The sequence below is a fragment of the Callithrix jacchus genome, chromosome 10 (assembly GCF_049354715.1).
Source record: "Callithrix jacchus isolate 240 chromosome 10, calJac240_pri, whole genome shotgun sequence".
Taxonomy (NCBI): Eukaryota; Metazoa; Chordata; class Mammalia; order Primates; family Cebidae; genus Callithrix; species Callithrix jacchus.
The window spans coordinates 121,893,895-121,952,984 of record NC_133511.1 but is presented as its reverse complement, the minus strand read 5'-3'; the positions used below and the strand labels follow the sequence as shown (position 1 = coordinate 121,952,984).

The window sequence follows — 59,090 nt, the reverse complement described above, 5'->3', positions numbered from 1 at the left end:
CAGGATCCTCGGCCCTAGGCCCTTCCCGAGATCAGCCCAGAAACTGCATCTCCGGGGTGGATCCCTAATAGTGCTGAGTAGGAGGCAAACCCTCTGGCTTCTAAGGCTGACTCAGGAAGTGTGGACCGGGCCTGCCGGAGGCTCCTCATCACCAGTTGGCACGCAGCCTCAGTAGCTTTTGTGCTTTACTATGATGAAAAGAATGCTAATTTGAATCTCAAATCAAATAAAAGCAGTAAATTGGGGCCTAAGATTGCAGGAGGAGCTGGGGTTACTTATCTGCTCTCCAATGGTTAGGGAGAGGGCAGGGCAAGGGAACTAACATTATCTATTCCCTGGGAAGGGATCTTACAAGAAGTGGGTGAACAAACCTCCCATCATGTCCTCTCCAGATTCCATCCGACTCAGCTCCCCTGAAATATCCCGTTCTCAGATTGGAATTCCTGCCACTTCCTCTTAGCCTACCAGCCTGAGTTATTCCGATATAGGCCCCTAGCTCTCCAGGCTTCCACATCTCCCAGAAGCCAGAAAGTTGGACCCGAGGCTTTCAAGGTTGCAGGTTCAATTCAGATCTCTTCAAGAGCCCTCAGGGTCCTGCTCCCCAACCTTGGAGTCTTGATACCTACAGTTACATAACAATCAGCCCCCAAAGCTCTGACATCACCCACTGAAGATTCTCACCAGTCTGGCCAGCCGAAAGGGTCTGCGTGTGGCCGGGGAGGATGGCAGGGGAGTGAGCCCCATGGGACAGCCAGGAACTGGTAAGGGGAGGTAGGGCACAGGTTCAGTAAAAGATGGTAAATGGTGGTGACCCCGGGGGGAAAGCGGAAGTATTTGGGTTTTTAAATTTTCCCCTAAGTTCCCACAAAATTTCATTGTTGCCCCCAAACTCCCCCTCTTCACCACATAGGGAATTTCCGATTTCACTTCCCTAAATGCAAGTGGTCAGAGGGCCTCAACTTCCTCCTTATGGCCTCCTGTTTTGCCCCAGCTGTCACCTCTGTAGTGAAGCCTTCTCTTCTCCCGCGCGCGTCCGGAGTCACGCATGTCCTCCCCAGCTTGTGTCCCTCTCCCACTCCCACCACGTCGGCCCGAGGGGAGGTCAGGCCTCACGCTGCCGGTCAGTTTGCCCGTGTGCCCCCTTCTCCCTGCCCATTTTTCTTTCCTCTGTCACCACCCCGCCCGGGATTCTCTACTCCCTCAGCTTGCTCTGCTACCTCTATCCTGTTTCTCCCTCTCCCAAAACAGATAAAAGATGAGGGGACAAAGACAGTGTGTGTCTGAGAAGCGGGGCTGAGAGGAGGTGGTGCGGCGGCCCGGGGGTCCTGCGATGCCTCGGGGGATTCTGAGTCAGCGGGAGGAGGACGGGCACGTGGGGAACGGCGGGCGAGGCGCATAGTCAGGGAACCGGAATGCCTGACTGGGTGTCTCGTGGAGCCATCCCTCGGGGTGTGGGTGTCCACGGTACCGGAAGGTGCGCAGGCCAGAGACCTTCTCGCGCCGGACGCCGTCTACTCCCGGCCTTCCCAACCACAGCACCTCCACGAGCCTCCCCCACGAGGGGCAGGGCGAAACAGGTGCGGTTGCCACGGCACCCGAACCACGGTCTCGCGAGATTCGGAATAAACCAATGGGAGGCAGGGGAGGGGAGGACGTGGCACGAGGCTAAGGGGCGGGGCCAGAGGGGTTCCTCCCTAACTCTCCCAATTCCGCCCCGCCCTCGCCGCGGCGGCTCCCGTGGCCACTTAGGGACCGATCCTATAAAGGCCGCTCCGCAAGGGGCGCGCTCCACTCGGCAGAGGGCGCCTCGGCGGTTGTGCGCCTGCCCAGTGTGGGTCGCTCCCCGCCCCCTGTCCCGGCCGGCCCCGCCTTGGCTCTGCGCCCTCTCCCGGCTCTCAGCCGCTGCTCTGCCCTGCAGCAGCCAGCCCCGTGTCCGGCAGCATGTTCAGCTGGGTCAGCAAGGATGCCCGCCGCAAGAAGGAGCCGGAGCTCTTCCAGACGGTGGCCGAGGGGCTGCGGCAGCTGTACGCGCAGAAGCTGCTGCCCCTGGAGGAGCACTACCGCTTCCACGAGTTCCACTCGCCCGCGCTGGAGGACGCTGACTTCGACAACAAGCCCATGGTGCTCCTGGTGGGCCAGTACAGCACTGGCAAGACCACCTTCATCCGGCACCTGATCGAGCAGGACTTCCCGGGGATGCGCATCGGGCCCGAGCCCACCACCGACTCCTTCATCGCCGTCATGCACGGCCCCACCGAGGGCGTGGTGCCGGGTAACGCGCTCGTGGTGGACCCGCGGCGCCCCTTCCGCAAGCTCAACGCCTTCGGCAACGCTTTCCTCAACAGGTACCCACCCATCACTCCAGGGGGGTGGGGCGCGGCCCGGGCCAGCCCTCACTCAGAGCCGGACCCTGCCGTGGCTGTCACCCCCGCCGTTCTTTGTCTACGAGGCCCCAGTGAGACCCTCAGTGACCACTCCCTGGCCCAAGGGCCCTGCCGCTTCCCAGAGAAAACCCATCTGGGGTTTAGGAGTGGGCGTTGCCAGCTCCCCCAGCTTCTGTCTTCCCCAGAATCTTCCAGGTTAACCACCAAGCCCTCCCACAAATCCCAGCCCCACTCCCCTCAGAACCAGGACTGAACCATTCCTGCGCTCTCTTTCTTGGTCTTCACCTCCTTCCCGCAGACTGGATGCACTTGGTTCAGGCACATCAACCCTTCCCTCCTTGTCTTCTTAAGTGTCATAGCAAAACACAATGAAACTTTTACCCAGTCCCTTCGCTGGGGCGGTGTGGCTCTGCTCTGCCTCCCCTGGGACTGTGGTTTTGTGTAGGAGGGAGGAGGAGAATCTGCTGTGGCTTGCTGACTTTGGGACAGCCCCTTGGAGGGGACAGTTGAGGTTTGAACGCTTCTCCCAAAGGCAGTTCTCAAGCGGTCAGTGCTGCCTTAAAGGGTTTTGGGAAGCAGGAGGAGGTGGTGGTGCTGGGGTCCTGCGATGAGATTCTAGCCCTGAGCCCTTCTGTGGACTGAGGGACAGAATCTGAGCTGCTTTCACCCACTTGGACCTCTCTCTCCCAGTTAAGTGGCCTCTGCATGTGATGAGAGTGATCCCCAAGCCTCTGCCTCTCTCAGTGCTGTGAATGAAACAGTGGCCTCCCGTCTAAGGAGTGCAATGCCCAGGCTCACTTTTCTCCAAAGGAACTCGAGGCATCCTGGTCCCCACCCCCAGGCGACATACCAAAATACTTCCCAAACCCTGCCCTCCCTGCCACCCCACATTCTACGACTCCTGCATGCCTTTCAGAGTCTGCAGTCTGCACCAGGGAAGAGCCCCGAAGGAATCTTTGAATCTTGCCTTCCAAGTCCCCGCCCTGTGGGATCACATTCCTTTCCAGAGGCCATCCAGCCGTGCAGGGCACCTTGCCCTAGAGCCAAGCCGGTGGCCAGGACTGCTCCATGCACAGAGCTGACCTTCAGCGTGGTCTGTTGCCACTTGCAGGCATTTCAGCCTGCCCTCCTGTACTATGGCTGTTGGCGTTTGTGTATCAGGCCCAGCTCTTTGGGCTAAGGGTCCTGAAGAGGCAGGGTCCTCTTGCCCCAGCCTTCCCTCCTTGTTTCAGGATTGCCAGGTAGATAAGTGACTAGCTGAAACCATTAGCTGACAGGGAGCCCTTTGACCCTGTGGAAAGTTTGGCTGCTGTTCCGGAAAGTCCAAGTGTTAGGTCTCTGCTTCCGTGCAAAACTTTGGGAAGCCATGGTAAGGGTCACTTTCCCTGCTGCCTCTGCTGTCCCAAGCGCTTCACTTTCCTTGCGAGGGCAGACCTTTTTTGAAAGGAAAAACATGGCACAGGACCAGTTTTCTGAATTTGGAAGCCTAAAGTTTCAGAGCTGGAAGGATCTTAGACCTCATCTCGGCAGCCCCCACCTCACTGGCTCAGGAAACCGAGGCTTAGAGGGTCCACCTGGTTTGTGGAAGTCACCCATTAGGTTAAGCAGCACTGACTGTCTGGCTTTTCGTAGCTGGTCACTGCCTGCTGCTGCTGCTTCCCCGAAAAGAGCAATTCAGCATTGCTTGGTCCAAGCCTGGTGCTTTGGTGACATTGGTGCCACAGGATCTGAGAGGTAGCACACTTTTATTTCCTTCGTGCTGCCACCTCATCTCCAGAGGATCCCTGATGGCTGATGGCCCTCTAGAAAGGGCCCTATCAGCCCGAGCTGGGGCCCTGAGCTGTGTCAGGATGTGAAGTGTGGGGAGGACGCCTGGCAAGAAGGGTGCAACAAAGGGGGCTTTTCTCTGGCTGATACAGCCTCTCCAGCCGAGTCTTAAAGAGACTCATTGAGTCATGAATTTGACTTTCCGGCTTTTTCCCCCTATGTGGCTGCTCTAAGAATAAAATCAGCTGGAGCAGACCAAGGCAGGGTGCAGTCAGGGTGTCCTAAGAGTGTCTTGTGAAAACTCACTGCGTAACTGGGACTGCGCTTGTGCGAGATGAAACCTGTGCATCCTTGGGGAGATGGAATCGGAGGCATCTCTGCTGCTTGATCCCTTTCTTGTTTTCAGCCATACACCACGGGCTCTGCAGAGCAAGTGGTTTCTGGGTCCTATAGATATTAACTTGCTTTCTGGGCTCATTTATGAGGCATTTTTATGTATGTGACTTCCCAGAGCCAATTCTACTTCCCATCCTTCTATTCTGTCGTCATCTCTCCAGCGGCTCCTTCCAGTGCAGGCCTGCATGCATTGCTGCTGGCACTGGTGAGAGTAAGGCCCACGCTTTGCTCGCCCTGAGGGGCAGCTGGTCTTGCTCCGCTGCCTTGCAGGCAGCACCCCTTGCCCTGGCCAGCTGCCCTCTGCATGGGGGCCCCTGGTCACTGGGGGTTGGGGCCAAAGGGAGAAGCCGATCAGCTCAGATTCCTCCCCTCTGTTGGAAAGGCAGCTTCAAGTTTGTGTCCTACAGGTAATGGGGTCAGCCTTTTCTTTGCTCTCACTACCTTTTTCAGAGAAGTTTTTTTTTTTTTTGAGACAGTCTTGCTCTGTTGCCCAGGTTGGAGTGCAGTGGCACAAAATGTGGGCTCACTGCAACCTCCACCTCCTGGCTTCAAGCAATTCTCTGCCTCAGCCTCCTGAGTAGCTGGGATTACAGGTACCTGTCACCACACCCAGCTAATTTTTCTATTTTTGGTAGAGATGGAGTTTCACCACGTTGGCCAGGCTGGTCTTGAACTCCTGGCCTCAAATGATCCACTCGCCTCGGCCTCCCAAAGTTCTAGGATTACAGGCATGCGCCACTACACCTGGCCTTTCAGAGAAATTTTTAAAGGAGCTTTTCCTGTGTCCAGTGAAGCATCCCTGCTTTCAACTGAGACTGCCCCTTGCCTTTCTGGGCTGTTCTAAGCTTAGTGTGAAACTCCAGTGTTTGTAGCTGAGCCCTGGCCCGAGAGTTGCCAGCCTCTCCATGGCTTTGTTCTTCCTCAGCCTGCTCTGACTTTCAGAGAATGACACGTCTGTGCCTCTCCATCCCACTGTCTACCATCCTGTGTGGTCCCGAGCTGTTGCCGGCCATCAGTTTCAGTTCCCTCACCCAAGTGGCTGATTGAAAGGGCAGGGCTGGCCCTAGCAGCAGTAGGAAGGGGCCGGCTCTCTTCAGGGTAGAAATTTAGCCCAGTGGTGGAAAATTCTAACATGGGATTTCAAGGTCCCAGTGTCACCTTCTGTTTCCCCTATGAATTGAATGGTAACCTAGGCTGGTGCAGTTTTCACTAACAAGTCAGCAGCTTGAAAGTTGACCTCTCCAACTCTAGGGGAAAAGCGAATGTGAGGAAGTGCTGATGTGGGTGAGTTTGAGCCTGCTGGTTGCATTCCCAGTTGAAAAAGTCTGTACAATTTGCCAGCCACCCCGGGAAATTAAGATAGAAAACCACCTGTCAGTTCCCCGCTTCTGGAAAGGAAGCCAGAGATGGAGGGAAGGGGTACAGAGAGCCCTTTGTTACGTCGGGAGCCTGGAGGACTGCGTCGTGACGCCTCTCTTCTGGCGCTTGCTCTCATGTAGGTTCATGTGTGCCCAGCTGCCCAACCCCGTCCTGGACAGCATCAGTATCATCGACACCCCCGGGATCCTGTCCGGAGAGAAGCAGCGCATCAGCAGAGGTAAACACTGACCGCGGCTCACGGCGCTGGTGCTGTCACACCTCCTCCTCTCTGAGGTCAGCATCCTGATTCAGATGCTGACCTTGAGATTTCTTCCAGCCTCAGGCTGTCTTAAAAAAATGTGTCCGAGGGAGAACCCATTTTACATCAGCCTCCCATCTCCACAGTGCTCTGTGCACTGAGGGCGAGAGCTGCTTTCCTCCTTGGCTCAAGCGAGGAGGTGAGACCACAGCCAATCTTGTGTGGCTGTCATGCTTTTGAACCCCTGGGGCATGCTGGAAACAACAGGATCGGAATGGGCCTCGGGCCATCCTGTGAGGGTGCAGGAAGCAGCTGACTCTGAACCAGCCCCTGGTCCCTGGAGCTTATTATCCTTAGTCTGTGTTGAAAAGCTCTGCCTCTCAAAGCCATATAAATTCCTTTTGAGTCCAGCCAGACTGAGAGAGCCAGGTAAAAGGAGAAGCGGGCAGAAATTCATGAAACATTTAGGGGCTGGTGGAAATTTGCTTACATCTGCTTAGAGGCTGACAGTCAGCAGCCTCCCTGGCCTTCATACTGTGCAGTAGTGCGCCATGCCCGTTCCAATTGTGTCAGCTCCTGCCTGGATTCTGCCAAACTCTTTTCTGGTTCTGAACGAGCCTGAACTGTCCCCTATCTTTCACTGCTGGTTTTTCTCAGAAGGGTGGGGTGCCTTGGAGTCTGATGCTTTCTGGGAGGAGCTTGAAGGTAGACTAGTACCAGGAAGGTGAGGAGTGGAGTCCGCAGCTCCAAAAGTGAAAATGAAATAAGATCAAACTCAAAGAGGGGTTGAGGACAAGGGAGCAACTTTGCTGATGATTAACTTGCAGATCCTTCCCGGGTGCCGTTCCCTCTGGCCTGGCCTGTGGTGGGGTAGCCTTGTAGTCAAAGCCGGCAGCTAGGATTTGGAGTGCACGTTTCTCTCTCCTGGGACTCTGAGGGCATCGGGACTCTGTTCTTGGAGCTGAGAAACCTTGCTTCTCTTTCCTTCCAGGCTTGCCGGCCTTGTCCATGTAGGGCTGCCTCAGAACATACTGAAATCACTGGCCCTTATCCGCTTTCGAGCTGCCAGTTAAGCTTTTAGATTCTCGCACCTCTGGTGATAGTGACGCTCCTGGGAGTTCAAGGGAGTAGATTCAGAGACCACTTCTGAAAAAAAAAAAAAAAAAAGGCAAGCGCTAATATTTTTATTTCTTACTGCTGTTATTGTTCCAACCCAGTTTTAAGAAAATGCGTGATCAGCAAAAACCCTGTCATTTGCCAAAGCAAGGTCAGAAAATCTGAATAAGTTACTCTATTATTTTTTTTTTTTTTTGAGACAGTCTCTCTCTGTCTCCCAGGCTGGAGTGCAATGGCACGATCTCGGTTCACTGCAGCCTCCTACTCCCAGATTCAAGTGATCCTCCCACCTTACCCTCCGGAGTAGCTGGGATTACAGGTGCCTACCACCACACCCAGCTAATTTTTATATTTTCAGTAGAGATGGGGTTTCACCATGTTGGCCAGGCTGGTCTCAAACTCCTGACCTCAGGTGATCTGCCGGCCTCAGCCTCCCAAAGTGCTGGGATTGCAGGTGTGTCACCACACCTGGCCGAATAAGTTACTCTTTAATTTTTTTTTGGAGATGGAGTTCTCTGTGTTGCCCAGGCTGGAGTGCAGTGACGTGATCTTGGCTCACTGCAACCTCTCCCTGAAAGAACCACTAAGGGAGTTTGTTCCGAGTCTGCCTCCAGGGCTGGGGTATTCTGGAAGGACTCTGAGCCTCTATCTGTTATCTTTTCATTAGCATACCTGGGAACTCCTCTGATCCAGCCATCAGATAGAGGCTGAAGCCCCAGCAGGCCAGCTGCTATGTACACATCCCGGGGTAAAGAACAGTGGCACACAAGAAGACCCTTATCCAGCCAGAGTGCCACTGCTCAGTGTGGCCTTTGGCGCTTGAGTTAAGGTGTTTGACAGGAAGGGTTCAAGGTTTTTGTGGCCTCTGTTGTCTCATAAAAAAGAAGAGGCCAGGTGTGGTGGCTCACACCTGTAATCCCAGCACTTTGGGAGGCCGAGGCAAGTGGATCATGAGATCAGGAGTTCGAGACCAGCTTGGCCAACATGGTAAAACCTCGTCTCTACTAAAAACACAAAAATTAGCCAGGCATGGTGGCATGTACCTGTAGTCCCAGCTACTCGGGAGGCAGGAGAATCGCTTGAAACCAGGAGGTGGAGGTTGCAGTGGGCCTCCCACAGTGCCGGGATTAGAGACATGAGCCACCGTGCCTGGCTGAAAAAATTATTATTTTTTAGAGACAGGGTCTCACTCAGGCAGGAGTACAGTGGTGTGACCCTAGCTCATTGCAGCCTTGAGCTCCTGGGCTCAAGCGATCCTTCCACCTTAGTCTCCCAAGTAGCTGGGCCCGCAGGTGCAGGCCACCACGCTTGGCTGTGGTTGTATGTCTTGTGTTGCTTGCTTTGGCCCTGCCCTCTGAGACACTCCCTCCCTACCTCCTAATCCCTCTGCTTCCTTTCCATGGTAGGAAAGAGGCAGGCACAGGTGTTTACACTGGCTGTCTCTGGGACAAGCACTGAAGTGTACTCTCCATTTCAGTAGATCTCAGACACAACATGGCATTTTGATTGGGAGCAAGGGGTGGACATGCGCATTACCTTGTGGTCCCCACCCTGGAGTTGCCTATGCAGATGACAGGTGGGGGAGCAAGCCAGCAGGACACGAGGCTGCTGTCAGTGTGCTGTCATGCTCTGCCTGTGTGACCTCCCTGTCCCCTCCAGGTGCAAAGTGTGGCTCCTCTGTGTCCTTGAGAGGTCAGGCTCCCCTATATCCACAGAAGGTCATCTCTGCCCATTATGGGCAGGAAGGAGGCAGGGGCTGAAAGAGAAGTACATCCCTCTGATTGGAAGAGAGGTTTCCTGCTAGAGATCAAACCGATTTTACTAGACATTTCTTTTCCTCCATAGCCCTAGTGGCCTTGGTTTAGATGTATTTTACTAAAAGTTACCTGGTTAGGGTTTGATGTTGGTGTTTTATTGTCAAGAGAAAGACCATCACTGGGTACCTCTTTGAGGTGCTGGGTATAAACTCCAGGAAGAGAACCCCAGGTAGACACAGGAGGAGTGGATTTCTCTTTCCTGCCCCGCCCATCAGTGATGGAAAGGCCCATGTGGCCTGACCAGCGGAGGAAGTCAGAGCGGAGCAGTGCATTCCCAACAGGGCTGGCCGCCTACCACTGCTTTTGCCGTTGGCATGGAAAGCAGGTGTTTCCCTCTCAGAAAGATAGGACCTGCAGAGCATGTGGGCCCCAGTGCGACACGCCTCCCCTGGCCTGCCAGCCCATTCCCTGGAAACATGTCCTTGTGGAGGCCATGGATGGACATTGGGGTGGCTAATTGCATTTACTTCCATTTCCCGCCGTGTCTGGCCCTGCCTGACCCCTCCTGACTTTTTTTCCCCTTTCCCCATGGTCCTAGTCTATGCAGGAAACACAGTCTAGAAAGATAAAGTGGGCTGGTGCAGGCCCAAAGTGGTCAGGAGGCAGCTGCGCTCTGTCAGGGACCCCTGAGGATCGCCTCAGTGAGGAGAAGCGGGCTGGGTTGGGGTCTCTTGGGCTGCCTTTGCCTGTGTGCTAAGCTGAGTGACTTTAAAGATAATATTGTCCTATGTCAGCAGAGAGAGGTGGCCTGTGGGGGCTGCACTTATTCTTGAGTGCTGCCTGTGTGACTGATAAGGGCATTCCAAAGGGCAGTTGGGCACAGCAGGGCTAGTGCCCTTGGCTTCACGGGCTGCCGACCAACTGCATGGTCCCCTCAGGGCCTGGGTGCCGAGTCATCCCCGGTGGGGCCTCTGTGGACAGCCCAGCCAGTTTGTTCCCCATTGTGGTCACTAGGCAACTGTGAGCTAACCGGGAGTTTTTGTGCCTCAGTCTCCCCATGGAAGCTGTAGCAGCAGGGGAGTGTTGTTTTAACTTGCAGTAGCAGATGAGAAACCTGGCCAGCTTTGTGTCTGACTTTCTGCTGGCCACTGCCACGTCAGTGAGTTATACAGCAGCTGCATCTAGGAGAAGGTCCTGCCTTTCAGAGGAGGAAGCAGAGGCTTAGGAAATTTAAGTAATTGGCCTAAGATGACAGCCAGGCCAGCAAGTGTCAGCACTAGGATTTGAACCCAGGCAGGGTTTGTGCTCCTACTGCGGCAGGACTGAGAACGGGGCCTTGGCATGAAGGCTGTGGGTGAAGGAGTGCCGAGAACTCGGGTCAGACAGATCTTTGCCTCTTTTGGGCCTCCTGAGATGCACAGAGGCCGCCCTCTGCTTCTCTCCTGCCCAAGGTTAGACTGCAGTCCTGAAATGGACCTGAGGTCTGGTATCGTCTTCCCTTTCCCTGTTCCCTGTCTCCAGCCACAAATGACCCCTCAGGCTATCCAGGGAGCCTGGTCCCCTGGGCTCTCACTTGCCCTGCTGGTCTGCAGGCTCCCTCTAAGCCTGGGAGTTGTTCTGATCCTTAGTGGTTGGATGGAGCCTCCCTGCCCACACTCCCACCTGTGTGGCCTGAGCCCTCTGGCCCAGAGGTGGGCCTGCACCGTGGGCAGCCCCCACTTCCTGCCAATACCTCCCAAGATGGAGATGCCACTGGCAGCAGCCCCCCATGGCAGGGTTTCACCAGGGTGCTCTGCAGACCATCGAATGCTCCCAGGGGCGGTCCAAAGGCCATGAGCCAGGCCAGATGCTGTGTCCCTCTTGGATTCAGCGTCCACAGCACAGGTAGATCAGAAGGTTCAAATCCCACGTCAGTACTTGAGGAGCCGAGTGGCTCTAGGGAGTTGTTGTGGCCCCTTGAGCTGCATCCGTCCATCAGGAAGCACCGCAGCCTCTCGGGTTATTGTGGATTACCAGAATTTACATGTTAAGCTCTTGCCCTAGCACCTGGGACACAATTAAGTGTTTAAGTGTCAGCTGGTTGCTAGTAAAGAGACGGAAAAACCCAGGGCTTCCCAGACTTTGATCTGAGTAACATCCTGGGGAATATCCTCAGCACAGTGCTGACTCAACTGGGGTTTCCCATTTGGTTCCAGGCCCTCCTTTGCTCCCAGCTCCAGGCCTCCGGAAGTCCTCTGCCCACCCCACCTGGCTGTGCCCTCCCTCTGTGGCCCAGCAGGCTAGGATGCCAGGACAGCTTTTGGCCGCAGCCTCTGCTGGGGGCGCACAGGCTCTGCCGAGGAGGAGGCGTACCAGGCGCTGCCCGCGCTCGACACCTGTTTCTCAGGCTGCGTGCTGGTGGCGGGTTGGGGAGCAGCTGGCCAAGCGCCTGCAAACATTCCGTTTATATTCTGGGGATGAGGCATTCCTCATGCCTTTGAAGTCCTTGCCTACACACCCATCAGAATCTGAGCTTCTTAAGCCCAAAATGCAAATCCTGGGAGTAAATAAGAACAAACATTTACTCCTGCTCACAGCGTGCCAGGCGCACTCCCTCCTCCCTCGCCCTCTGAGCTGGAAACCTACTGTTTTCACGGTACAGACTGAAGCTGGGAACTGAGGCTCCGAGAGGCCAGAGGCCTGCTGGGCCATGCAGCTGGTTGTTGAGTAGAAGGTTCAGGATGGAAATGTGGGCCTGATTCCAGAGCTCCTCTGCCCCCTCCCGTCCCTCCTTTGCTGCTTGTGTCTGATGTGCTGGGGTCTACATGGTGTGTAGCAAAGCCCACCCTCCTCATGTGTCCTGCTCTACAAAGCATTCCTGGGCTGCCACTGCCACGATAGAGTATTCTCATCACCCGAAAGTTCCTGTGCCCCTCACAGTCGCTCCTGGTCCTAGGCAGCCCACTGACCTTTGTCTCTAACTTTCGCCTCTTCCGGAATGTCACCTAAATGGAATCACACAGGCTGAAGCCTGTCACTTCTGCCTTCACCTAGCAGGCTGCTTCTGAGCTGCATCTGGGTGTTTGAGAATGCCTGTGGCCTGCTCCTCTTCGTCGGGGGCTCTTTCCCATCAGTTGTCATCCATAACCTGTAGGGGGCACTTGGCTTGTTCCATCTTGGGGCAGTCTTGAGTCAAGTTTGTGCTTTGTGTGGACGTGTGCTGCTCTCAGGTAAATGCTGAGGAATGGGGGTGCCTCTGCGCTCTGCTGAAAAACCCTTCCAGAGGCGCGTCAGCCTGAAGCAGCCCAGGAACGAGCTCTCAGGTGCAGACTCCTCTTCGTTCCTGGGTCTCTGTATTGTTCTCCTGGGCCCCCGCAGCACGCGTTGGGAGCCTGTGTGATGGAGAGCTAGGGTGACAAATACTGAAGCCCATGGGGCTTGAATGACAGGAAACCAAAGTCGATTGGAGACAAACCCTCCATTGTTTCATGTTCTAGAAAACTTTGGAATGTATAAAGCAGCTTTTCCCCCAGCGGCTGGAACTACCTGTGTTTTGGAGGCTGCTGGAGTAGGGTGTGGAGGCCAGAGAACCTCCCTCTTCCCCTTCTGTGCTGGGGTGGGAAGCATGGTTGGGCTGTAGTCAGGAAGGCAGGTCCCCCCAGAGGAGGCCCGGCGGGACCCAGCTCACCATGAGAGGCCCCTGTCCTGAGGCGCCACACTTGGCCCAGCCTGGTTGCCGAGAGCCACCCTGTTCTCTCATCCCACACCCCAGGACTTTTCGTTTCTGTCTTTTAAAAACTGTGATAAAATACACCTAACATATAATATTTACCATTTTAGCCTTTTTTTTTCTTGGAGATGGAGTTTCACTCTGTCACCCAGGCTGGAGTGCAATGGCGCGATCTTGGCTCACTGCAACCTCCGCCTCCTGGGTTCAAGTGATTCTCCTGCCCTAACCTCCCAAGTAGCTGGAATTATAGGTGCACAGCACCACGCCTGGCTAATTTTTGTATTTTTAGTAGAGATGGGGTTTCACCATGTTGGCCAGGCTGATCTTGAACCCCCGACCTCAGGTGATCCACCCATGTTGGCTTCCCAAAGTGCTGGGATTACAGGTGTGAACCATCACACCCGGCCCATTTTAACTCTTTTTAGGTGTGCAGTTCCGTGGCATTTAGCACGTCACCACCACCCAGCTCCAGACTCTTCATTTCCCAATTGGAAACCCTTCCTGTTGAACACCAGCTCCCCTCCCCGCTCCCTGTGCCCCGCAGCCCCTGCACGCCCCCGTCTGTGTTCCTTTTCTGTGCACTTGATTATCCTGGTATCTCCTGTAAGTGGAATCCTGCGGTGCCATAGCCGTCCTTCCGTGACAGGACGTTTTAAAGAAACTTTGGTTTTAGGTTCGGGGATACATACACAGGTTTGTTGTTTGGGTAAATGCAGTGTTGTGAGGTTTGGCATATAGATTATTTCGTCACCCAGGTAACAAGCATAGTATTGGATAGGTCATTTTTGTTTTCTTTTTCTTTTTCTTTTTTGGAGACAGGGTCTCGTTCTGTCACCCAGGCTTGGAGTGCAGTGGCACAATCACAGTTCACTGTAGCCTCAGCCTCCCTGGCCCAAACAATCCTCTTACCTCAGCCTCCCAAGTAGCTGGGAATACAGATGCATGCCACTACACCCAGCTAATTTTTAAATTTTTGTAGAGAGGAGGGTCTCATTATGTTGTCCAGGCTGGGCTCAAACAGTCCTCCTGCCTCAGCCTCCAAAAGTGCTGTGATTACAAGTGTGAGCCACCGTGCCCAGCCTGATAGGCGGTTTTTCTGTCCACACCCTCAAGTAGGCCCCGGTGTCAGTGCTTCTCTTCATTGTTTCCATGTGTACTCGATGTTTAGCGCACATGGATAAGTGAGAACGTGCAGTGTTTGGTTTTCTGTTCCAGTGTCAGTTTGCTGAGGATAATGGCCTCCAGCTCTGTCCATCTTGCTGCAAAGGACATGATCTGGTTCCTTTTTATGGCTGCATAGTATTCTATGTTGTATATGTACCATGTTTTCTTCTTCCTTTTTTGAGACAGAGTCTTGCTCTGTCACCCAGGCTGGAGTGCAGTGGTGCGATCTTGGCTCACCGTAGTCTGCGCCTCCCGGGTTCAAGCGATTCTCCTGTCTCAGCCTCCCGAGTAGATGGGGCTACAGGTGCACACCACACCTGGCTAATCGTTTTTGTATTTTTAGTACAGACGGGATTTCACTATGATAACCGGAATGGTCTTGATCTTCTGACCTCATGATCTCCCCACCTCAGCCTCCCTAAGTGTTGGGATTATGGGCATGAGCCACCGTCCCGGCCTGTACCACGTTTTCTTTATCCAGTCTACTGTAGATGAGTATTTATGCGGATTCAGTCTTTGCTATCATGAATAGTGCCATGATCAACGTATGTGTGCATGTGTCCTTATGGTAGAGTGATTGGTATCCTTTAGGGTATCAATTCTTTAGGGTGCCCAGTAATGCGATTGCTGGGTCGAATGGTAGTTCTGTTTTAAGTTCTTTCAGAAATTTCCAAGCTGCTTTCCACAGAGGCTGAGCTGGCTTACGTTCCCACCAGTAGTGTGTAAATGTTCCCTTTCTCTACAACCTCACCAGCATCTGTTATTTTTAGGCTTTTTAATAATAGCCATTCTGACTGGTATGAGATGGTGTCTCATTGTGGTTCGATTTGCATTTCTTTTTTTTTTTTTTTCCACCGGGGCATTCCTGAGTTTATTTGGGGCACACCTGGGCGAAAAAAGGGCCCCACACCTAGAAGAAAGTGTTGGGCCTCTTGGTGGTGAAGTGTGGCTTGTGCTGACGGCGCAGGACGCGGTGGGGCAGCGGGAACTTGGTCTTGGAGTCGTGGAACTGCTTGAGGGCCAGCCGGCGGCACTTGCTGGCTGCGATCTCCTCCACTTTCATGATCTGGATGGAGTGGGCCCGGGCGCGGTGCCGGGCAGCACTGAGTGACAGCGCCTGCAGTGGTCAGGTCCCAGTATTCCCGGTACATGTTGTGGGTGCCGCTCCGGGAGTCATAGCGCAGCCAGATACCGAAGTTCTTCACCCGAAGAGGGGACTTCTCAAACACCTGCCCAAGGTAGACAATCTCCCCTGAAGACTTCTTCATCTTCTTCAACTGAGACACGAAGTACCAGAAGCCGGACTTGGCGACAACATGATTAGGTGCAAAGATTCGCATGCAGTAGAGGGGCGGTGTGTGGCATTTGGGGGTGGGCAGGCAGCGACCCACCACCCTGTACTCTCGTAGTGTGCCCGAAGCCTTCATGGTGTTCTCTTCACGCTCGCCGCCACCCGCAAAAGCTGATTTGCATTTCTCTAATGATTGGTGATGTTGAGTATTTTTTCATATGCGTGTTGGCTGCGTGTGTGTCTTCCTTGGACAGGCTTATTTCACCACTTAGCGTCATGTCTTCCAGGTCCCGGGATTTTCTGAGCCAGAGCTTCCTCGTGGCTCATGATCCCTCATCAGAGGTGCTCTGGCTTTCACTCGCTGAAACCACTCCCTTTGCAGGTGGGCCTTCCTCTCCAGCCCACCCGATTGGGCCATGTTTTCTGTGTCCTTTTGCTAGGTGTCAGTTCGGTGACTCCCACCGGGGTCTGAGCCTGTCAAGCTAATAGCAGGCCCCTACCTTAGAGGGGACATTGTACTCTCTCACCCAGCACACACAACTTCCTGCTTTTGCTGTTGGGAATTGCTGTTGCATTAGGTGGTGTCGGACTCCCAGCTGGCCTTGATGCGTTCCAAACTCTGAAGGCTCGTTGCTTTGGCCAGTGCCGGGGTGCTGGCCGACCCTGTTCTGTACTTGTCACCGGCCACCCAGCTCTGATTGAGAGTGGCTCGAGCTACCACTGTGCGGTGTAGCCTTTGGCGCTTCGTGAAACCCGGCGTCTTTAAGGCTGAGTCCGGTGCCTTTAAGGGCAGTGGGGGCCTGGTGGGCTAAGGAGCGCAGGTGGGCCTGGTGGGGCTTGTAGTCACGTGGTCACATGCCTGTGTGGCCCAGGCCCAAGTGTTGTGGCCCTTTTTGTCACCTGTGGGTGTAGCTAGCCAGTCACTGTGTTTCCCTGACAGGAAAAGAGCATTTTCTATAATAAACAGGAAATTTTATTCACCTGCAAAAAAACGGGCTTAGCTCTGTTGACTCCAACTTGAGACATGGGTTTTGGGGCAGGTGGGGCGGGGCTCCTGGACGGGGTGGGGGGCAGGGAGTTTTAGAGTGCTCACTCTTCCTTCTCCTTTTTCTCTCTTTCCCAGGGTCCCCCAGCCATCCAGGGGGAGGTGGGAGTGGGGCCTTGCTGGGTGGAGTTTGGGAGGGTGACCTCAGCTCCCCAGGCACTGTCCTGACTCCGAGGCCAAAGCTAACACAGCCAAGCACAGCCCATCAGGGCGCCCCTGTTCCCAAGAACTTGGTTTTGGCATCACCGCCTCCCCAGCTGTGTGAATTCTAGTTTCAGCTTGTGGCGGGCTGAGGACAAACGGTTTGAGGAGGGGAGAAGCTGGGCCCCCCTTTTACTGAGCGAGGAGCCTCAGCCCTTGAGTCATCGTCTTTTCAGCACTGACCTGCGTTCCCAGAGCTGGCCATAAAAGGCTGTGCGCTGTGGGCCCCAGGGAGGCCCTGCAGGCTCAGCCAGTGTGGCCTGGTGGCCCCGGGGACAGAGGCAACCTCTCCCTGCCCCTGCTTCCCTCACTTTGCCCTTGGCCTCTCTTTCTGGCTTTCTGCTGAGACTTCACCCCCCAGGCATCCCCTCCTGTGGAGCTTGGAGCCAGCTGCAGAGAGTCCAGGCTCCCAGGGCCTTGTACTTTGGAAGCAGGAGCCTGTGGTAGCATGAGGTGCCCTGGCATGATGCCCTCCCACACCTTCTGGGCTCAGGGAACCTGGCAGGTCTGCTATCTCCGACCATCCACCTGAGCCTCTGGAAGGCTGGGCAGGCCTCCTTGCCCGGGCTGATAGCCAGGACCCCAGCTCCCTGCACCCCTCCCTGTTAAGAAGCTTGGCCCTCAAGCACCCGATTTCCTATTGGGCTGGGGTGGGGAGTAGTCGCACATCATCTATGGGGAGGCTGCATGGCAGTATGGCTGAAGCCACGGATTTGGGATTTTCTGTACGTTCTGGTGACTTTGCTCAAGAATGAAAGTCTTTGCCTGGTGATGGGTCCCAGGCTGCTGGCCCCTTGTTTCCACAGAGCCCTGGCTTCCCCTGCCCCAGCCTGCCGACGGGGAGGCCCTCCCTGCTGGGTCCTGGGCTGGGGGCCCAGTGCTCCCACACGCCCTCCTCCCTGTGCCAGGTCGAGGAATTGGTATTTAAGTTTCACAGATGGAGAAAGTAACTGAGAAGGCAGGCCACAGAGTCGGTGGCAGGGGCTGGGAGTGGAGTGCAGAGCCATCTTATTTAGTGGCCCGAGTTCCCTCTGGGAATGCCAGGTTTGGGGAGGGGCTCCGTGCCCCGTGGCTTTGGGCTTACAGATGGCGCCAAGCACGCTTGGGCGTGGGGCCAGCAGTGGGAGTGTTTATCACACGAATAAGCTCAACCCTGTACACTGCATGGTGCTGTTTATCTTGGCGCACTTGTGCGTGGAGGCAGCCTCTCTGGGAGCCAGGGCTGTGGACCTGCCTTCCCCCTGGAGGGCTTCACAGGGTGGGAGCAGTGGATGCCACCAAGGGGGCCCCATGCAGTGGAACAGTCAGCAGCAGGTTCCCACTGGGGATGGCAGGGCTGGCCTCCCATCACTGTGAGTGACCTTGCCCAGATGCCACTTTTCCTTGATGCTTTGTCCCTGGAGCTCCTGCCTCGCTGCTGCTTTTCTGTCCCTCTCAGTCTAGAGAGCGCCTGTCTCCATCCCCAGTTTGGTGAGGGGGTGGTGAGTGTTTTTCACGGAGATGCTGGGAGCAGGCTGTGGGGGTGAGAAAGGGTTTGGGTCTGAGTTGGGCAATCCTGACTGTCCCGTGCAGGAGTGGCTTCTCCAGCTCATTTCCAGAGCCTGGCTGCTCTCTGGGAAGTACTTGGTGCTTCTGAAGAGGGCTGGCCTACATTTGGGTGACCTGAGACATGTGGGAAGACTGAGCCACTGAGCCAGGGACACGGAGGCTGGCCCAGAATCAGCCAGAGAGGATGTGGCCCCTCTCCAGGACTCCAGGCCTTTGTTTCAACACAGCCTGCCTGTCACTCCTTACTCTTCCTAGACCATGAGGGACAGAGAAGTTTTACTCTAGGGGCAGAGGAAGAGGTGTGGATTTTTTTGTTTTGTTTTGTTTTTTGAGAAGGAGTCTTGCTCTGTCGCCAGGCTAGAGCTCAGTGGTGCAGTCTTGGCTCACTACAACCTCCACCTCCTGGCTTCAAGCAGTTCTCCTACCTCAGCCTTCCTAGTAGCTGGGACTACAGGGATGTGCCACCATGCCCAGCTAATTTTTTGTATTTTTAGTAGAGAAGGGGTTTCACCATCTTGGCCAGGCTGGATCTTGAACTTTTGACCTCATGATCCACCTGCCTCAACCTCCCAAAGTGCTGGGATTACAGGTGTGCGCCACCGCACCTGGCTGTTCTGTTTTGTTTTTGAGGTGGTCTCACTGTGTCACCCAGGCTGGAGTGCAGTGGCGTGATCGTGGCTCACTGCAGCCTCAACCTCCTGGGTGCAGGTTATCCTCCTGCCTTAGCCTCCCAAGTAGCTGGGACTACAGGCCTGCACCACCTTTGTAGAGATGGGATTTCACCATGTTGCCCAGGCCGAAGTGGAAATATTTTTGAAGAGGCCTGGTTGTCAAACAGGATTCCAATTAAACCTCGGTTACAGAACCCAAAACTCACTGGCTTAAGTCAGATATCTGATAGTCTATGTGAAAAGCAATAGTCCAAGGCCATTCTGAACATGCAGCTTTCATCTCTGAACACGGGGTGCTTGCTCCGGCTCCTCCCATCACGCCTGCGTCCCAGTCCTCAGGAGGGAGAAGACAACAAAGGGCTCATGCACCTTTTCTTGTTCTTTTCTGCTGCAAGGGATGCTGGGAAATGCAGTCTCAAGCTGCGAGGCCACGAATCCAGCTGAAACTAGATAGTTATGTCTAGTTCCTCCTTTAGATGGAATTCCAACGAGCAGTCTGCCACAGGCGACAGAGTTCACTTTAATTGCTGGGCCTTCACTGGGCCGTAACAGGTTGGTAGGAAGCAATATAGAATAGAGTTTAGAATCCAGGCATGCTGGCCCAGGTCTGTCTTCCCAGAACTTTGGGAGGCTGAGGTGGGAGGCTCTCTTGAGCCCAGGAGTTCAGCGTAGACAACTTAATGAGACCCCCACCTCTACAAAATAAAAATTTAACAATTTGCTAGACATGGTGGCACATGCCTGTAGTCCCAGCTACTCAGGACTCTAAGGTGGGGGGTGGCTTGGGCCCAGGAGTTCAAGGTTACAGTGAGCCAAGACTGTGCCACTGTGCTTCAGCCCCAGTGACAGAGCAAAACCCTGTCTCTGAAAAAATGAATATAAAATTAAAAACCAAAGAAAGACTGTAGAGCTTAAAGCTGGAGTCTATCCAGTCCAGCCACTTCTTTGGAGAAGTATTTAAGACCCAGGAAGGGGAAGTGGTTTGTAGCACTTCCTGGGTTGCTTTTCTTGTAGAGCAGAGGTCAGCAAACTTTTTCTGTAAGGTCAGATAGTTAATTCTTCCAGCTTTGCAGACCTTATAGTTTCTGTCACAATGACTGAACTCTGCTGTGTCAGACAAAAGAAGCCATGGATAATACAAATGAGCATGGCTTTGTTTCAATAAAACTTTATTTACATAAACAGGTGGTGGGCCATGTTTGATCCCGGAGCTGTAGTTTGCCAACCTTTGTTGCAGAAAATAAGTGAGATCCCTGCAAACTGGGAAGCCTGGCACATCCACACTGAATGAGGAGCAGCAGCACTTACTGTTGCAGGCGCCTCTTGTCACGGCCATCCCAGGGCACACAGCTGGCAGGTGGCAACACTGGAGTCTGTGTTCTACCCTCTGTGCCATGCTGAGCACAGTGCTAGGTCTCCTCCTCACTCTTGCCCTTGTCCAACCCACTTTAGAGCTTGGACTGTGGGACAACTTTTGCATTAGCACGTGTTTACGGCAGGTGCTACATGGGTCGGCGAGTGTTGTGGCGGGGGCAGGAACAGGGAAGGTGATCCTGCCTTCAGGGTGCTGTACCGTCTAGATGAGTGCCTTCTAGGAATCTTTTTTTTTTTTGAGATGGAGTCTCACTCTGTTGCCCAGGCTGGAGTGCAATGGTGCAATCTTGGCTTACTGCAACCTCTGTCTCTGGGTTCAAACGATTCTCCTGCCTCAGCCTGTCAAGTGGCTGGGTTCTACGAGCACGCACCACCACGCTCGGCTAATTTTAGTATTTTTAGTAGAGACGAGGTTTCACTATGTTGGCCAGTACAGTCTCCATCTCTTGACGTCATGATCTGCCCACCTCGGCCTCCCAAAGTGCTGCGATTATAGGCGTGAGCCACCATGCTGGCCCCTTCTAGGAATTTCAAAAACGATCTCAGGCTGAGAAATACCAGGCCAGGTTAGAGATGAGAACCATCAGAGCAGCGGGTCCCTTGGCGCCCCTGAGCTCTCCCTTCTCTCTCCCCAGGCTATGACTTTGCAGCTGTCCTGGAGTGGTTCGCCGAGCGGGTGGACCGCATCATCCTGCTCTTCGATGCCCATAAGCTGGACATCTCTGATGAGTTCTCGGAAGTGATCAAGGCTCTGAAGAACCACGAGGACAAGATCCGCGTGGTATTGAACAAGGCAGACCAGATCGAGACGCAGCAGCTGATGCGGGTGTACGGGGCCCTCATGTGGTCCCTGGGCAAGATCATCAACACCCCTGAGGTGGTCAGAGTCTACATCGGCTCCTTTTGGTCCCACCCGCTCCTCATCCCCGACAACCGCAAGCTCTTTGAGGCCGAGGAGCAGGACCTCTTCAAGGACATCCAGTCTCTGCCCCGAAACGCTGCCCTCAGGAAGCTCAATGACCTGATCAAGCGGGCGCGGCTGGCCAAGGTAGGCCCTGGGTGAGGGGAGCGGCCTATTGCCAGGCAGGGCGGTGGGGCTCTGAGACTGGCACTGAGGGTCCCAGGACTGCCCAAGACCCATCCCAGCTCACTGCTCAGGCAGACCTGCCCTTCGCAGTTTCTGTGTGCAGAAACCAGTCCTTGGTCAGCACCAGAGTGCAGCCTGCTTTTAACTAAGATTCTCCACCCAGCCTCCTTCTTAACTTGTTCTGTTTGTGGTTTATACCCCAACTATGCCAAGAAGGGTTTGACTATGCTTACAACACAGAAACAGCACACAGGAAGTTGCTGCAGAAGCAAAGGAGAGAGCCTCAGAAATGGGGGTGCTGGGGGATAGAGCTCTGAGGCTTGTTGGCTTCCCTCTGGGGTTTTTTGTTTTTGAGACGAAGTCTCGATCCATTGCCCAGGCTCGAGTGCAGTGGCCCTATCCTGACTCGTGGCAACCTCCACCTCCCAGGTTCAAGCAATTTTCCTGCCTCAGCCTCCCGAGTAGCTGGGGTCACAGGCACCTGCCACCACACCCGGCTACTTTTTGTACTTTTATTAGAGATGGGGTTTCACCATGTTGGCCAGGCTGGTCTCAAACTCCTCAGGTGATGCGACCTCAGGTGATGCGCCCGCCTCGGCCTCCCAAAGTGCTGGGATTACCCACCCATCTGGGGTTTATTGAGCCTGAAGTATATTCAGCATGGTGCTGGACACCGGGGACATGGTGTCTCCCATCCACCGCCCCTGTTCACTCATCAGCCTTCATGGGGAAAACGGAGACATGAACAAAAAATACGCATCAGTTATTTGTGTCATCTCAGAGTGAGCTCAGGCTGCTGCAGGAGCCAGTGCTGGGGGCTGTCTCGGTGGGGTGGAGGGGCTGGGGAGGGCCCTGCAGGAGCTGAGACTTAAGCTGCGACAGGAAGCAGCTCTTGAGGCGATGGGGTGCCAGCCTATAGCCCAGGGAGCACTGGGCACTGAAGCCAGGGTCACGCTGAGGCAGTGTCAGTCCAGCAGGCCTCGCAGACCATCCTCACCCCTCCTGGCAGCCCAGGCCTAGCGGCACTTAGCAGCAGCCTCTGAGTGGCCGAAGGGTTTGGAATGTTAGTGGCTGACCAAGTACTTGAGTGAGAGCCAGCGTGGCTGGGTCTAGGAAACTAAGGTTGATGCCACCAGCAGACGCTCCCAACACAGAGTGACAGAGTACATGCCCTTATGGTGTCTGACTTTGAATAGCACCTTGCCGTGGGCTGGCCTAGATGAGTCACCATGAGTGACAGTCTCGGTTATGGTTGGGGTTGACCCGTGGACAGGACTGCTTGACACAGACTGTCTGAAAAGCTGAGAAGTGACCAAGTCCACACTCGTATCTTAGCAGGGCACCCAGCTGTTCTTTCCGACTCTTAGCACAAAGCTCAGTTGTTTAAGAAATAGGCTCCAGCCAGGCTCGGTGCCTCATGCCTGTAATCCCAGCACTTTGAGAGGCTGAGGTGGATGGGCAGATCACCTGAGGTTAGGAGTTTGAGACCAGCCTGGCCAACACAGCAAAACTCCATCTCTACTAAAAAAAAATACAAAAATTAGCTGGGTGTGGTGGCATGTGCCTATAATCCCAGCTACTCAGGAGGCTGAGACAGGAGAATCGCTTGAACATAGGAGGCAGAGGTTGCAGTGAGCCAAGATTGTGCCATTGCACTCCAGCCTGGGCAGCAGAGCAAGATTCTGTCTCAAAAAAAGAAATAGGCGGCTGGGCACAGTAGTTCATGCCTGTAATCCCAACACTTTGGGAGGCCAAGGCAGGCGGATCACCTGAAGTCAGTAGTTTGAAACCAGCCTGACCAACATGGAGAAACTCCATCTCTATTTAAAAAAATACAAAAATTAGCCAGGCGTGGTGGCACATGCCCGTAATTCCAGCTACTCGGTAGGCTGAGGCAGGAGAATCGCTTGAACCTGGGAGGCGGAGGTTGCAGTAAGCCAAGATTATGCTATTGCACTCCAGCCTGGGTAACAAGAGCAAAACTCCATCTTAAAAAAAAAAAAAAAAGAAAGGAAATAGGCTCTCGCCAGGCATGGTGGCTCACACCTGTAATCCCAGCACTTTAGGAGGCCAAAGCAGGAAGATCCCTTACGGCCAGGAGTTCAAGGCCAGCCTGAGCTGGTGTTACCTAGTGAGACTCTGCTCTATTTAATTAAAAAAAAAATTTTTTTTAAGGCCCTTGCTATAGCTTCTATCTCCAGGCCAGGCCAGAGCATGGCTGAGGAGGTGTCCTGCCTGCCAAGGCAGGCCCTTTGGTGATAGCCCCGGGTTCTTGGGTGAGACAGCACAGAGAGCGGGGTGCTTGCCCCCACCTTGTGGCATGCAGGGAGTACCAGGGCAGATGTTGTGTGGGCATTAAGGCTTCAGTGGCAGCCATACCTGTGGCTAGGGTCACAGTCCCCTGATGTCCAGAGTGTAACTGAGGACTGAGGGTGGGCACCTCCTGGGGAGCCCATGCCCCTGCTTGCTCAGAGTCATGGAGACTCCGCAGGCATGGAGCACAGCCGCCCTCATGCCCACACTATCTCAAGGCCAGTCAGAGGGCATGTGGGTGCTGCCTGGCCTGAGCGGTGAGAGCTGACCCTTCATCCTTTGCCACCACTGTCCTCCCCTTGTGCCCCAAGTACCCTGGGCCCCACCTCACCCTGCAGATGAGGAGTCCGAATTCTGGCCTGAGACCTGTGAGCTGCGTGCATGGGCAGGCACAGGTCAGGTGCCTGCTATGGAAGACACAGGGCTGTGTGCTTTTCTTATTTTTATTCTTTGGAGATGGAGTCTTACTCTGTTGCCCAGGCTGGAGTGCAGTGGTGCGATCTTGGCTCACTGCAACCTCCGCCTCCAGGCTCAAGCCATTCTCCTGCCTGATCCTCCCGGTAGCTGGGACTACAGGTGTGCGCCACCACGCCCGGCTATTTTTATATTTTAGTAGAGACAGGGTTTTACCATGTTGATCAGGCTGGTCTCAAACTCCTGACTTCAGGTGATCTGCCTGCCTCAGCCTCCCAGAGTGCTGGGATTACAGGTGTGAGCCACCATGCCGGCTGGCCGGGTATTTTTCTATCTCCCTTCTGGAGCTTCCCTGTGAGTGGAGCCAGCTCTGAGAGAGGACCCATGTGAAAACCCCTGTGAGTGACCCCAGCCTCAAAGGACAAAGGATGTCCGGAGCTGAGGGGTGTGGCCCTAGCAGAGCCCCTCTCCTTGCAGGGCAGAGAGAGCTCCCCTGCTCAGCCACCTTCCAGGACAGACAGGACAAGGGGCAGGCATGGGCCCCTGCGTGGTCATCCGTGAGATAGTGTGTGACTGCCGGGCCCCAGGCATGCTGAGTCACCGCACCTGGAAAATCCCGTGGCCTCCAGTGTTCCCTCACACCTGCCGTTTCCTTTTCCTGGACTGAGTGGTGCTGTCTGTGGTGACTCCCACTGGCCTGGGACCTGTCTGCCACTGTGTCCCTGGGAGACCCTAGATCCAGACCCACATGGTATGGGGCTGCTTCCCTCAGGCAGTTCTCAGCCAGGCCCCCAGCCAGGGCAGAAGGCTGAAGCTGAGTGGGGAGGTGGACGGGCTGGAGCCGGGGAGAAGGGCATCGAGGCTGGCTGGCCCTCCGTGGCTGGAGGCAACTTGGCAAAGCTGAGGGATCTGAGGGCTGGGCTGCTCTCAGGGCTGCCAGGTTCTCAACTCACTCCCAGGAAATGAAGGGGGTGCTGCCCTGAACTGGCACATGTCTAAGCAAGGTATTGAAGCTTGGATAAAGCTGGCAACCGCCAGAAGCCTTTATGGGATTTTTCAAACCCTTCGTCATCGGAGCTGTGATGATGGCATGGAGCAGGCTAGGGCCCATTGGAGTTCAGTGGGCTCCACCCACATGTGGCTGGGATTTGCAGGTGCAGGCTGGTCGGCCCTGCAGGAAGCCTGCTCCCCACTCTGCTGTGTGGGAGGGGGCAGCTGCAGGGAAGGGGGCTTGCAGAGAAACAGAAGGAACGTGGGCTGTGGGCCACCTTCAGCAGCCCTGAGTTCCAATCCCAGCTCCTCCGTACGGGAGCCAAGTGCCCCAGGCAGCCTTTCCCAGCCGTTCAGAGGGCCAGGGTTGGGGGAATCGCACCCCACAGGGCTGCAGTGAGGATTGAATGGAGGGTATGCAACGTTCCCAGTGGGGCACAACAAACGGCCTTCTTTCAGTTGACAAACTTGGTTCTACTATCCCTGGGGCATCACGGTGATGGTGATCCATGCAAGACCAAGGCTGTTGTCTTTTGTTGGAAGTGGCTTTTTCTGTCCTGCCCTCTGCCCTGTGGCAATGAGCAGCTGTGCCTCTGCCAGACTGTCTGCTCCTAGGCCAGTGGGAGCTGGCGGTGGCAGCGGCCTTCAGCTTGACCCATCCCCTCCCCTTCCCTGTTCCTGAGCGAGCACCTTGTAGTGTCCTTGGAGGCCCTGGTCTTAGAAGCAGCCAGGGCATGTGACAAGAAAGCGCCTGATGCCTGCCCCCGTCCTCACAGGTTCATGCCTACATCATCAGCTCCCTCAAGAAGGAGATGCCCAATGTCTTTGGGAAAGAGAGCAAAAAGAAAGAGCTGGTGAACAACCTGGGAGAGATCTACCAGAAGATCGAGCGTGAGCACCAGATCTCCCCCGGTGACTTCCCAAGCCTCCGCAAGATGCAGGTACAGCTGTCCCAAGGCCCTATGTGGGCTGGCAGCCATCAGGGCAGGAGGAAGGCCTGGGTCACTGGATTTGGAGGGAATCCCATCTCCATGGGGAAGGGCCTCCCCAAACGGAAGCAGCTGGGTTAATCACCAGCACCCCACCCAACTCAGAGCTGACCCAGGCTGTGACACCGCAGAGGGGAATGTGGTGACTCACCCTGCATGTTGGGGGGAGGGCAGGGCCATGCCAGGCACTCTGGTGCCCTGTCCATTAATCCTTGCCGAAGCTGTGCCAGGAAAGAGCTGGAGTTGCCTCCTGTGTACAGGTTAGGGAGCCAAGGCCCAGAGGGGTTCATTGAGTCACCCCGGCTAGTGTCAGGGAGCAGCACTTTCTGCTTGTAGAGCCCTCGCTGGAACCATTTGGCAGGGAGTCTGGGAGGGGCCACCCTTCCCAGCCCTTGTGCTTCCTTCCCCACCCACAGGAACTCCTGCAGACTCAGGACTTCAACAAGTTCCAGGCCCTGAAGCCCAAGCTGCTGGACACGGTGGACGACATGCTGGCCAACGACATCGCACGGCTGATGGTGATGGTGCGGCAGGAGGAGTCCCTGATGCCTTCCCAGGTGGTCAAGGGCGGCGCCTTTGATGGTACCATGAACGGGCCCTTCGGGCACGGCTACGGTGAGGGGGCCGGCGAGGGCATTGATGACGTCGAGTGGGTGGTGGGCAAAGACAAGCCCACCTATGACGAGATCTTCTACACACTGTCCCCCGTCAACGGCAAGATCACGGGCGCCAACGCCAAGAAGGAGATGGTGAAGTCCAAGCTACCCAACACCGTGCTGGGGAAGATCTGGAAGCTGGCAGACGTGGACAGGGACGGGCTGCTGGACGACGAGGAGTTTGCGCTGGCCAACCACCTCATCAAAGTCAAGCTGGAGGGCCACGAGCTGCCTGCCGACCTGCCCCCGCACCTGGTGCCGCCCTCCAAACGCAGGCACGAGTGACAGTGCCCATCCTGCCCCTGCCATCTCCATGCCCAGCCAGGAGGCAGAGACGGGAGGGAGAGGGGAAGCCTCACCATTTCTCGAGGTCCATAAAGACTGAGCGGATGTTTCCTCGCCTCTCGAAAAGAAAAACCACCATCTTTCTTTTAAGGCTGTTCCTGGGCCTGGTGGGGGAGACGGGCTGAGATGATGGAATTTTGTGCACATGAACTATGGATATTTTAATATATAACGTTAGGGCAATGTTCCTCGTCACCGCCGCCTCTGTGCAACAGCCCCACGTGCACAGCCTCTGCCTCCGGCCTTTGTTCTGCTCCGGCTCTGCTGGACAGTGTGTGCAGCGACTGTGACCGCAGGGGAGCCGGGTCACCTTTTGGCAGCTGCTGGGCCGGGGCTTCGTGGACAGGAACACCAGGCGCCCTCCGTTTGCTTCTGAGCTGAGGTTGCTTCACGGGCTGTGGCTTCCTTCCTCACCCAGCCCTGCCTCCCCTGTGCTCTCAGGCGAAGTGGGTTCTTGTGCCTTCCCCTCCCCAGCCCAGACTCCCCAAGCTCAGGCCCTGCCCTTCCTCCCGAGCCCCACCGGCTCTGGCGCGCCACCCTGCTCAGCAGTCACAGCAGCAGGGCCCAACCACCTTGGTCTTCCTTGGGGGTTTCAGGGGAGTAGGAGAACGTCTTCCAGAAAAATACATAAGCTACTTTCTGTTCTGTAAAGTGACACCTTTCATACTTGACCGAATTTCCCCAACCACTTTCTAAAGCTGTGATTTTTGTCTCCCCTTCCCACCCTCCAGCCAAGGGGCAGCCCCACCCAGGGGGCATTAGATGTGGGTACTCGGGGAGCATCCCCTTCTTGGACCCCAGAGTTGCATTTCCTGGCTGAAGAAGGGTGGTCGTCCCAGCTCCTGCCTCACCCTCTCACTTAACCGGAGCTTTCGGAGCACTCTCCGCAGCAGGAGGTGGGAGGTTGGCGGTGGATGGAGGGGCTTTATGACAGCTTGGTGCTGGTGAGAGGAAGCCTGTAGTTCTGGCCAGGCTCTTTGTGTTCAGACAGTGGGGCCAGGGGAAACCCAGCCCCTTCTCCTGTAATCCCCCTTCATTTCCTACCTACCTTCCTCTGTTTAGCAAAGGAGGGCGGTTGACTTGGATGTCCTTAGAACGCCCTGGCCCCAGGCTGAGCAATAAGAAACCAGAGCCTTGTGGCCCAGCAGCTGGGCCAGTTCAGTCTGCCTCCCCCTCTGCCTGGGGCCATAAGGCCCAGCCTCCAGGGCCAGGCACACTCGCAGGCCAGCGGCTGTCCGGGTAGTGGTGGCACAGAAGCTGGTGGAGCACCAGGTCCTGCATAGCTGGGTGTCCCACCAGGCTCTCCCTTGGGGGTCTCAGGGAGCCTCCCCGCAGCGCTGCTCAGTCTACAGGAACTGGCCCGTCACCCCACACAGTATTAGGTGAGGATGGACGCAACACTGTCCTCCCCGGGAAGTCGCTGTTGAGTTTGCAGCGGCTTGTTCACACGTGGGAAGGAAAGTGAAGACTTTGTCCGTGCATTAAAAAGTCCGAACTGTGCCGAAGCTTTGGGTGCCTCCTCGTCTTTTCAGGGGCAGCAGCCCTTGGCCTTCTTCCCCCGGTGCTGTCAAGGGCAATGCCAGCAGGGACGGAGACGGCAAGGCTGCTGGGGCGAGCTTACCAGCTCTGCCCAGTCTTACTCTGCTTGGCAGCAACTGCCCCCTCCTGCTAAGAGGGCCAGGTCTGTAGGGAAAAGGGGTCCTGGGGGGTTCCCTGTGCGAGGTGGGAGCCGAGCAAGAGTTCACCTGGGGTGGGGAGGGGGAAGCAGACGGGAGGATGTTGATACCTGAGGCCTAGGCTGGCACTCCTCAGCCACAGACAGATGAGTGGGCACCCGAGGGGCCCTTGGTGCCGGGTGGCATCAAGTAAACAAGGGTTTCTGGGTTCTGGAGCCAGTCTGGCTCCATGCTAGCCCCAAGGGTGGTTTAAACACAGGGATGCCGGGCCTCTGAAGACAGCAGATAGCCCATGACAGAAATGCAACTAAGGGTGGGGCCGGTTAGGCCCAGATAGGAGGTTTGTTTATACCAGCAGAGGGAAGGGTGACTCATGAGTGACCTCCTTGAAGTGCAGACCTGAAGTCCATGGGTAGAGGCAGCTCCAGCCCCTCTGGCAGAAGCAGGACAGAAACAAGTGCCTGAGGGTCTCGGGCCCAGTTTGCTCTGAGCCCAGCCACTGTGGTGGTGTCTGGTCCTCTGGCCAGTACTGGAGGTGCCAGTTGAATGCTTCAATTGCTACAGGGCTGGCTAGCCGTCCCTGGGCCACTCAGCTGCCGCCTGTGGGCATCCACCCTGTGCCAGCTGGAGCTGTGCCCTCAAGATCTGAGGAATTTCACGTTCCCCGATTTCACGGCGGGACAGTCCGAGACTGAGGACGGCCGGACTAACAAAGGGGGTGGGAGCCGATTCAAGCCGGGCCGTCCAGCTCCAGCATGCTTCCCACGGGGTTCCTGATCCGAAGCACACGCTGTAAGGAAAAGTGAGTGGTAGAAGCCCCCAGCCCCACCCTTAGACCACAGCTGTTCCCAGGGCTGAGACACCCACATGAAAGGTTAAATGCTGGCTGGCGCAGTGGCTCACGCCTGTAATCCCAGCACTTTGGGAGGCCGAGGCGGGCAGATCAGATCACAAGGTCAGGAGATGGAGACCAACCTGGCTAACATGGTGAAACCCCATTTCTACTAAAAAAAAAAAAAAAAAAAAAAAAAATTAGTCGGGCATGGTGGGACGCACCTGTAGTTCCCAGCTACTCGAGATGCTGAGGCAAGAATGCTTAAACCAGGGAGGTGGAGGTTGCAGTAAGCTGAGATCGAACCACTACACTTCAGCCTGGGCAACAGAGCCAGACTCCATTTCAAAAAAAAAAGTTCAATGCTGTCACTCCAGCCTGGGGTCCTGAAAGCTTGGGGCAGGGGTCACCCAAGAGAGGTGGAGCATTTTTGTTCAAGCTGTGAGTGCATTAGAGAAGGCCTAGAACTTAGTGTGCCCCTGGACTAGGAGGAAGGGAAAAGGGCTGCCGGCCTCCCACCCTTCTTCGCTGAGTACTCCACCTGCAGGGCTCTCCGGTGACCGGGCTGTGAACCCCCTGGGGCTGCTCCAGGAAGTGCCTGCTGAGCCGAGGCTGGAAAGGGGCTGAGAACAGGTGTCTGCCTGAGAGTTCATGGCCCTGGTCTGGGTTCTTCTAGTTGGGGGTCATTTTGGGGCTTCAATGGGGTTTCAGGAAGGGTCAGAGGATGCGATCACCTGGAGGGCTAGCCCCCACCCTCACCTCCTCCCCAGCTCCGGAGCCGGCCAGGACCCTGGGGAAGGTGCTCCCTCTCCGGAGGCTGGCCTGCAGCAAAGGAGGAGCACTGCCACCCAGCTCCCAGAGCCCCTGGAAGCCTTTGGGGCACCCTGTTCTGGGTCCCACCCATGCAGCACCTCACAGCCCAGGACCCACCCACTGCCTCTGGCCATGCACAGCTGTTTTATGTGCAGTTCCTTGTAAGATCTCATTCAGAATAAATATTTCTGGCTGGGTTTGGCTCACACTTGTAATCCCAGCACTTTGGGAGACCAAGGTTGGCGGAGGTGGGGGTGTCGCTTGAAGCCAGGAATTTGAGACCAGCCTGCGCAGCGTAGAGAGACGCCCATCTCTACCAAAATAAAAAAAAATTAGCCAAGAGTGGTGACGGGTGCCTGCAGGTAGTCCTAGCTACTAGAGAGCCTGAGGTGGGAGGATCACTTGAGCCTGGGAGTTTGAGGTTACAGTGAGCTGTGATGGCACTACTGCACTCCAGCCTGGGTGACACAGTGAGACACTGACTCTTTAAAAAAAAATGTAATAAGCATTTATTCTCCTTAGAAAACAAGTTAACCGCAAATCCAGCCAGTGCCCTGGGTGTTCTAGAAGAATAGCTTAGTAAAAAAATAATGGCCAGCACGGTGGCTCACGCCTATAATCCCAGCACTTTGAGAGGCCGAGGCGATACTACTCTTAGCAGTGGAAAAAAAAAAAAAAAGAGAAAGGATAGGCCAAGATGAGTGGCTCACTTAAGCTCAGGAGTTCGATACCAGCCTGGTTAATATGGAGAAAGCCCGTCTCTAATAAAAATACAAAACTTAGCCGGGCATGGTGTCTCTTGCCTAAAATCTCAGCTACTGGGAAGACCAAGCCACGAGAATCACTTGAACCCAGGAGGCAGAGGTTGCAGTGAGCCAAGATAAAACCATTACACTCCAGCCTGTGTGACAGAGCGAGACTCCGTCTCAAAAATAAATAATAAAATAAAAAATAAAAATCAAATGGGCTAGTCATAGGAGTTGCCCAGCCAGGGCCAGCAGGGTGGTGAGGGTTAGGAGGTGAGGACACCTGGCCACCACTCCCATTCCTGTGTTCAAAGCACACCAGGTCCAGCAGTGAGTGGAAGGCCACCTTGGGCAGACAGCCCTGAGTTCCGATCCCAGCTCTGCCACTCTAGCCAGTCCTCTCCCCCAATGAGCCTGTTTCTTCAAGCCCTAAATCCAGGAACAGATGTGGCCAGAGAGGCAAAGCTTTAGGACACCCACCTTGAGTGGCTTTCTTTGCCAAGCACCCCAGGGAGGTTAGTCAGGTGGGGTGTGGGGAGCAGGGCACCTCACCCAACACCCAGAACAAAACAGGCAGGACCCACCCTTCTCCGAAGCAGCTCGCAGACTCAGGGGCGCCTGTAGGCAGAAGGGTGGTGGCCAAGGGGGCTTGGGCCTGGCTTCCTGTGCACCCAGAGGGACTGATAATTGTAAAACCACATGGGGCTGCAGCAGCTGCAGAGCGTGGGAGCCCCTATGGCTTGTTGGAGCAGTGCAGGGAAGGTTTTTGGAAGGAAAACCAGGATGATGAAACCGCCATATGTCCACCTATTTGGAGCTTTGGATTTTTCATAGGACACGCCCCTGGTGCCAGGCAGATGGGGCAGAGGAGGGGGCTGCCAGGACTAGGTGGCGGACTGGGGGGTCTGCACCCCCAGCATCTGCATCAGCCATTCTCTGAAGCCATCTCAACAGATGCACCTTCAAATCAGAGCCATGCACCTGAGGCTGGAGGGTAGGCTTAGGGAGCTCCCAGCTCCAATCACATTGCCGTCCAGGCTCCTCCTTCAGAGCAAGGTTGGAACGGCCATTGGTGGCCATACTGGGACGCTCATTTGTCCCTCACACCTGAACAGGTGCAGCTCTCCCTTATACACAAAAAGACAGCATCTAGAGAGAGAGGAAGAGATTTGCCCACGGCCCCATGCCTGGTCAGCAGCGAGCAGGGCTGTGTGACCCACAGCCAGCCTCTCCTGTCCTGACCTCCTGGGTGGGAGTGGGGCACTGTGCCACATGCACGTTTCTGGAGTGGCCAAGGGCAGGGGGTGACTGGCATTCCTGCCAGACCTGACAAACCATCTGGTAGAGCTGCTTCCTGAGGCCAGGGCTGGAGACTCGCATCCTAGGCCTCTCCCTGGAGCTGATTCTCGGGACCTTAGGGAAGAGGGTGCCCCAGCCCTGGGCTTAGCAACCCTCTGATGTGGCCAAGATGCCACACACCCTGGCAGCCTGCCTTGTGTCTGGGCTCCCAGCACCAGAGGGCTATGCCCAGTGGGGGCAGACATGGGGTTCCCTGCCACTTCCTTGTGCTGGGTTCTCAGGGCCTCTCCCTGCCCCCACACACCTGCCCTCTGCAGGACGGGTCTGGACTCAAGGAAGGAGCTCAAGGCTGGCACCATCACCCTCCCTGGCTTCCATGCATTAATCTGTAAAGGAGGCTAATAACTCTCTCCTAGCGTGGCCCTTGTGAAGATAATAGATCTAAAGTCACTTTGAGATACCAAGAGGACCCACACACTGGCAAGGTGTCATCAGCATGACTGCTCCCCTCAGGGCTGGGTGAGAGAGCTAGTGATGTCCCTCTGCACCAAAGAGGCTTGTGGGCTGGATGGGAGGCTGCAGGTGTGGCAGGGCCCTCCTGCACATGGGGAGTAGTAGAGTGTGGAGGAGGCGTTTGAATGAAGGTACCTTGGGAAGAAGGAGAGCGGCCCGACTGCTCCGACAGGCTGGGATTGAGGCTCTCGGGGGCGTCTCCTCCTGCCAAGACTCATCCCCGGAGCACCCTGTGAGCTGGGCTGTGCCGTGCTTAGGGCTCTGTGGGGAGTGGGTCGGGGCTGCTGGGGCCTTAGTGGTCTGGCCCCATGGGATCGGAAAACAGATCTGCTGGGGCGACATGGCACCAAGTTCCGGGGCTGCTTTGGACTGTCAAGGCTGGAGGCCTGGCTGCTAGCTGAGGCTGGAATAAGCTCAGAAAGAGACTGAGACTTTACAGACTTCCTGTGAGTGGGAGGGCCTAACCCTTCCCCTTTATTTTTATTTACTTATTTTGAAAGACATGGTCTCACTCTGTCACCTAGGCTGCAGTGCAGTGGCACAGTCTTGGCTCACTGCAACCTCCGTCTCCCAGGTTCAAGTGATTCTCCTGTCTCAGCCTCCAGAGTAGCTGGGACTGCAGGTGCGCGCCACCATTCCTAGTTAATTTTTATATTTTTAGTAGAGACAGGATTTTGCCATGTTGACCTTGAATTGGTCTTGACTTCCTGGGCTCAAATGATCTGCCCTCCCGAGTAGCTGGGACTACAGGCTTGCACCACCACACTCAGCTAATTTTGAAGTTTATTTGTAGAGATGACGTCTCACTATGTGGCCCAGGCTGATCTTGAACTCCTGGGCTCAAGTGATCCTCCCACCTCAGCCTCCCAAAGTGCTGGGATTACAGGCGAGAGTCACTGTGCCCGGACCCAACCCCCTTTTACAGACAAGGAAATTGAGGCTTGCAAGAGAGATGTGACAAAAACTAATAAACTAAAAAAGGAATTGCATGTGAGAGGCGGGGGTGCCGAATGCCAGTCCCAGCTCTGCCCCCAGCAGCCCTGGCCTCAGCCCTGGCACGCAGTGTCCACTCAGCTATACTGAGTGGGGATGGAGTGATGGTCGCGGATGGACCTTTCTGAGAACTTAACATAGAAGTTAAGGCACTTGCCTGGGGTCACATAGGGAGTGAGGCTGGGCCCAGAGGTCTCACCAGGGTTGTCCACAAGGGGCAGCAGAGGAGAGGCCCATCTTCCCACCCAGGAGCACTTCCCTATTCCCAGTTCCCCAAATGGGAACCTGATGCTGTTTGGAGCGCCTACCCCTCCTCTGGTCTCTGGCGCCCCCGTGTGGCCTCAGTGAGCAGGCCCCTTCGTATCTCCTGTGGGCTCCACCCCTGCCCCGCCCCCATGAGGGCCAGGAATCCCTCAGGTGAGAGGGATCTGAACTCCTGCCCCCTCCCTTCCAGGAGATCGGAGGCAATGGAAGGGATTCCCAGAGTTTGGTTTGAATCCTGGCTCCCCATCCCAGCCTGGCTGATTTAGGTAATACACGCCAACCTTGTTTCCCCAAACATTTCTCAGCCCATGAGCTCTGTGTAGCTACAGAGTGGGCCTCTAGGGAGATGATATCGGAGGCAGGGCCAGTCTGAGACCAGCTGGACAACATAGTGAGACCCTGGCTCTAAAAAAAAATTAAAATTGAAAATTAATCAGGCATCATGGTATGGGCCTGCAGTCCCAGCTACTCGGGAGGCTGAGGTGGGAGGATCACTTGAGCCCAGTATGTTGAGGCTGCAGTGAGCTGAGATTACAGCACTGCACTCCAGCCTGGGTGACACAGCAAAAATCTGTCTCAAAAAAAAGACTAGGCGTGACGGCTCACACCTGTAATCCCAGCACTTTGAGAAGCCCAGGCAGAAGGATTACCTGAGGTTAGGAGTTCGAGACCAGCCTGGTCAACGTGGCAACATAGTGCAATCCTGTCTCTTTAAAATAAATAAATAATCACATGGGAGTCCCTTTGTGGGGAGAAACACCCCGTTTGCTACAACATTCATGGAACACCCCCTCCCTCAGGAACGTGATCCTGCCCCCATCTCAGGAAGATCCCAGGACGAGGGGAGAGGCAAACCCCTAAACAGGTCTTTTAATGAAATCATGTGTTGGCCAGTGCCTCAAGCCTGTAATCCCAGCACTTTGGGAGGCTGAGGCGGGCAGATTGCTTGAGTCCAGGAGTCTGTGATCAGCCTCAGCAACATGGTGAAACCCCAACTCTACAAAAAATACAAATGTGGCCAGGCATGGTGGCTCACGTCTGTAATCCCAGAACTTTGAGAGGCCGAGGCAGAAGAATCACCTGAGGTTAGGAGTTTGAGACTAGCCTGGCAAACATGGCAAAACCCCATATCTACTAAAAATACAAAAGTCAGCTGGGTATGGTGGCACATGCCTGTAATAACAGCTATTTGGGAGGCTGAGGCAGAAGAATCGTTTGAATTTGGGAGGCTTAGTTTGCAATGAGCTGAGATCATGCCACTGCACTCTGGCCTGGGCAACAGAGGGAGAGTCCAACTAAAAAAAAAAAAACATTAGCCTGGCCTGGTGGTATCGGCCTGTAGTCCCAGCTACTTGGAAGGCTGAGGTGGGATGATCACTTCAGCCCAGGAGGTTGAGGCTGTGATGAGCCGTGATTGCACACTGCACTCCAGTCTAGGGGACAGAGGGAGACCATGTCTAGAAAAGAAAGGAAGAAAATGTTGTCCAGGCCGGGTGTAGTTGCCCACATCTGTAATCCCAGAACTCTGGGAGGCCAAGGTCGGAGGATCACTTGAGCCCAGGAATTCGAGACCAGCCTGGTCAACATAACAAGACCCTGTCTCTCCAAAAAGTAAAGTAAAAGATTCGCTGGGTATGGTGACATATGCCTATAATCCCAGCTACTCAGGAGGCTGAGGTAGGAGCCTAAGTCAAGGCTGCAGTGAGCTATGATTGAGCCATTGCATTCCAGCCTGGGTGACAGAGAGACCCTGTCTCAAAAAAAAAAAGTGTTGTCTGAAGCCACTGATATGTCCCCCGCTTTAATCTCTCCTCATGGCGCCTGGTCCACCCCGGCTGGACACAGCTGGACAGAAATCAGAAATACCACTGGTTAGAGCCAGGCCCTCCCCTCCCCAACGTCCTCCAGCCCATCTCAGACCTCCCCTTGTCCTTCACGTTCCAGGTCGGACTTCAGGCCCTGCTCCTACCGAGGCTTAAAATGTCTGCGGTGTTGGTACCAGCCCAGCTCCCCCTCCACTCCAGGGTTTACCTTAGAAGCCACCTTGTCCTCAGCCCTTCAATTCCCCTTCCTTCTTCCAGAGCCTCAGTGTGCCCATCTGCCAAATGGGCGTGACCATCCCTGCCCCACCTTCCTGTCTCCCACGTCAGCTCTGATGATAAAATCAAAGTGAGATCAGAAACATTTTTGGGGGGGAGGGTGGGCGATGGGTCCCAAGCTTGGGCAAACCTGGGAGAGAGCGAACTACAATTCCCATCCGGCTCCGGGGCCGCGGGCGTCCCTAGCCCCTCTCCTTTAGCCAAGGCCGAGGCGGCTGCGGCCCAGGGGGCAAGGGAAGTTGCAGTGCCTCGCGCCTCCCGGGTCAGGGCCCAGGTAGGGCTCGGTCTGGGGCCGCGCGGGGACCAGGGAGGTCTTTCCGACCCTGCGAGACATTACCCGCGCCCCGCACAGAAGTCAGTTGCTCCCCGCGGCCCGCCCCCTCACTTCCTGGCCCGGAGTTGGGCCCGCCCAGCGCGCCTCCGCCCCCACCTTCACCTCGAGCCGAGGCTCCCATTGGCCGGCGCGCACCTGCCCGTCCGTCGGGGGGGCGGGGCGCGGCGCCCAGGTGAGGGCGCGCAGGCGGCGGCGGAGGAAGGTGACAGCGGGGAGGGCGGGAGAGCAGGGGGAGGACGCGCGGACAGAGCCGCAGACGGCCTGGCGGACGGACAGCCCGACGGGCGGGCATGCGGGCAGGCGGACTCTAGCAGGGGAGCGAGGCTCCGGCCGCAGCCATGGAGCGGCGGCTGCGCGCGCTGGAGCGGCTGGCGCTGGGCGAGGCCGGCGGCGGCCCGGGACTCGACGGCCTCCTAGATCTGCTGCTGGCGCTGCACCACGAGCTCAGCAGCGGCCCCCTGCGGCGGGAGCGCAGCGTGGCGCAGTTCCTGAGCTGGGGTAAGTGGCTGGGAGGCAGGGAGCGGGGGCGGGTCTAGGGACTTCGCGCCGAGACCCCGGTATGCTCAGACTCCCCCGCAGGGACCCGCACCCCCACGGGCTTCCCTCGCAGACTCCCTGCAGTGACTCTGACGCTTACCACCGGACCCCCGCGGCCCTCACACTCTCCTGCGCATCTCACCCTCACTTCAATTCTCACACCCGCTCCTTCCCACTCGCAGACCCTGACACGGGCCCAAACACACTATCTTGTGCCCAGGTATCCACCCCAGACTCATGTACCCATTGCACCAACTAGAGTCCTGTCCAGAATTCCTTGCTCACAGGCCACACCTGGCGCGGGGCACACACAGACCCTCATGCATGTTGCCCACTGAAACACGAGTTCGCTCTCATTCCTCTTGGATGCACCGAGGCACACAGCTCACCAGGAGATCCAGGGAACCCTCCAGACCACCCCGACGGCACTGACTCTGCGAAACACACAGATCTCTACGTATCGCACACTTGCAGACATCCCCCCGCCCCCCAGCAACACCCCCCACCCCCGCAGCTCCCTGCCTGCCAGACCACTGCAGCCTGGACTCAGGAACGGACCTCTACCCCTTGACTTGTGCAGGCTGCTGGCCACACTCGGGGAGGGGTGCCTGGCTGGAGGTGGGTCTGTACCTTTCCTGGTAGACTCATCTGAGTCATTGGGAGTGGCTGGCCCGGGGTGACCCTGAACCCACTGTGGGCACTGGCGCCAGCTGGAGGGTTCCCTGGTCACACCCTTTTGGGCCATAGGGAAAAGGCACAGGGGCCTGGCCAGGGCGGGGTAGGCAGGTGTTTGCCCAGTGGGCAACTAGCGTTCCTGGCGCTCCTGAGCCCTCGGCAGGCACAAGGCCGGGGGTGGAGGGGAGAGGCTTCCACCCAGATGTGTCAGGGAGTTGTCCCCTAGCCCCAACCTTTCCATCCAGGGTGAGGCAGTCGGAAGGCCCCTGCCTCTGTGCCTGTCTCCCTGGGACACCTTCATGCTATGCATGTTGCCTGTGCTGTTGTCACCCCCATGATACCCACACACGTGTGTGTGTTTGCACACACATGGGTGTTCCTCCCTGACTGCCTCTGGCACCTCTGCCTGGGACCCCGGTATGGGGGCTGTCTGTTGACATCTCCCGAGGTAACTCAAAGGGCCGTGACTCATTCCTCTCCTGCCACAACTTGTCCCTGCCCCTGCCCAGAGCCCCCATGCCCTGTGGGAGGCAAGAGGATTGGGTAGCCTGTCCAGGGGCCTGAATCCTCCTGCCTGTGGGCCTGGGCTTCTGGTGGGTCCCCGTCACGCTGGCTTCAGCTTCCCCTGGGAGGCCCGGGGCTGCTCCTCCCCAGCTCCACACACAGACCTGAGAAAGAGACAATGAATTTCTGTAATGAGGTTTCCACCCCACCCCCGCTGCGGGCTTCTGCCTGATAAACCTGTGGAGCAGCTCTCTGTCCCACCCGCAGACCCGCCCAGCTGGCAGGGAGTTTTCCTCCTGGCAGGGGGAAACTGAGGCAGGGTGCCAGACCACAGCTGCCCCCCATCCTGACTGATCACTCCTGCCTCCCTAAGACCCAATTCTCTCCCCAAACCTGTGGCTACTCCAGGCCTGAGAAGGGCTTGGGAGTGGCTGGAGTTGCCCCTCCTTGGAGGTATCTGGGATTTGAGGAAAGAGGACGTTCTTGGCCAGGCAAAGGCATCGACTGGCCAGGGAGGCAGAACTCGGAGGGAGAGGGCCAGTCAGGCCTGGAGGCAGCCTGCACACTCACACCCTCAGGGGCCAGTGCTGGCACCAGAAAGCCATCTTGGTCCTGTTTGTGAGTCTCGTGTGCACCTTGGCCAACTGGCATCCATGCCTCCAACCGAGGGGCCCCACTTGGGGAGCATAGAGCCTGTCCTCCCTGCCCTAGGCGCTGCAGGCCTGACTCCCCAGCCAGGTACCTCTGTGCCTACAGGGTCCCCAGACACAGGCCCATAGCTCCTGAATGGCAGAGAAGCCTCTCTGGGGATAAGGAATGTCACCTGTCCAGTTTCCCAAGACAGGCCCTGGCCTGGCCCTGTGAGGGGGCCAAGAAGTGTGAGCTGAGGGTAGGAGTGGTATCCCCATGGCCCCCAGGGTGACCTGGCCAAGCAGAGTCAGACCCCAGGCTGGGCAGAACTGCAGGTCCCATCAGCTTCTGGGATGGAGGCTGCCTAGGGTCTGGGGCTGGGGGTCCAGGGAGGTATGGGGACCAGGCAGTCAGCTGAGCCCAGGCTTTGACCTTCCACTCTTCCTGATCATGGCCAAAGGAGGACCGGCTTCTGCCAACCCTTTGGCCCGAGGCTGTCCCTGGAGAGGTCATCCCTGCAGGGCTCACAGGATTGGCAGCTCCTGGCTTGCCCAAGGTGAGGGGGACTGGGGCCCGCCCTGCACACACTCTGAGTCCTGCCCTGTGTCCCTCAGCCAGCCCCTTTGTAGCAAAGGTGAAAGAACTTCGTCTGCAGAGAGATGACTTTGAGATCTTGAAGGTGATCGGCCGAGGAGCCTTTGGGGAGGTGAGCAGAGGGCCCGGGGTAGGTGGGGAGGAGGTGTTCACACGAGGCCAGGCTCACCCCACTCCTCCCTGTGCCCGTAGGTTGCCGTGGTGAGGCAGAGGGACACTGGGCAGGTTTTTGCCATGAAAATGCTGCACAAGTGGGAGATGCTGAAGAGGGCTGAGGTCAGTGTGGGGTTGGGGGGACCATTGGGCACCCTACAAATGGGTGTGGGGGAGGTGTTTGCTGCCAGGGCCTATGGGGCATGGGGGGGGCAAGCAAGGCTGCAGACCAGACAAAGGATGCTACCCTCAGCAGGCACTGATCTGCTGTCTTTGTTACAGTAAACCCTTTTTCAAGTTTTTTAATTTTTTTATTTTAATTTTTATTTTTTTTTGAGAGGGAGTCTCATTCTGTCACCCAGGCTGGACCACAATGGTGTCATCTCAGCTCACTACAACGTCTGCCTCCCAGGTTCAAACAATTTTCCTGCTTCAGTCCCCCAAGTAGCTGGGATTACAGGGACATACCACCACACCCAGCTAATTTTTGTATTTATAGTAGATGTGGGGTTTCATTAAGTTGGCCAGGCTGGTCTCGAACTCCTGACCTTGTGATCCACCCACTTCAGCCTTCCAAAGTGCTGGGATTATAAGCATGAGCCACCGTGTCCAGCCAATTTTTTTTTTTTTTTTTTAGATGGAGTTTTGCTCTGTCAACTAGGCTGGAGTGCAGTGGTGCTATCTTGGCTCACTGCAACCTCTGCCTCCCAGTTCAAGTGATTCTCCTGCCTCGGCCTCCTGAATAGCTGGGATTACAGGTGCCTGTCACCACACCCAGCTCATTTTTGTATTTTTAGTAAAGATGAGGTTTTGCCATATTGGACAGGCTGGTCTCAAACTCCTGACCTCAGGCGATCATTCTGCCTCGGTCTCCCAAAGTGCTGGGATTACAGGTGTGAGCCACCACTCCCAGCCTACAATAAACCATTTTTTTTAGACGCAGTCTCACTCTGTTGCTTAGGCTGGAGTACACTGATGCAATCTCTGCTCACTGCAGCCTCCACCTCCCAGGTTCATGGGATTCTCATGCCTCCGCCTCCCTAGTAGCTAGGATTACAGGCGTGTGCCATGATGCCCAGCTAAGTTTTTTGGATTTTTAGTAGAGACGGGATTTCACCCTGTTGGCCAGGTTGGTCTCCAACTCCTGATCTCAAGTGATCTGGAGCCTCCCAAAGTGCTGGGATTACAGGCCTAATAAACCCTTTTGAAAGTAACTGGAGTCATTCTCGTTTTCCACATGGTCATGCTGAGGCTGAGCCATAGAGCATAGGCTTGGGCTGTCGTAGCCAGCCAGGGGACAGCAGAGCTATGACCTTGACCTGAGCTCCCAGACTCATAGAGTCTTTCTCCGTCCCCTGAGCTGGCAAGGGGGTCTCCTGGTCTCTGATCCCAGCCCACCCCTTCTACACACCTGCTGCAGACAGCCTGTTTCCGGGAGGAACGAGATGTGCTTGTAAAGGGGGACAGCCGTTGGGTGACCACTCTGCACTGTGCCTTCCAAGACGAGGAGTATCTGGTGAGGATACTTGGCGGGCCTGGAGGGGGACAGCCACTTGGGGCTGGGGCCAGGGGCACTGGGCCCAAAGAGAGACGGTTCCTAGAACCAAGAGACTCCCACTTCCCACCAGCTCCTGGCTTGGTGCCTCCTGCCCGAACCCTGGTTGGGAACTGGCCAGCCCAGAGCTGCTGGGAGATGCAGCCCTGCCTTCCCAGAGCCCTGCAGGACCACGGCAAAGTGGCCAGGGGCACCCTTCCCCCAGGTCTGACTCTTGTCCCCCACCCGCAGTACCTTGTGATGGACTACTATGCCGGTGGGGACCTCCTGACGCTGCTGAGCCGCTTTGAGGACCGTCTGCCACCCGAGCTGGCCCAGTTCTACCTGGCCGAGATGGTGCTGGCTATCCACTCGCTGCACCAGCTGGGCTATGTCCACAGGTGGGCCCCCAACCCCGCTGCCCTGCCCAGACCCTGCCAACTGCGCTGGGAACAGCTGATGTTGGCTGAGCACTCACGACGTGCCAGACGCTTTGCTGGGTGCCTCATCCACTGCTTCCTTGGAATCATTGCAAAGAGCCCTCTGTGGCAGGGGCTGCTACTGTCCCCAGCCTACAGTTGAGGGGGTCAGAGCTTAGCATAGGTCAACATCTGGCTCAAGGTGACTCAGCTCACGGGTGGTCAAGCCATGGTCAGCACTGGGGAAGTCTGATCCTGCATCCCCCACAGCCACCTCCAGGGGTCGCCCCACACATCCTTTCTCCAATTTAGCCATCCTTCTCTTTCTGGCCTGTGGGACCACATACCCGCACACACATTGCTCACGTGTGCACACAGGAATGTAAGTGTGGGCTGGTGCTGGCACACAACATGCAGGTGCACCTGGGCATGTGCCTAAATGGCCACTTACACACAGGTCAAGCCTCTCACTCTCTCTGCCTGCTACCCGCCAGGGATGTCAAGCCAGACAATGTCCTGCTGGATGTGAACGGGCACATTCGCCTGGCTGACTTCGGCTCCTGCCTGCGCCTCAACACCAACGGCATGGTAAGGACCGTGCCTCAGAGTGGGAGCATGGGGTACCAGGCAGGCTGAGCTCTCAGGAGAATGGGAGGCCCCAGGCCTAGTGCAGGGACATCAGGCTCCCCAGGGAAGGTGGGGAGGCCCAGGCCCTGGGTGGGCAGCAGCAGGCCAGCCTGGTGGAGTAGGAGTGCCAGGGCCATCATGAGGGGCCAGCAGCCCCAGCCAAGCCCAAAGCTGTCCTCGTGGCTTTACCACTATCACCACCCACAGGTGGATTCATCCGTGGCAGTGGGGACGCCAGACTATATCTCCCCTGAGATCCTGCAGGCCATGGAGGAGGGCAAGGGCCACTATGGCCCACAGTGTGACTGGTGGTCGCTGGGAGTCTGTGCCTATGAACTGCTCTTTGGGGTGACGCCTTTCTATGCAGAGTCCCTGGTGGAAACCTACGGCAAGATCATGAACCATGAGGTCTGAACACCAGGCTCTGGGCTTCCAGGGAGGGCAGTGGGACCCCCAAGTCTGTGTGGTTGGAAATCCCTGCAGGGAGGCTGGGTTCCTAGACACTTGACCCAGCCTGGCCCCCTCCCCCGACCCCCAGGACCACTTGCAGTTTCCCCTGGATGTGCCTGATGTGCCAGCCAGCGCCCAAGACCTTATTCGTCAGCTGCTGTGCCGCCAGGAAGAGCGGCTGGGCCGCGGTGGGCTGGACGACTTCAGGAACCATCCTTTCTTCGAAGGCGTGGACTGGGAGCGGCTGGAGAGCAGCACGGCCCCCTACATCCCTGAGCTGCGGGGGCCTATGGACACCTCCAACTTCGACGTGGATGACGACACCCTCAACCATCCAGTGAGTGGGAAAGGCTGCTGCAGGAGGGGAGCTGCCCTATTCCTTGTTAGCTGGGGGGACCCTTCCTCTGAAGTCCCCTGGGGTGGGCTGGGGTTGAGGCCTTCAGACTCCGGGGCTCATAGGTTACGGGTCCCACCAGCCTCCCCATGCTCCCCTGCACTGAGTTGAGTTGCATCAAGGGAAGGCCTCCAACCAAAGGCATCATCCTATTAACTAGAAGCCATATAAGGAAGAACTCGCAGCAGCCGCTAGGAGACTTGTGGGCACCAGGGGTCTGTTTGGGTTGGGCTGTGAGCAGGAGGAGGTCAGTGCGCCTGGTCCCAGGGGTCTCCTGGGCCTTGGGCCTTGGCCTGTGGACTCTGACTCTCTCCTTCCCTCTCCCTCTGCAGGGGACCCTGCCACCGCCCTCCCATGGGGCCTTCTCCGGCCACCACTTGCCATTTGTGGGCTTCACCTACACCTTGGGCAGGTGAGGCTAGTCCTCACACACCTGATGGGAGGCTTGGGTTACCTGGCTGGAGCGCATTGGGAGCATAGCCCACTGGGGCCCTGGGAAGGAGGCCAGAAGGGCTCCCCAGTACCTGACCATGCTAGGTGGTCTAGCCCTCATCCTCAGGGTCCTGGTGAAGCCACACCCAGGTCCCGCTGGGCCCCATACCGGCACATGGCTCTCACAGTGCCTTCCACGAAGGCCAAGGGTGCACTGTACCTGGAGCCAGAGGCCTAGGGTTTGAAAGGCTCCTACTGCTCCTGGGCCTCACTTTGTGACTGTAAAATGGGTGGGATGGGCAGGGCACAGTGGCTCACGCCTCTAATCCCAGCACTTTGGGAGGCTGAGGCAGGTGGATCACCTGAGGTCAGAGGCAGCCTGGCCAACATGGTCAAACCGCATCTCTACTAAAAATACAAAAATTAGCCAGGCGTGGTGGCACGTGCCTGTGGTCCTAGCTACTCGGAGGCTAAGGCAGGAGAATCGTTTGAACCTAGGAGGCAGAGGTTGCAGTGAGCCGAGATCGTGCCACTGCACTCTAGGTTGGGCAACAGAGCAAGACTCCGTCTCAAAAAAAAAATGAGTGGGATGATCTCCACCTACTCCCATTCGAGGGGCCAGCCTGAGGTCCTGGTGCACTGTGCTCTGAAGTGGAAGGAAATGGGTCCAACCCCCCACTCCTTGGGGCCAGCTGGGCCAGCGTCACCACATCCTGCCCTGGATAGCCCTTGGGAGAGGCCTTGTCACCACCATCTTCCCCTGGGGAAACTGAGGCTAAAACATGTGAGGTTTGAGGTGACACAGCTTGTAGGGGCCAGGACAAGGGCTTAAACCTGGACCTGGGGACGCTGGAGCCTGGGCTCTGGAGCCACTGCCCTAGGCTGCCACCACCCATGGCACCAGCCTGGGGTCTCCCAAGCCAGAGTCTGTCTGTCTGTGGCTGTTTTTCGGTGAATGAGTGATTAGATGCAGGGGGATGGAGGAGACTCTGGCATTAGGTTTCTGCCAACACACGTGGCCTCATGTCCCCCCGCAGTCACAGCCTTGAGAGCAGCTCTGAGGCCTGGGCGGCTATGGAGCGGAAGCTCTGCTGTTTGGAGCAGGAGAAGGTGGAGCTGAGCAGGAGGCACCAAGGTACAGGGAGCAGTGGGCCAGGGCTGGGTGTGCTGGCCCTGGAGGCTGCTGCTACGGGAGTGGACTCACCTGTGGGTACCACCACCCCTCCAGAGGCCCCACACGCTCCCGCAGACCATCGGGAGCTGGAGCAGCTCCGGAAAGAAGTGCAGACTCTACGGGAAAGGCTGTCAGGTATTCCCTCTGCCCACCCCACTGGGGCTGAGTCCCACCCATGCTTGGGTCCTGTCCCTGCTCTGGATACACTGTATGATCCTGGGGGAGCATCTTATGCTCTCTCAGCCTGCGTGTGGAAGACGGGCCAGAGACTTGCTCCTGGGCTGGGGGGAAGCTTCTTTGAGAGGCTGGGGCGGTCAGCACTCGAGGTCTCAGTGACTCTTCCCGGCAGAGATGCTGAGGGATAAGGCTCCCTTGTCCCAGATGGATGGGCCCCCGGCTGGTAGCCCAGGCCAGGCCAGTGACCTACAGCAGGAGCTTGACCGGCTGCACCAGGTGAGGGCTGGGTGGGGCGGGTGACTGGCCCTGAGCTTTGTGGATGGTCCATGTCTGACCCTGGGCCTTGTCCTCCCCACCCCCTCCCTGCCTCCTCAGGAGCTGGCCGAGGGTCGGGCAGGGCTGCAGGCTCAGGAGCAGGAGCTCTGCAGGGCCCAGGGGCGGCAGGAGGAGCTGCTTCAGAGGCTGCAGGAGGCCCAGGAGAGAGAAGCGGCCACAGCTAGCCAGAGCCAGGCCCTGAGCTCCCAGCTGGAGGAAGCCCAGGCTGCCCAGAGGGAGGTGGGTGACCAGGGTGGGTAGGGACAGCACCTGGGCCCCACCCCAGTGGCCCCTAGTGTGGCTGGCAGAGGCTGGGCGGGGGGATGGCGCCTGGGATGGGGCAGTCTGGGAGTCCATGTCTCCTCACGTCCACTGTGGCTGGCAGAGCCTGCAGTCCATGGTAAGGTGGGCAGAAGGGCTGCTGAGGGCAAAGTTGGCACTGACCTGCCTCTGCACCCCTCACAGCTGGAGGCCCAAGTGTCCTCCCTGAGCCGGCAGGTGAGGCAGCTTCAGGGACAGTGGGAGCAACACCTTGAGGAGTCTTCCCAGGTCAAGGTACTCAAGTCCTACCCCCTTGGCAAGAGGCGTTTCCCCACCAGCCTGACCCCAGTCAGCCTCAGGGCCAGGCCTGTGTCCCGGGCGGGTGGGCCCTGGCATCTGGGATCTCTGCCCTGACCTCTTCCTTGTCCCTAAGACCGTCCACACAGCCTCTGAGACCAACGGGATGGGACCCCCGGAGGGTGGGCCTCAGGAGGCCCAACTGAGGAAGGAGGTGGCCACCCTGCGAGAGCAGCTGGAGCAGGCCCACAGCCATGGGTGAGCCAGGAAGCACGTGGCAGGGAGGGGCCGGGCCCGGCCTGGGTGGGGAGTCATAGCCTTGGCCTTCTCCTCCTCAGGCCGAGTGGTAAGGAGGAGGCTCTGTGCCAACTGCAGGAGGAGAACCGGAGGCTAAGCCAGGAGCAGGAGCGGGTGAGCAGGCAGACGGAGGGCACAACAGACAGACAAGGCAGTGGGAGCCACTGGGCAGGTGGGCAAACTAGCCAGCAAGCAAGGTGGACGTGGGCAGGGCTCAGGGTGCTGGGGGTACCTGGAGGGAGATGGCAGTGCCAGGATGGCTGGGTCTGGGGCTGATCTTACCTTCTGGCTGGCCCCAGCTAGAAGCAGAGCTGGCCCAGGAGCAGGAGAGCAAGCAGCGGCTGGAGGGCGAACGGCGGGAGACGGAGAGCAACTGGGAGGCCCAGCTCGCTGACATCCTCAGCTGGTGGGTGCCGGAGGTGGGTAGGGGGATGCAGGTGAGACTGAGGGCCCAGCCCATGACCCTGAGCCCCTTCCAAATCAGGGTGAACGATGAGAAGGTCTCCAGAGGCTACCTGCAGGCCCTGGCCACCAAGATGGCAGAGGAGCTGGAATCCTTGAGGAACGTGGGCACCCAGACGCTCCCTGCCCGGCCACTGGTAAGCCCCAGAGACCCCCTTGGGGGCTAGCTCAGGCAAGTCACTGGCCTTCCGTGAGCTGAGCATCCTGCTGCTGAAGGTCACTACTGGAGGTGGAGATGGTGAGCTCACAGCGGGTCAGTGGCCAAGCTGGAACTTTGAGCCTCGCCGGGTGGCATGGGTAGCGGCATGCTCTGGTAGGATGGCGTCCCTGAGGCAGCCAGACCTAGAAGGCATCTTATACGGGTGCCCCATGGCCACCAGGACCACCAGTGGAAGGCACGGCGACTGCAGAAGATGGAGGCCTCGGCCAGGCTGGAGCTGCAGTCAGCATTGGAGGCTGAGATCCGCGCCAAGCAGGGCCTGCAGGAGCAGCTGACGCAGGTGCAGGAGGCCCAGCTGCAGGCTGAGCGGTGAGGCTAGGGGCAGGCTTAGGGGGCCGGGGCCTGAGCAGAGGCCGGTGTTGAGCCCTTGCCATTCTCCCCAGCCGTCTGCAGGAGGCCGAGAAGCAGAGCCAGACCCTGCAGCAGGAGCTGGCCATGCTACGGGAGGAGCTTCGGGCCCGAGGGCCAGGGGGTGAGTGGCCACTGACTGCTTGCCTCAGAGCCAGGCACCCCTGTGGCCTCCTGCTTGCCAAGGGGGCTCCATGATGGCCTGGCAGGGTGATGGAGGCAGGAGTCTGTTCCTGGACTCTGCCACTTACTCCACCATCTGTGACTAGCACTTTCTGAGTGCCTGCTGTGCCCAGCCCTGCCCGCTGCCCATGGTCATTTTCCATTTTACCGAGGTGTGAACTGAGACCCCCTCCTGGCCCCTGGTTCCTCAGGCCAGGGACCCCAGCCCAGTGACCCACACTGTCTTTGCAGACACCAAGCCCTCGAACTCCCTGATTCCCTTCCTGTCCTTCCGGAGCTCAGAGGTAAGGACCAGGCCAAGGGGCTGGTTGGGTTGGGGTCCTGGGAGAGGCACAGAGGCCTTGACTTTGCTCTTCTCTCTCTTTTCCCCAGAAGGATTCTGCCAAGGACCCTGGCATCTCAGGAGAGGTCCCAAGGCATGGAGGGGAGCCAGAGCTACGGCCGGAGGGCCGACGCAGCCTGCGCATGGGGGTGAGGACAGGTGGGTCCGTAGTAGGGGGGCTGGGCCCCGCCAGTGCCCATCTCACCTGCTCCTCCGCCCTCCTGCAGGCTGTGTTCTCCAGAGCACCTGCTGCCAACACGGCCCCTACGGAAGGTCTTCCTGCTAAGGTCAGTGCCCAGAGGGGCAAGCGGGATGGGGCCACCAAGCAATTCTGCCGGGCTGAATGGGCACCTCCACGTCCATCGTGGCCAGCAGGCACAATTGGGGCGGAAGCAGTGGCAATGAGCTTGCCTGGTGCTATAGACTGGCTGGGGCTCGGCAGTCAATACCAGCCTGGCTTAGCCCCTTGTCTCACCTGAGCTCTCAGGGATGGGGAAAGGGGCCCTGGGAGGCCTTGGGTAATGGCCGTCCCCTTCCCCAGCCCGGCTCACACACGCTGCGCTCCCGGAGCTTCCCATCCCCCACCAAGTGTCTCCACTGCACCTCTCTGATGCTGGGCCTGGGCCGCCAGGGCCTGGGCTGTGATGGTGAGAGTCCCCACCCCACCACACACCCACCCCCTATGCTCCAGCCACGGCCCCAGGTGTGTGGCTCTGGCACACCCAGGCTGTTTCTCCTATCCCTGGGTCACGGGCACCTGCTGGTCAAATTTCCTACTGCTCAGCTTTGTTCCTTTTCTCACTTAATGAGGAATTGGGGACAGTTCGGGTGCTACTGTGGCCTCAGGGAAGCTGGCTCTGGACATGCTCCAGTGTTGGTTTGGGGCTGCCCCTTCCCAACCTCACCCCGTCCGCCTTCACTTTCCCCACAGCCTGCGGCTACTTCTGTCACGCAACCTGTGCCCCACAGGCCCCACCCTGCCCCGTGCCCCCTGACCTCCTCCGCACAGCCCTGGGAGTGCACCCTGAAACAGGCACAGGGACTGCCTATGAGGGCTTCCTGTCGGTGAGCAGGGGCCGAGGGAGGGGAAGACGGGTGTGGGGGTGCTGAGGGCCCCTGCAGTCCTCCCATGCTTGCCTTTCCACCAGGTGCCCAGGCCCTCAGGCGTCCGGCGGGGCTGGCAGCGGGTGTTTGCTGCCCTGAGTGACTCACGCCTGCTGCTGTTTGACGCCCCTGACCCAAGGCTCAGCCCGACTAGTGGGGCCCTCCTGCAGGCCCTGGATCTGAGGTGGGTGCCAGGCAGTGGCATGGGGCAAGGGACTAGTGGTGGACGGGGGCGGCCAGGGACAGGGAGACCTCTGACCTGTTCTGGGAACCTTCCAGAGACCCCCACTTCTCGGCCACCCCCGTCCTGGCCTCTGATGTCATCCATGCCCAATCCAGGGACCTGCCACGCATCTTTAGGGTGAGTCCCTGGGGTGAGATGGGCCAGCCACCATCCACGTCCCCATGCCGTCCCCACTCTGGACACTGTCCCCCACTCCACACTGCCCTCTTAGGCCAGCCACAACTATAACACGCATTCCATATGAGCACCTAGCTGGGTCCTGCCTCATTTAGGATCCGCTGTAGCTTCCCATCGTCCGAGGAGTTCTCCTGCCCCAGCCCTTGAGGCCCCAAGGATTCAACCCCGCAGGCCAAGGGGCTGGTTGGGTTAGGGTCCTGGGAGAGGCACAGAGGCCTTGACTTTGCTTCTCTCTCCCCTTTCCCCAGAAGCCACCATCCCTGTCCCGGCCCTCTCCCTGGCACTGCTCTCTGCTCTGGCCACACCTTGCTTTCTCCAGTTCCGAGGGCTCCCTGTGTCTGTGGGCACCACGTTCTTGGTCCTTCATGTCTGTCTCTTTGCATGCAATTGCCGGCCCCGGGCTGGTGCACACCCCGGGGTGTGCTTATGGTTAGTGGCTCATCCCAGGCTCCAGCAGAAATGTCAAGTCCCCTGGGAAGTCAGCCTTCATCTACTGGCCTGGGTTTGGGACCCTTGTCTACGTTCCCACCAGGCCCATCCTCACCCCATTATGGCGCTGGTCTCAGGGTTCTGGAGTTGTCTGTATGCCTGTCTGGCCTATTCCCTGATGCTGAGTGTATGTGAGGCACCCCGGGCAAAGCAGCTGTTGGAGGCAGGAAGGGAGGAAGGACAGATGGCCCACAGCCCTCCAGCCTGGGTCCCCGCCCACAGGTGACGACCTCCCAGCTGGCAGTGCCGCCCACCACGTGCACTGTGCTGCTGCTGGCAGAGAGCGAGGGGGAGCGGGAGCGCTGGCTGCAGGTGCTGGGTGAGCTGCAGCGGCTGCTGCTGGATGCACGCCCAAGACCTCGGCCCGTGTACACACTCAAGGAGGCCTACGACAATGGGCTGCCGCTGCTGCCCCACACGCTCTGCGCTGCCATCCTTGGTGAGCTGGGGGGTGGCTGGAGGGAGCAGTCCAGGCCTGCAGGAGTGCCCCTGTCTAGGATTAGTGCCAAGAGCTGGGCCCTGTCACTGCCCATTCCCTGCAGCCATGAGACAGACGGGCTTGCACCATGTATGCCTCCAGCCGCCTGTGTGCGCGGCAGTGTGAAAAGCCCTGGGCCACCAGATAGGTGTTTTGCTGTGCCTCAGTTTCTGCTTTTTCCAAAAGAATCAAGCGAGTGAAAGGAACAAAGCCTTTTTTTTTTTTTTGAAACAAGAGTCTTGCTCTGTCACCTAGGCTGGAGTGCAGTGGTGCAATCTCAGCTCACTGCAACCTCTACCTCCCCAGATTCAAGCGATTCTCCTGTCTCAGCCTCCAGAGTAGCTGGGATTATAGGCATGTGCCACCTCGCCTGGCTATTTTTTGTTACAGCCCTGCACACAGGAGGCTGGAGTGCATAGATGGGGTTTCACCATGTTGGGCAGGCTGGTCGAGAACTCCTGACCTCAGGTGATCTGCTTGCCTCGGCCTCAAAGCGGCTGAGATTACAGGTATGAGCCACCACACCCAGCTGGAACAAAGACTTTAGAAAGAGACAAACGAGAGTTCAGTCCTGGCTGTCTCCCTGCAAGCTGGGGGTCTGGGGGGCCATTGTGGAACCACTCAGAGCCTCATAACATCTCCTGGGTGGAGCTGCTACAAGCTTCACTTGTGCTCAGCCTTGAACCTGGGGCTCAGTAGGGCTCTTCTGTAACTGAGGCTGGGAAAGGTATGAAGCAGAGCTCCTTGGCCTCCCTGAGCAGCTGAGGCCCTGGGCCAGCCCCTGCTCTCAGGGTGGGAGCCACAGGAGAGGCTGTGTGGGTCCCTGGAGCAGTTGGGAACCAGAGGGGAGGGGACTTATTGAGTAAGGGGCTCTACTGAGCCCCCACAGCATCACTTCCTAAGAGCCGCTCTGTGAGAAAGGTACCATCGTCCCAGTTTACATAAGGGGAAACCAAGGTTCTGAAAGGTCTTGTGACTTACCCCAAATCCCACCGCTCAAAGTGACGGGCCTCACCCCAACCCCTCTGGAAAAGCCTGTCCAGATTCTGGGAGAGAAGGGTCAGTGAGGCAGGGACAGTGGGATTATCGCCATCCCCATTTCCTCAAGAGAAACTAAGGCACAGCAAGGCAGGTGGACTGCCCAGTCTCCCTGTCATTGAGCGGGCTTTCTGACCCCTGACCCTCTCCCTCCCTCAACCAGACCAGGATCGACTCGCTCTTGGCACCGACGAGGGGCTCTTTGTCATCCATCTGCACAGCAATGGTACCCATCAAGGCTGGGCCAGGGTGGGCAGGGGCAGCCCCAACAGGCAGAGGAGGATGGGGATGGGTCACTCTTCAACCACCTACAGTGACACTCTCCCCTCACCAACCCTGCAGATATCTTCCAGGTGGGAGAGTGCCGGCGCGTGCAGCAGCTGGCCTTGAGCCCCAGCGCTGGCCTGCTGGTCGTGCTGTGTGGCCGTGGCCCCAATGTGCGTCTCTTTGCCCTGGCAAAGCTGGAGAACGTAGAGGTAGCAGGTGCCAAGATCCCCGAGTCTCGAGGTTGCCAGGTGCTAGCAGCTGGGAGCATCCTGCAGGCCCGCACCCCAGTGCTCTGTGTAGCCGTCAAGCGCCAGGTGCTCTGCTACCAGCTGGGCCCAGGCCCTGGGCCCTGGCAGCGCCGCATCCGTGAGCTGCAGGCACCTGCCCCTGTGCAGAGCCTGGGGCTGCTGGGCGACCGGCTATGTGTGGGCACCGCCGGTGGCTTTGCCCTCTACCCACTGCTCAATGAGGCTGCGCCATTGGTGCTGGGGGCTGGTTTGATGCCTGAGGAGCTGCCACTGTCCCGCGGGGGCCTGGGTGAGGCACTGGGAGCCGTGGAGCTCAGCCTCAGTGAGTTCCTGCTGCTCTTCACCACTGCCGGCATCTACGTGGATAGCACAGGTCGCAAGTCTCGTGGCCACGAGCTGCTGTGGCCAGCAGCACCCACGGGCTGGGGTAAGGCCTGTGGAGGGCTTGGCAGGGGGGCCAGACACCTTCAGTGTGTGGGTGAAGACAGGGTCCCACCTCAGCTCTTGAGCCTGGCATTGGAGGCCTTTGGTGCCATTTTTCATCCTCCAGCCCAGCAACACCCTGTCCCACCCTCTGTGGCTTGCAGAGGACCTTCCTTTTCCATGGCTGAACTCATGCTCCTCTCCCGGGTACACAGCAAACATTTTTTTTTCTTTTGAGACAGGGTCTCCCTCTGTCACCAGGCTGGAGTAGTGGCACAGTCTTAACTCACTGCCACCTCCACCTCCTGGGCGCAAGAGATCCTCTCACTTCACCCTCCAGAGTAGCTGGGGCCACAGGTGTGTACCACCATGCCCAGCTAGTTTTTGTATTTTTTGTAGCAACAGGGTTTTGCCATATTGCCCAGGCTGGTCTCAAACTCCTGGACTCAAGCCATCCTCCTGCCTTGGCCTCCCAAAGTGCTGGGATTACAGGGGTGAGCCACTGGCCCCAGCCTGTACCCAGCAAACTCTTAACTAGGTCCAGCCCCAGTGTCAGCTGAGGGTCTGGAGCTGGCAAGCATGCCCAAGATGACCGCTGCAGTTGCTATGGTCACCACTACCTTCATGCTCCCCACCCTGCCTCCCCATTGGTTCTTTACTTGTCTTTGCCTCTTACCTCCCCGTCCAGACCTGTGCCAATTTAATGACTGGCTTGGTGCACTGGGGTCCCACAGAATGGACTGGGGCCAATTTCCTTATCCCTATCAAGCACCCAGCCCAAGCTGGGACACTCCAGGGGCGATGGGTTTGGAGGAATGAATGGAAGAGTGAATGAGTGAATGAATGAATGGGGGCGGTGGGGCAGTCTGGTGCATGCACAGGTAACTAGCATGATGAGAGTAGGGCTGAAGAGAGGGGCAGAGCATCCTTTATGAGCAATGGCTCTTTGGGGTGGGGCCTGCAGGATGGGTGCCGCATACCACCCGGGCTGCCCAGGGCCAAATCCCAGCTGGGTGACCTTGACCATCACATGGTTCCAGGGGTTCCATTCCCTCATCTGGAAATTGGGGTTTATAACCATAGTATCTTCTCGGAGTTGTGAGGGAATTAAGGGAGGAAAAGCGTGGTCGTTTAGCACCTAGCCAGGCCAGTGGTGAGTGGTCCCGGAGAATCTCTGAATTGAACGGGCAACAGGGAGTCTTCAGAGGAAGGACCTTAGCTGGGGCGTGGCAATCACTGTGCTGTGGCAGGAGACAAGGTGTTCCCTGTGGAATAGAGGGGGAAAGAGCTCAGAGGTGCCTGGCGTGCCCGCAGGGTACGCAGCCCCCTACCTGACAGTGTTCAGCGAGAACTCCATCGATGTGTTTGACGTGAGGAGGGCAGAATGGGTGCAGACGGTGCCGCTCAAGAAGGTGAGGGTCCACCAGAGCCCGGGGGCAGCGCCAGGGGGTGGCGGCGTGGCCTGACCTCTGTGCCTGCTGCCCCAGGTGCGGCCCCTCAATCCAGAGGGCTCCCTGTTCCTCTACGGCACCGAGAAGGTCCGCCTGACCTACCTCAGGAACCAGCTGGCAGGTGAGGGAGTGCGCGTATACGCGTGTATACGTTCACTGATGCGCACATGTGGTTGTGTGGCCCTGAATGCCAGTTGACTGGGCCCGGGAGACCTGTGAGCACAACCCAGCTCTCTGCTTCTCCCACAGAGAAGGACGAGTTCGACATCCCAGACCTCACCGACAACAGCCGGCGCCAGCTGTTCCGCACCAAGAGCAAGCGCCGCTTTTTCTTCCGCGTGTCGGAAGAGCAGCAGAAGCAGCAGAAGCAGCAGCGCAGGTGCGCGTGCGCGTGCGCGATGCAGGGGTTGCGACTAGGCAGGGCGAAGGGCTGTCCTGCTCGCGGGAGGGCAGAGCTTCGCCGCCCGCTCCATACACCCTCTCCGCCCATAGGGAGATGCTGAAGGACCCCTTTGTGCGCTCCAAGCTCATCTCGCCGCCCACCAACTTCAACCACCTGGTACACGTGGGCCCTGCCAACGGGCGGCCGGGTGCCAGGGACACACCCCGGGTGAGTCCTCCGGAGCCAATCACAAGCCACGCTGGTGAGGCTGAGCCAATCACCGGCCTCTGTGGTGAACTCTAGCCAATCACAGGCCTCCGTAATTATCTGGGCCCCTGAGGCCTGGGACTCACCCTTCTGCTACTTGGGACTTCAGCACATCCAGGTTGCATGCCTAGTGGTGTTCGTTTGTCCTGGTCTGTTGTGCCTTGGGCTTCCTGGCATCATTGTGCCTCCTGGTCCCAGCTTCTGCACACTGTCACCCAACAGGCTCGGGAAGAGAAGAGCCGAGGTGCCCGCGGCTCCGGCCCACAACGTCCCCACAGCTTCTCCGAGGCGTTGCGGCGCCCAGCCTCCACAGGCAGCGAAGGCCTCGCTGGAGACGCAGACCCCAGTAAGGGCAGCCCCTCAGCCTCCAGTCTGCCACTCCTGACCCCAAGTTTCCACCCCCTTTGGATCCATCAAATCTGATCTTGGTATTTTTGTCCCCTTGTCTGCTGCTGGAGCAGTGAAGAGGAAACCTTGGACATCCCTGTCCAGCGAGTCTGTGTCCTGCCCCCAGGGATCGCTGAGCCCTGCAGCTTCCCTAATGCAGGTGAGCCCGTCCAGGAGGCTTGTCTGTCGCCCATTCTAAGGTCAGACAGTTCAGTTCTGTGCTAGGCCCTGCACGGGGACCCAGGATAGGGAACAAGCTGAGCCCTCGATTCTACGAGATGCAGATTCTTACCTGTCTTACCCCACCAGTGGGCACCAGCAGGGGCATGGAGGCAGGCCGGCCTCGGTGGGAATCTTGGCTCTGACTGTTCCAGCTGTGTGGCCCTGGGCAAAGTGCCCAACCTCCCTGATCTTGTCTCATCTGTGAAATGACGTGGTTTCTGGGAGGCCTGCATGAGCTAATGATACCTGCCAAGGGCTCAGCACAGTGCCTGGCATGGGGAAGGGTGCCATAGAAGGAGAGCTCTTGGGATTCTTTTTTTTTTTTAGACGGAGTCTCATTGTGTCGCTCAGGCTGGAGTGCAGTTGTACAATTTCGGTCACTGCAACCCCCACCTTCCAGGTTCAAGCAATTCTCCCACCTCAGACTCCTGAATAGCTGGGATTATTGGCGCGTGTTACCATGTCCGGCTAATTTTTGTATTTTAAGTAGAGATGGGGTTTCACCATGCTGGTCTCAAACTTATAACCTCAAGTGATCCACCTGCCTCAGCCTCCCAACATGCTGGGATTACAGCATGAGCCACCTCACCCAGCCATTCTTGGGATTCTATTTTTTGTTGTTGTTGAGATGGAGTTTCGCTCTTGTTACCCAGGCTGGAGTGCAATGGCGTGATCTCGGCTCACCGCAACCTCCGCCTCCTGGGCTCAGGCAATTCTCCTGCCTCAGCCTCCTCAGTAGCTGGGATTACAGGCACGCACCACCATGCCCAGCTAAGTTTTTTTTTTTAGTAGAGATGGGGTTTCACCATGTTGACCAGGATGGTCTCAATCTCTTGACCTCGTGATCCACCCGCCTCGGCCTCCCAAAGTCCTGGGATTACAGCATGAGCCACCTCGCCCAGCCATTCTTGGGATTCTTAACAGAGGCCCAGTCTAGGGTAGAGTTGGGGAGTCAGTGGAGGGAGCAATCCATTCCGAATGAGGACAGTGGAAAACCTAAGAGAAACTGGGAAGGTTCACATTCACCCTCCAGCCACGTCTCCTGCACACACATCCACTCCTGACACATCGGGCCACTGGGAGCCCTGGGGCTTGCCGTGTTCTCTCACCTCTTCAGGTCACTTTCCCCTGCGGTCCCCTCTGTTTTGAATCCCTTTCCCTGTCTTAGCTTTGACAAACCAGACTGCCCTCCAGGTGACCTACCAGGATCATCTTCAAAGGAACCTTCCTGGCCTCTTGGTCAGGTGGTCATTGCTCCTGGGGCTGGTGCCCCCTTCGCCACCCCACTCCCTCCACACCTTCCTGGCCTCTTGGTCAGGTGGTCATTGCTCCTGGGACTGGTGCCGCCTTCGCCACCCCACTCCCTCCACACCTTCCTGGCCTCTTGGTCAGGTGGTCATTGCTCCTGGGACTGGTGCCGCCTTCGCCACCCCACTCCCTCCACACCTTCCTGGCAGCTCCTGCTATGCCATGGGTTTCTTCTGGTGCTTGTCATCTTCCCTTGACTGTGGGCTCCTTGTGGTGGGGGTCAGGCTTCATTCTTCCGCCCAGAGTAAAGCATGTGTGTCGACTGAATGAAGAATGGAGTGAATGAACAAAGGGACTTTGAGGCCGGGTGCAGTGGCTCACCGCTGTCATCACAGCGCTTTGGGAGGCAGAGGTGGGTGGATAACCTGAGGTCAGGAGTTTGAGACCAGCCTGAACAACGTGGTGAAACCCTGTCTCTATTAAAAATACAAAAATTAGCTGAGCCTGGTGGTGCATGCCTGTAATCCCAGCTACTTGGGGGGCTGAGGCAGGATAATTGCCTGAACCTGGGAGGCGGATGTTGCAGTGAGCCGAGATCATGCCACTGCACTCCTGCCTGGGCAACAGAGTGAGACTTTGTCTCCAAAAAATAATACAAAGATTAGCCAGATATGCTGACGAATGCCTGTAATCCCAGCTACTTGGGTGGCTGAGGCAGGTTCACTTGAACCCGGGAGGCAGAGGTTGCAGTGAGCCAAGATCGTGCCACTACTGCACTCCAGTCTGGGCGACAGAGCAAGACTGTCTCAGAAAAACAAAAAAACAGGAACTTCAAGTTCATTCAAGTTTAAGTAGGAGTTCTCCAGGTCCTTCCAGTAACCATGTACCACACACCTCACAGCTGGCTTCCTCCAGGGGCCCTGATACAGTAGGTGATGGGTCTAAGGGGGCCTCTGGGAGGCACTGTCCCTATGAGGAAAGAGTCCTCCCTGATCCTCCTCCCCCCACCCAACTCTCTTTTCTTTCTCCTGCAGGTCTCAGAACGGCCCCGAAGCCTACCCCTATCCCCTGAATCGGAGACCTCTTCTTGACGCCCTCTGTTAGGACCCACCCCAATCCCAGGGCAGAAAGACACTTGGGAGCGAAGAGCTTGAGGAATGCCATACTCCGGCTGGTCCGGGACGTGGAAATTCAGACTCAGGGAGGGCCCAGGCTGGGCAATGACTGGGAGGCTTGTCTGGGTTCCTAGGACTTGGGGGTCCTGACTCCCAGCCATCATCCCGCCTTACCCCTCTGTTCCCAGCCCCAGCCTTTGCTAGCCATTGGGAATAGAATGACCCCTTTTGTCCTGGTGATTGGGGTGATTGTGCCAAAGCTCTTATTTCTAGTGCCAAGCCCCTGGAGGCTTTAAGAGTCGGGATGAGGGATGGAGAGGCAATGGGTCTCTGGGAACAGGTTGGGGTCTTATCTGTGGACTGTCTGGCTCCCAGCTGAGGCCAAGATGGGGCATGTCCCGGTCTCTGCTCAGCATCTGGGTGAGAAAAACAGGCTCTGATCCAGAGGAAGGGAGGATAGACGAGGAGGAAAAGGATGTAGGTGAAGGAGGTGAGAGACAGGCAAGGGAGGAAGGAAGTGCAGGAGGAGGTGAGAGGAATTAGAGGTAGAAGCCTTGCAGAGGAGGAGGGGAGAGGGATGAAGGAGAGCGACGAACAAGAGGAAGGAGACAAAAGGAGAGGGAGCTGGGAGAACAAAGGGTCCTTTCTCTGGAGAGAGTGCCGTGGGCAGGGCTGACGCTGTCAGCCAGTCCTCCCAGCAGGGAAGAGAATCCTGGACAGGGAGGGGAAGGGGAGGGTATTTATAAGGGCTTCTTGGTGGGAGATGGGCACCCAGTGAGGGCCACTGGAAGGTCCCTGGGCACACTCTGGCCCTTCCCAGAAAGGGGGGTCCTTTTTCTTGAAGCTTCAACCAATTGTGTATTAGGGGAACCTAGGGGGCATTTTATTATTGATCACAGTCATTATTATTGTTATTATTTTGCTATTTTTATTAAACCTCCCCCCACTGAAGTGTGGGGGCAAAATAAATATTTATCTCCTCAAATGCTACATTCCCAGGAGGGACAGACCCTGACGCTCTGTCAGACAACAAGAAACCAATAAAGACAACTTTGTGAGCTGCTGGCCTCCCTGCCTGGGTCTGTCCTGAGGTTCAGAAGATGGGGGGTTAGGAACGGAGGGAAGAGGGGGGGTGTCACAGTTAAAGACCAGGTTGTCTTCTCTGCATTTTCAGGAATCAGGTGACACTCAAATGGGGTAAATGAAGAGACTTTGCTAATGAAGGGACAGTTTACAGAAGCATGCAGTGCTAAGGGAACATGCCAATGAATGGTGGGGTGCAGCAGAGAGGAGCTGTCAGGCCCCCTGGCCATCCAGGCTGGAAGGGGTGGTGGTGCTACCTGACAGGAGCTCTAGCTTTTGGCAGAGCTTGACCGTGGCTCAGCTGAAAGGCAGCCTAGGAAATAAGTTCCTCCACCTCACTCCCTCTCATCTCCTGACTCCCTTTTTACAAATTCAAAGGGCAACCAGAGGCCCCAAGAATTCAGTAACTGGCTAGACAAAGTGGCTCATGCCTGTAATTCCAGCACTTTGGGAGGCCAAGCGGGCAGATCACTTGAGGTCAGCAGTTCGAGACCAGCCTGGCTAACATGGTGAAACCCTGTGTCTACTAAAAATACAAAAATTAGCCAGATATGGTGGTGGGCACCTGTAATCCCAGCTACTCGGGAGGCTGAGACAAGAGAATCAGTTAACCCAGGAGGTGGAGGTTGCAGTGAGCTGAGATTGTGCCATCACACTCCAGCCTGGGCAACAGCGAGACTCCATCTCAAAAAAAAAAAAAAAAAAAAAAAAACCAGGCTCAGTGGCTCATGCCTGTAATCCTAGCACTTTGGGAGGCCAAGGCAGGTGGATCACTTAAGGTCAGGAGTTTGAGACCAGCTTGGCCAACATGGTGAAACCCCATGTCTACTAAACATACAAAAATTAGCTAGGCATGACGGTGGGCGCCTGTAGTCCCAGCTACTCGGGAGGCTGAGGCAGGAGAATTGCTTGATCCCAGGAGGCACAGGTTGCAGTGAGCCAAGATCACACCACTGCACTCCAGCCTGGGCAACAAGAGTGAAACTGTCTACAAAAAAAAAAAGGACTCAGTAACTGCAGGTTGTTGTGGCCAGTCTTGGCACAGAGATGAGTGGAGA

General features: G+C 57.0%; 2 protein-coding genes and 1 pseudogene across 5 annotated transcripts; 2 read left to right on the top strand and 1 right to left on the bottom strand.

Moving 5' to 3' along the window:
- The first annotated feature begins 682 nt into the window (after nt 1-682).
- EHD1 (EH domain containing 1) lies at nt 683-28,340 on the top strand. Of its 2 annotated transcripts, XM_035263226.3 has the most exons (7): nt 683-761; nt 992-1,120; nt 1,919-2,345; nt 6,047-6,144; nt 20,677-21,089; nt 25,622-25,786; nt 26,251-28,340. In XM_035263226.3, exons 1-7 carry the CDS (start codon nt 743-745, stop codon nt 26,773-26,775), a joined length of 1,776 nt encoding a protein of 591 aa, XP_035119117.1. In that variant the 5' UTR covers nt 683-742; the 3' UTR covers nt 26,776-28,340. The 2 variants fall into 2 exon arrangements, with proteins under 2 accessions (XP_035119117.1, XP_017833754.2); XM_017978265.3 differs by lacking the exon at nt 992-1,120.
- On the bottom strand, nt 14,816-15,338 carry LOC100406638 (large ribosomal subunit protein eL20 pseudogene; annotated as a pseudogene).
- Nucleotides 28,341-36,574: 8,234 nt separating the features above from the next.
- Nucleotides 36,575-58,010, top strand: CDC42BPG (CDC42 binding protein kinase gamma). Of its 3 annotated transcripts, none has more exons than XM_078341389.1 (37): nt 36,575-36,902; nt 39,365-39,456; nt 39,537-39,620; nt 40,918-41,013; nt 41,284-41,432; nt 41,945-42,038; nt 42,285-42,485; nt 42,616-42,864; nt 43,254-43,333; nt 44,391-44,488; nt 44,582-44,662; nt 44,877-44,980; nt 45,080-45,259; nt 45,485-45,574; nt 45,714-45,835; nt 45,916-45,988; nt 46,174-46,280; nt 46,359-46,473; nt 46,717-46,865; nt 46,940-47,028; nt 47,319-47,371; nt 47,463-47,558; nt 47,637-47,696; nt 47,951-48,056; nt 48,341-48,474; nt 48,558-48,697; nt 48,793-48,874; nt 49,646-49,862; nt 51,103-51,165; nt 51,282-51,881; nt 53,192-53,289; nt 53,365-53,449; nt 53,578-53,707; nt 53,821-53,938; nt 54,200-54,323; nt 54,439-54,524; nt 56,869-58,010. In XM_078341389.1, the coding sequence occupies exons 1-37, from the start codon at nt 36,743-36,745 to the stop codon at nt 56,923-56,925; spliced, it is 4,662 nt and encodes a 1,553-aa protein (XP_078197515.1). In that variant the 5' UTR covers nt 36,575-36,742; the 3' UTR covers nt 56,926-58,010. The 3 variants fall into 3 exon arrangements, with proteins under 3 accessions (XP_078197515.1, XP_078197514.1, XP_078197516.1); XM_078341388.1 differs by having other exon boundaries at nt 47,460-47,558; XM_078341390.1 differs by lacking the exon at nt 53,192-53,289 and having other exon boundaries at nt 47,460-47,558.
- Nucleotides 58,011-59,090: the final 1,080 nt, after the last annotated feature.

What these genes read in the sequence shown, in the direction of transcription:
- EHD1 (XM_035263226.3), top strand. An exon ending in GGTCAGGCCTCACGCTGCCG is followed by an intron (nt 1,121 to 1,918) that starts GTCAGTTTGCCC and finishes TCTGCCCTGCAG; the next exon opens with CAGCCAGCCCCGTGTCCGGC. An exon ending in CAAGCCTCCGCAAGATGCAG is followed by an intron (nt 25,787 to 26,250) that starts GTACAGCTGTCC and finishes CCCCACCCACAG; the next exon opens with GAACTCCTGCAGACTCAGGA.
- CDC42BPG (XM_078341388.1), top strand. Translation starts at nt 36,743, where the DNA reads ATGGAGCGGCGGCTGCGCGCGCTGGAGCGGCTGGCGCTGGGCGAGGCC. An exon ending in GCCGAGGAGCCTTTGGGGAG is followed by an intron (nt 39,457 to 39,536) that starts GTGAGCAGAGGG and finishes CTGTGCCCGTAG; the next exon opens with GTTGCCGTGGTGAGGCAGAG. An exon ending in CCTCAGGAACCAGCTGGCAG is followed by an intron (nt 53,450 to 53,577) that starts GTGAGGGAGTGC and finishes CTTCTCCCACAG; the next exon opens with AGAAGGACGAGTTCGACATC.